General features: G+C 38.6%; 1 protein-coding gene and 1 long non-coding RNA gene across 2 annotated transcripts; both read left to right on the top strand.

The window, feature by feature from the left end:
* The first annotated feature begins 30,789 nt into the window (after nucleotides 1-30,789).
* On the top strand, nucleotides 30,790-31,313 carry LOC131679072 (uncharacterized). Its single transcript, XR_009303796.1, has 4 exons — nucleotides 30,790-30,945; nucleotides 31,003-31,086; nucleotides 31,140-31,209; nucleotides 31,263-31,313. It is a non-coding gene; the product is annotated as an uncharacterized LOC131679072 (long non-coding RNA).
* Nucleotides 31,314-32,228: 915 nt separating this feature from the next.
* On the top strand, nucleotides 32,229-35,113 carry LOC131679685 (uncharacterized). Its single transcript, XM_058960421.1, has 2 exons — nucleotides 32,229-34,947; nucleotides 34,992-35,113. Exons 1-2 carry the CDS (start codon nucleotides 32,229-32,231, stop codon nucleotides 35,111-35,113), a joined length of 2,841 nt encoding a protein of 946 aa, XP_058816404.1.
* Nucleotides 35,114-72,089: the final 36,976 nt, after the last annotated feature.

Raw genomic sequence — 72,089 nt, forward strand, 5'->3', positions numbered from 1 at the left:
CCTAATAGTTTTTTTTTATATCTAATGCTCGTGTCTATTACTATGGTCGCTAGCAGCTGGACATTTCATAAAACAGTGCATGAAGTAAAAATGATTCCACGAATAATTTTCCAAATTTTGGGAACGAGTTCATGGGAAATTTCATTATCATGTTGCATGAAATTTTAAATGATTAGCGATATCTTTTAAATATCACCAGCACGCAAAATAGATTGTAAATCATGTACTAGGCATATACAAGAATACATGAATAATCTTTAATTATTTCTTGAACTATTTCACAAAAAGGAACGTGAGTTGTGACTTATACTAGATATCATGGACCAGTTCACGAATAGATGAATTAAATTTCATGATTTCGTGAACTATTTCACGAGCACGGGTATTGGATCGCACCTAATATATTAGAGATCATGAATTAGTTCACGAGGATTAAATGAATTCATGAATACAATTTTGAATTTCGCGAATTAGTTCATATACAGAAATATTATGATTTTGTGAGCTAAGGCTACTATATCTATTAAAATCATCATGAGTCAACCTTTGGTTTTATGAATGATGTTCATAAAGTTGTGAACTAGTTCGCGTATTGAAAATCGCAATAGAAATGACTTGGCGGAAACCGTGACTGAAGTTCACAAAGTTCCACTAAAATAAGCGTTATGTGGACGTTACTGAATGGAAATTGAACATAATTATAAAACACATGATTTTTGTTCATGGTCCTGTTTTCATAACGTAAAAACACGATTGTTCTAGGATTCATGGCACATAATTCACGATTCTGGGAACAATTTTTTTCCGTGTAGCTTGGATTAATGAGAAAGGCACAAATGCACCGCTAGGTGGATTAAAACAGATTTCTTTTTTCTTTTTGCTTTAACCTTAAGGTCTCTCGGCTCTTTTTTCAGGTTAGATTTTTTTTAACCTTATTTGCGGGGATTGGGAATCGAATCTGGGTAAAATACGTACAAGGCAATCGACTTACCAACTACGCATTATCCGCCCCATTCAACGAAGTCGTTCAAAATAGCATTTTCGAAAAAAATTACTAAAGACATTAACTCTCGAACTAAATTTGTTTGAAGAATATATACTTCATAATTACTTATAGGAGGGTTAACCTGCAAAATTATTTTATTAGAAGATAAACGTGTGCTACTTTACGTTGTAATATACTTCAAAGATACTAAATATTCAAAGTTCAAAGTTCCGAAATATTGTGATCGTGACCGCAAACATTTTTTTTCGAGCAGTATTTTTACTTTTATTTACAATTAAAGCTCGCAAATCCAAAACGAGTCTTCTTATACAACATTTTATTACACCATTCAATTAAACACTCAAATATGCCACTAACTTGAAATATTTTGAAATTTTAATTATTTTTAATCCTGCTTCAAGGCTATTTTTATAATTGATTATACAACAAAAATCAAATGTTCATAAAAACCGATCCTGACCAAACGGAAAAATTATTTATTCCTTCCATTTTCCAAAATATTATTATCGTTATCAATCACATTGAGTTTTTATGTCAACTCTACGCATTCTCAAAAAACATACATTTCAGCAAAAAATTAAAATTATCCAATTTTTCAGTAAAGAAGTTTGTGTTTATAGACAATCAACCTTCGCTTCCCATTCGAAGCACTGTCCCTTATTCATATTTCGAAACATCCCTTCAAAAGAACTCATGATAATTTGACAACTATAGGACCTCGGCTAAGAGTTCAGTTACAAGATCCAATACCCACGATTTTCCAAAAGTCCTCATGATACCTAAAATAATAGAAATAATAGTGATCATACAATATACTTCGAAAATTATTATTGTACCACATTTAATTAAATTAGTCAGCATTAAGTTTTTTTTCGATCCAAGTATTTTGGTACAGGGGTGGGGCTTAACAACCAACCCCCCCCCCCCCCCCCCCGCTGGCTTCGCCACTGACCAATTGCCCTGATAGCAGCTGTCTGATCGGCATCTCTCTAGGCCAAACTCCATGCTGATGCTTTAGACTACACCTAGTCGTTCCGTCGAGTCAGCATAGGTCTTGAGATCATCCATGTACATTTTTGATGAACATGTACATCGTTAGATTTAGGAAGCTAATCAGCTATATCGATGTATTCATTAAAAGAAAAAAATGAAAGTCTTGGATTAGCAATGTTGTCATCGTACCTAGCCAACAATTAAAAATCTTGTTAAAATGTGAATATTTTCTATATGTTAATTTGAACGGAATCGGAGTAGTCCACCTTAGACACAATTCCCCTTGGAAAGAATTGAGATCACTTCCATCGTCCTTGGCCATCGCCGTTTCGAGACCTACCTATAAATAGAGAGCAGCACTAGGCAAGGGCAAAGCAAGGAACAACGGTGCTGCATAACAATAATCATAATGCAAAAGATGCAAATCCTTTGTTTAACTTTGCGCTATTATCCGCTTTTAATGGTTGTCTGTCTCCGGCTGGCAGTCTTTTTTCGGCTTGCAGTGATAAGATGTGAAGGTTGGTATGGAAGCGTGGCGAGGGGGTCGCCAGGATTTAGTGGACGAGATATGTACATACATACGTATACAGAGAAAAGAAGAAAGCAGTGAACGGATGGCAGCACAGTAAGAAAAGAAAGAGTGTACGAGCTGAGATTTTACTGTGACATTACTTAGTGTAATCCGGTAAAAAGTATAACGAATTCAACTGACTGATATATAACAAATATAGAACCTTATTCTTCGCAAGTAAATCAAATAATTACTTCGCATTTATCATTTCAGCTTCATTAAATTCAGAAACAGTTTCCAATAATCACATCGACGTATTTCTACTTCGAAGCTAACATCGAATGAGTTGCTTCATTTGAAATCTCGATTTCCTAATCAAACTCGTAATGCCAAATGAATAATTCATTATGATTGCAGGCATGTGTTTAGCGCTCGCACATAAGGCATTAAACACAATTAAGCTTTAAATCGCTCGACCATTCTAGAGACGCTGTATTCAATCGACTTTTGCAAGGCGAACAACAGTTTGATTGCGATAAATTGATTGGGGTGCCTCTTCATACAAAATTGTGACAAAATTATAAAAATTGGTTTATGTGGCTAAAAATTGGGTTTTTAACTAATTTTTTGTAGCTGAATCCATTTCTGCTACCAGTTTTGAAATTCCATAATTATTTTTTCAACTATTTTTATGTAAACCGCTTTGGTTGTTGAAGGGTTAATATACACGTTAATAATAGTAGCCAATCACATCGGACAGCAGACATGGTTGACGAATCTGGCAAAAATCATTAATTTTTCTTTAATATGATATTGTTTAGGCAATCATTTTGTAAGAAGATTTATGAGGAACAGCGCGTCTCCAAATGGGTATTTTCAAAAACATAAATATTAAAACTTCGGCGCGAAAATGCGCAAGATGAGCCCAGTATATCTTGAAACTACATTAAATTTTGAGTCAGATTCATGATAAGTGATCCATGGGAGACTATCTCAAAAATTGTAAGGCGTATAGAGATAAATTACTGATGTGACATTAAATTTCTCAATTGCTTTTACTTTATGCAGAACAAACGTAAATGAATTTCGCACAAAAAACTCAAACCTATAGTTTAGCACATTCATTCTTCTTTCTAAGGAGTTTAATTCTACACCAATCGGCCGTTTAGTTCTTGAGATATCGTCATCTGAAGTACGAGGGTACTAACAATTCTTATGTATTGAATTGAACAGAAATCCTCGACTTCACTTGCTTCAGCGACATGTTAAAAATTTTCATCCGATTATCGTAAAATTTTGAGATAATTTTATGCCAAGTGAGAGGAAAATAAAATAAATATTTACAAAAAAAATACAAGACATTGGATGTTGAAGTTTTGTCACTCGTCGTACCCGGAGCCCAAATAGTAACACCATATTCTAGAATACTGCGTACCAGTGTAATGTATAGTGTTTTTAGACAATACACATCTTTGAAATCACTAGTGTTGCGTTTGATGAGTCCAACTACAGTGTAGGATTTAGCAATAACGGAATAATAATATGCGGTAAAGCGTAGCTTTCAGTCGAGAATGACAACAAGGTCCTTGACGGATACGACTCGTTGTACGAGAGCAGAACACATTGAGTATTCGAACTTAACTGGAGTATGTGCTCGTGTAAAATTGTGCTGCATTTTTGAATATTCACTCATTCCGTTTCTGTCACTTCAGTCAATGATCCTATCAACGTCCATTTGCAATGAACTACAGTCTACCATAGTTGTTATGACACGGTGAATTTTCCGATTATCAGCATACATGACTTTAGAAGACGATAATTTACTGCAGAGGTTTTTCACAAAGAGCACAAATAGAAGAGGTCCAAGATGGCTCCCTTGAGGAACGCCCGATGAAATGTGGAAAGGATCCGAGAGTGTAGTTCGTAGTCGCACCGAGGCGCTACGGTTCGCAAGGTACGAGGAGATCCAATTAGTCAGCCAGTCCGGCAGTCCAGTCCGCCTTAGCTTTTCCACAGCAAGCTGATAAGGAACACGGTCGAAAGCTTTCGAGAAGTCGATGTACACCGCATCGATCTGTTATCGTTTTTCCAATTTACCAATCAGCGACGACACGTAGCTCATTAGATTTGTAGTTGTCGAGCGCTTTTTTACAAAACCATGCTGGTCCAAAGTGATGATGTGTTTTAACGCGGGGTAGATAACATCTAACAACATACTCTCGAAGATTTTAGGGACGCAGCTTAAGATTGAAATTCCTCTATAATCGGTGACATCATGAACGTTGCCGGTTTTGTGGATTGGAGTTATCAAAGCTTCCTTCCACTTCGTGGGGAAACATTTTCAGCAAAAGAGATGCTGGTAGCGCCAAAGATGAAGAGCAATTCTTGATGAACGATAGTTGTAGCCCGTCGGACCAAGGATCCTTGGAACTGTCAATCCCCCGAAGATTAATATGTACCTGATGTTCGGTGAATGATGTTGCCGTCAAATTCAGAGTGAACAATAGCAAACTACTCAAGTACGATTCAGACAAAGGTGGTGAATTATTAGGGGAAGATGGGGTAAAACGCACCCCGGGGCAAAATGCACCCCTTGCTTATATCGAAAACAGCTGATAATTTCTGGAAAAGGGTAACGCCAGTCGGAAGTCGCCATAGTAAACATACACTGTCAAAGTTTGATATCCGTACATAAATAGCAGTTCGAGAAATAAACAAAAAACAATAACGTACTCTTTTCATGTATTTATTGTGGCTCGTGCAATAAGGATCTACTAAATAATTCAAATTTTTGCTAAATTTATATTTCTGCTCCATCGGGGGCAAAATGCTCTCTTATTTGACTTTGCTGGTTTTTTTTCAAGCGACGGGCTCACTTCGTGTTTACACGCTAATCAGTTTTCTTGTGCTTTATGCTATTGATTTATTTTGCTCTATGGGCTATACTATGATACACTGAATCAAAATGTAACAACTTCTAAGAAAAACTTCACAAACTAACCATTTCAAATACATAAAATGCAAGGTCCAAATAGAGACAAAATTATTAGATCATTTAAAAACAATAAATTTGTACTCTTAAATCCAATTTAAAAGTGCACCACTTCTTCTGATTTCTGTTGGAAATCGTGGAATTATGAATCGTTTTCGGTATCAATTTTTCAAATGTGAATTTTAACTAATTTAAAGGAATTAGAGATGAACTAATTATTCTGGGACTTAAACACAACCCAAAGAATATAATTATCTTCATCAAACCAAACGAATTTGCAACAATTGGTAGTAAAGGATACAAATGTATGAAAGCGTCCAAAATAAGAAGGGGTCCAAATTAGGATGATAATTCTATCATTCTTTCATCAACATCGTATTTCTATCTTCTTTGATTGCTGTGTAAATTCAATGTGAATTTTTCTGCAATCAATTTTATTGGACTCTTTCTCAAAAAGTATTACTGTGTTGCGTTTCGGCTTCGCCTCATCAGAAACCAACACTAACTTATTGTCGGAATAGATTAGCGCCGGCTTGACGCAAATCCCTTAAAACTAAAACACACTTTGTGTTTCAATCGAACGACTGATCAAACGTGATGTCCCGTTCGAGCAGAAGTTCTGTTTATGCCGAAGAGACACAGTGAAACCGAAACTTGTCTTGGCTTAGCAGGCCTATGCGAAAGCACTATGCTATATTTCACTCTAAGGAGGAAAATTTGGTAAAAACCAAAATTTCTCGCTAGGGTGAAAATTTGTTGGTAAAAACCAGTCTTTGTACAGGAGGGCACAAATCCTTATTTCATACTGTGTTGCGTTACGGCTTCGCCTCATCGAAACGCAACACAGTATGAAATAAGGATTTGTGCCCTCCTGTACAAATACTGGTTTTTACCAACAAATTTTCACCCTAGCGAGAAATTTTGGTTTTTACCAAATTTTCCTCCTTAGAGTGAAATATAGCATAGTACAATTTTCTACCAAATTAAGTCCTAATATTTTTCAGTTAAGACTATTTTGTAGCTTTTTTGAAGATTTTTTTGCCAAATACCACATAGTTTGACTCCCGTTCACTTCAATTGAAGTTATTGTCATTGACTCTTTAGGAAAATATTAGAGGAAAATACATTAAATGCTAGAACTTTCGAACTAGCCTTTAGAAAATTACACTTCATACAACTTTAAAGGGAACAAAACCCCCTATTTTTAAAAATCATTTCTGCTGTATGCTACAAATCATACATTTTTTGCAGTTTTTCTAATGTTCAATAATTCTGTACCGATTGAGACCGGACTCCTGATTAGATGTAATGTATTGAGCAATTTTTTTTTCGTCAAATATGACGTCGTTCTTATTGAAGAAATACAATATGTTTTTGTTTCACTGTATTGGAATATATGCGCTACTATATAGAAGTACTGGTATTTCGACTTTGATATTTTTTAATGAAATTCCTTTAAAAATTAAAGGTGGTTTTTACTACGTAAATGCGAAAATCATCTATTTCATTTTCATATGTCAAAAACATTGAAAATATGAAAATTTAAAGAAAAAAATATGCAACTTTATTTCTTATTACATTTTTATTCCACTTTTTCAATTAACTGAAGGGTTGCTAAAATAAAAGTTTTCCTATTACTGCAGTAGAACGTTTTTGAATGTGTAATGTTTGCCATGAAATGAACGAAATTTTATTAATAGAAAATGCAAAAGTTGACTTTTTTTCGTAAATGTTACATTCTGAGGAGTCTCTTAAAGTTAAATTTCGTGTGAATAAGAATAACATTTTATTATATATGGTTACCCAAATGAACAATTTTTCAACACTATTTTTAAAAATATAAAAATTATACCGCATTACTGCGCGGTGCGGTGCGGTAAATAAAGTGCGGTTGCGGTAATCGGAGCGGTTTAATTTTTTTTTTTTGCGGTTTCGGTGCGGACAATCCATTTACCGCCCACATCCGCACCGCGACGAACCCTACAGTCAATTTATGGAACGCATAATTTACACATATTCTGTGATATTGGGACGGGACGAATATGCAAACAACGCCGGTATGTATGCTCTTGAATATAAAGAAAATTTAGCATTACAAACAGTTTGTGAAAGCTCGTGTTGTAAAACTTTGAAAATACGAAAGACCAAGCGCTTCCTCCGATAAGGATTTCAATGGAGATGCTTGGTTGTTAGTGTCGCTTTGTTGTTTTTGCGAATAACTAACTAACTATTCACCACCAAACCAAAAAAAAATGTCATATTCGTGACCACCAAACTATTTCCTATCGATCTGAATAGATTTTATAGTGAAATAATGATGTTTCGTTTTATTCTGGCCAACTTCACGTTAATTTTTTAATACTTTTTTATTAATTACCCGCCCACCACCAAGCGTTAAAACCGACTACCAATCATCACCAAACGATTAAAATTTACATCATCTAATTTACGCGAGTTTTCCGGCCAACTTCACAAAGGTGAGTTTTGGGTGTAGTGACAAAATGAATAGGGTCGCTCCTTTTTAGTAGTTTTATAGTAGACAAACTAATTTTTAAACATTTTCAACAATTTTTTCGACTTCAAGGCGAAGTTCCCGAATGTTTTAAGAAATCTTTTTTAACGTGTGTAAGAAATGAACTCGTGGTAGTATGCGTAGGAAAAATTGCATACAGCTTTGCCACCGGTTTATGCGTTTCCTGCCGCTACACAGTGGCACCTGTTCATACAAAGTTGTGATAAAATTATAAAAATTGGTCTATGTGGGGTCTTGGGGCTTTAACTAATTTTGGGTCGCTGAATCCATTTCTGCTATCAGTTTTGATATTCCACATTTCATTTTTTCGACTAATTTTATATAAACCCATTTGAATGCGTTGGTTGTTAAAGGGTTAATATAAACATTAATCATAGTAGCCAATCTCATCGTATAGGAGAAATGGTTGACAAAACTAGTAAAAATCTCTAATTTTTCAGTAATATGATGTTGTTTAGGCAATTAATTTGTAAGGAGATTCATGAGCTACAGGGCGTCTCCATATGGGTATTTTCAAAAACATAGATATACCAACTTCGGCGCAAAAATGCGCAAGATGAGCCATATATATCTTGAAACTACAATAAATTTTGAGTCAGTTTCGTGATAAGTGACCCATGGGAGACCATCACAAAAATTGGAAGACGTATAAAGATAAATTACTGATATGATATAAAACTTTTTAATTGGTTTTTTTTGATGCAGAACAAACGTAAATTAGTTTTGTGCAAAAATCTGCCATCTATAGTTTAGCATATTCATTCTTCTTACCAATGAACTTAACATTCTCCAATCGGCTGTGTAGTTCTTGAGATATCGCCATTTGAAACTCTAAGGTACTAAAAATTCCAATGAATTGAATTGAATAGAAATCCTCAACATCACTTGCTTCAACGACATGTTAAAAATTCATTTTTCGTCCGATTATAGTAAAATTTTGAGATATCTTTATTCAAACTGAGAGAAACATAAAATAAATATCTACAAAAGAATTACAAGACATTGATTTTTGGGGTTTTGTCACTCGTCGTGCCACTGTGCGCTAGTATCATTCCGCTTGATTTTTGAATGTTTTGATTACATGGGATACGAATCAATGTGCGATTCCGAATTGCTCTGCTACAAATTCATTAATATTAGGCATTGGGATATTGATAAAAGCCAGTATACATTTTAAACTATAAACGACATTTAATTCAAATTTCTGCCATTTTCAGTACTACTTTTAGGAGTTACAAATATTAGAGTGGCGTTAGTATAGATTCATATCCATCCTGATTGCGGGGCCTCAAAAATCTCGCGGGCCCTGACCCAGTCCTAGTATGCGCATGCGTATAGCGACGGTACTGTTCTCTTTCACAGATCAAAAAAAGTAATAAATAAATACAAATAAAAATTATTTTCAATATTATATGATGAATACATTTTGTGTTACAGGAAACTAGCTAATATCGCGTTGCTGCGACTTTCAACGAAATAAAGGGAAAACACAATTTGTTCCAAACACGCTCCAGAATAAATGCCTACTATGTATAAATTTTGACGACAATCGGTTAAACCGTTTGAGAGTCCACAAATCATATACATACAAACATTGACTTTTATATATATAAAATAATAATATAATATAAATATATAGATAAATAGATAGATAGATAGATATTTTATCACAGAACTAAGCGGATTAAATTCGTTTCAATTCCATATGATCAAACATGAATTGAAAACTATTGACACAGAAAGAAAAAATAATGCTACTGCACATTAATTTAGATTAAGACACCTTCTTTAATCGGGTTCCCAGTATAAGGAACTTCTTACCGGATGACGTCTTTAGCTAAAAGGACTATCCTATATTTGAAGGAGCACTATTATAGATTGTTCTCTTTTGCATTGCCACACCATATATCACCGAAATCAATTTATAAAAATACAAATGAATTATTATCTAGAGTTGTGCTGGATATCCACTGTAGCCGGGCATGCATAGCTCCTTTGACCGTGACAGCCCGAGACACTTTCAGTTACATTTGGGAACGCACGCTCTCTAATGCATCTTGGAAAAAAAGAAAAAACAAAAGCATACAATTTAGCTCGAGCAGAACGAAATGGAAAGTGGGTTCGATAAATTTCAAGACATGATTCCAGTGGGGTCCAGCCAGAATGGTATGAGTGGCAGTGCGCCACGAATTAGAGTGCTCTTTCTGAACGTGCAGTCCGAGCAAGGAGTTGTGACGAGTGATGGTGTCTTCATGACACGTAGTCTAGTGCATAATTTGTTGTTGAAACTCAGTTAATTAAAAACTTAACAGCATTTCATTAAGTTGATTGTAAAACTCTTTTGTTACCGTCGTCGCTTGGAAAGCAATGCTATATATAATGTGGCCATTAAACATTTTATGAAAATAACATAAAGCACTAATGTTATTAATACTCAATAACATACTTAATAATGTTGCACCGGTATTTTGTGTAGTTTTAAAAACACACACTTAATTTCAAATGAAATCCACCACATAAAATACTCGAATCGTTTATTCGGTTGAGAAATTAATTGAAACTCCTTTGATGTCGAAAGCCGATTCATATCTGAGTGAAAAAGCCATTAACTAATGAGTACTACCATTGATTTGAAAATGCTCATCTTCTTAAAGGTCGAAAAAAAGGGTAAGAACTTCCTTAGGCCAGCTGAATAAATCACCTCCACACAGAACGATTTCTTTATTTAATACCATTCAGTCGGAACGAGCACCGTATGCGTAACTTATTCAAAGCAACATAAACTTACTGATGTTGGTTGCATGCTGTTGCAAAGTGGGCATTTAATGTATGGCATCCCGACAAATTTGGTATTCCGTAGATTGCATCAGGAACCACCTGGCAACATCCGGAATTGACACTATATAAAATGGCCCGATGAACAGGTGTACCGAATGTTCCGATTACCCCCGCAGTGATACTTCTTCATACCATGCCGGTGAGTTGCGAAAATTAATATCAGGTACGTGCCTAGTTCAGGCAGATTATGTGAGTCTTGAGATGGCTAAATTGTTTCGTGAGGTGTTTCTTATTTTGAATCAACGACAGAGCTACTACACGGAAAAATTATCTGTTCGTATTTTCATAGCTACTTCACCATGACACCATAAAGCGCAGTATAATTACGATAATTGCGTTCAAAAGCCAGTTCACGTAGCTACTGTTGACGGTGCACAATTTGAAGTCATTATTAAGGGGAGCTTCTCCTGTAAATATAATTTGCGTATAACGGTTGCCTAGGCCGGAAAGATTACATATTTAATTATTGAACATTTTAATGCATAGTGGAGCGATTTCATGTGAATACAAGGGACTGCTTGAACTGATCGAGAAAACCTGTTTGAATCCAAATTAGTTAAGGAAATTGCATTTCTATTTCGTCTCATCAGAATCCGTCACTAACTTAGTGACAGGACTAAGCTAGTGCCGGATTGATGATAGATAAAAAAAACGGAGACACAATTTGTGTTCCTTAGCAAACTCCTAATAAAGAAAAGGAGCTCATTTTAAACTGAGGAGAACTAATGAAATTGAAATATTTGGTTTGGCTTAGTAAGCCAATGCACAGTGGCTCAAAATAGCGTTTTGAGGTACTTAATTTATTGGAGTCAAAACTGTCTATATTAGCGATTTCACATATTCTACAATGTTTGTATGTGTAGAAAGCGCCGTCTTTTGGCAATATTTTTTTTTTAAATTGATCATAGAAGGCTACTGAAAATTTATCTTTTGAACCGCAAGAGATAGCGCTTGACCGTCTTCGACAAAGTTGTAGAGGATAGTATTTTTATCAATTTTGCAAAAGGCATATTGTCTCTGTCACTCACAGTAATAGAGTTATGAGATATTTTCTATGATGAACTCCTTCTATTCTTATTTTTACTTATAACTTTTTTGTTTCTGATTTTAGGTGTTAACAATGTTCGAAGGTATTTTTTATCATTAAAAAACACACAACTTTCTCGAAGAGACCAAATAGCTGTAAATGCTGTGTAAAGACTTATAGCTGATTTTGATTTTATTTTGGCCTATTTTCCAACCCGTGCAAATTCACTATCGACAAAAATTGTAATTTTGTTATCAATTATTCTGATAGTACTGGGTTTCACCTACAAAACTAAGATATAATTGTTTATCCATAAGCACTAGATCTCTCCACATTTTGAAAAAGTTTTGAAATATTCATGGGTCAGCTCAGATTTTTGTTAGCTGAATTTTTATGTAGAGAAGTAGAGAGGTATATCAAAACCAAGGAAAATTAGTAGTATTTTTTTCTTGGTTTTGATATTCTTTTCTATACAAAAATCCAGTCAACAAAGTTTTTATTGCTATTAGAACTATGTTCACCTGTTAAAACATGTTAAGATATGTCTAAGGAACAACCTTTGATGATATGTGGCCATGTAGAGCCTATTAAATCAGAGTGTAAGTGATCTTGCTATGAAACATAGCAAAAACACGATTTTTGATTGGAGACACCTCTAAATCATGTCCAAATTAAGTCATTTTTGGCGAAAGTTTTCAAATTCACACCTAGAACAAAAATCTTAGCTGACCCATGTATATTTCAAATCTTTTTCAAAATGTGGAGAGGTCTAATAGGCACCCATTCAGAAGTTATACACTGTTGAAAGTTTTATGTCTGGCCCTCCTGAAGTCGCGTGAATGGCGCACTGAACGAGTAGGCACTGGTGTTTTTTATACCAATTTTATAGAAAATTTTTTGGTTAGGTGAAAACACAGATTTTTTCAAGACGCTCACCACTTTTGTACGAAATGAGTGTACGGGACATTTCGGACCCCTATTCCATCAACCACCGTTCATCGGCTTGCGGCTATGCACACGATTTTCTACGCCACAGCAAAGAAAATACATGATGCGCCAATCGACAGCTGTGACTAACCAGATTAAGTTTTTGTAACGCAATTTATTTCTTTGCATCTTCATGAGTTTCTCCAATAAATATTTCATAGGTAAACATGATTCCATTGTCAAGAAAAATTAAAGAAATTGTCCCGTAGGGGGGTCCGAATTACACCTACATTATAAAAGGATGGAAAAACGTAGAGTTTTGCAAATCGTCGCCTAGTGCTGCCATGGAGTGGTGCAAATAAGCTTTTATGGTATCAAAATGTAGCTGAAGCTCAAATTAACCATTGACTGACAACTCTTTCACATCTATCTACCTAAAAGGGCCATTTGCTTAGGTAGGTCCAAAAAGCTACTCTTTATTTAAAATTTCAATTTCATCGTGTTCCTCTGACATTTTTACATAAAACACTACTAATCTCAATATAATTTGAGCCAATCCTGAGATACACCGTTTTGAAGGAAAAAACTCGCATTCTACAATATAAAATTTCATTTTTATTGACAAATAGGGATGCATGAAGCACAGCACGAGAGCCTAACACAGAACCGTAGCAATCCTGTTTTGCATGAGAGAGCAACTTTTTTGATTAAAATTAACGTATATTTAAAGCAAGGGACAGGAAGAAAAAGTATTTTTAATATTTAGAGCCCTAGTACTCAAGACGATTCTGACTCCTGCGGTAGAACACAAAGGGTTACGTCGTCAGCAAACTCTAAGCTTGCTCATATGACCATTTCCACGCTGTTCTAAACTTTTTTCCTTCATCGTCTCGCTCGTTACAAGATAAAAACAAGGAAGACCCACCCCTTGGTCGGCTGCTACTACGTGATTTGGTCTTTACTGTGGATAAGGCGGTTGTGCAATGTCGCGACACGGATCCAATGTCGAACTCCAGGATCCCGAAGCTGCAGTATTCTTTTAAGTCGACCTGTGAACTTCAGGTCATGAATGGTAACGTGCTCCCCAGATGTACCGATACCGACTTACACCTAAAGGTGACCCGCCTCAACATCACCGGGAAACGTAAATAACTCCAAGGTAGCGGAGATTGGAGAGTCGTATCTCGAACTACTCTGCCGCTATCATTGCACCTACTGAGCTTCGCATGCTGGGAGCTTGCCAGCTGACGAAAAAACACGACCAACTAATACAGTAACGGTGTGTCTTATTAAACTGGCTAAGGCGTTACACTTCTATGACCAAATCAGCCACAAGAAGCCCAATTTCAGCGAAGGTCTACTGGATATCAGCGATGTTATAGCTTTTGAACCAGTATTTGCGAGGTTCCCGTACAATATCGCGAAGGGCAACAGGCGCGAGGAGAAATGAGCAGGCGAAGAAATCGACGAGATGTCAGTTGTCTCCGTCGAAACCAGTGATGTACGCGAGTGTACGCAGTATCTTAGAAATTGGGCGTTACGCGAACCCCGTTTATGGTCGGATTTCATCGCCCATGGTACCACAATTCTCATCCCCAAGGACATACCAATTAGTCTGTACAAGATCATGAACACCTTCATCACTACATACGTAATGGCCCACTATGAGAGGAATAGGATCCTGACAGAGGAGCAGCAGGAATGTAAGAAAAACACACAAGACTGAAAAGATCAAGCCATCCTCGATGCAGTCATTGTTGAAGAAATAGTGTGTAACCAACGGAACCTTAGTTTGGCCTATATCGATTACAAGAAGACATACAACTCCATACCGCACTCGCTCCTCATCAAGGTATTAAAGATGTATTAAGTTGATCCTGTAGTCTAAGGTTCCTACGGCAGGTGATGGAGAGAGTAACGACAAAACTGCTCAGCTCAGAAATGGAAAAGACGTGTTACGGTCTGGCCTTCCAAGACGATTTCCGCTCAGTAGGACACCTCAATGACTATCAGATAAGGTATAGAGAAAGCTCACCAGAAGAGACGTCCCATACTTTCTACGTCCCCGTGTTAACCTACAGTTTCGGCGTCATCAAATAGAGCTGGTCAGTTCAGCTCTGGAAAATACCGAGAGAAAATTTAGGAAAGCGTTTAGAACCACCGGGAATGCGGCATCCTCAGTCGACGCTGGAAAGATTTACATTGCCATGGGATGAAGAAGAACAAGAAATAGTCGACATCCAGGCAATACGTGTAGCGCAGTAGAGTTGGTCGGTTTTTAATTTTTTCGAACCCGAACCCGAGAGCTTGAAAATCAAAAAACCCAAATCCGACCCGAGTCCGAAATTATAAAATTTAAAAAACCCGACCCGAGCCCGAACATTTTAAAATTGAAAGACCCGAGAATGAAAATATTGTAAAACCCGACCCGAACCAGAAAATTTATAATTTGAGAAACTCGATCCGAACCCGAATGTTAATACGGAGAGTCAACAGAAGATCCCGAATATTTTTTAATTTTAGGCACCCGAACTGGATCTTAGGCTCGTCTAAGAATTAAAAAAACATGAAGTAGCACCATACGCGTTCAGTTATATCTTGCTTTGGTAAAACGAATTACTGGCGAGGGGAATTCGCATTAATATCGTTGTGCACTTGCGATTTTTATGAGAAATTAGATTTTTTTCGCTTCAAAACGGTACAGTCGGACTCGATTATCTGGGGATTTGAAAAAATCTCACCCCGGATAATCGAATCAAACTTTTTTTGCGTTATTTCATGAATTTAAGCTGGAGAAATTGGAAATAAAATGACCAGGGCAAATTTACCTATTATGGTAAATGTAAATGTACCTATTTTGGCCCTAGTCGATTTTTCAGACTTTCAGGGTGTGATTTGTATTTTCAGTTGGTTTTCATTTATTATTCATATTGGTAACGAGTTAACGATATGTATCAGTTGTTTGTAGCTATTTGTACAAGAATTCTAAGATAAACTTTTTAATAAGGTGTGTCTTTTGCAATACAAGTCAAACTCGATTACCCAGGGCTTAGATTTTCCGAGGTAACTAATTCGATTACTCGAATACCAGAAAAAATAAAGTTAGTAAGTAAACTGGGGGTCGTCAGTTTCTTGGCTCCAGTTTAATTTAGGTGGAGTGTCACATATCACAGCTAACATGTCTAGTCAAGTCTTCGCAAACTGTCCCACTCATACTTGTCACTAGCGAAGGACTACCAGGTTCCCGGGCGCCTCAGCGAGAAGTACTGCGCCCTTTTTACATAGCCTATCATCCATCTTTGCTTGAGCTACCCAACAATTGAAATCACCTCCAGTGACGGCCGGGTCTCTTTTCAGAATCTCGATAACTATTTCTTGACCAACTTTTTGACGTAAGACTACGTCTTTGTTTTCGATGGGGGTGCACTTTGCAAATTCTACAAAGATGGTATGTAACGAAAAGTGGTCCAATTTTTTCAATTTTCGCATATCGCCCCGAAATACTTCTACATTACAATAGATAAACCCAATGATTTTTGATATCATGGCATTAAAAATTTAAATAATGTACACCCTAGTCAAAATATCGCACATTTACACACAATAGATAGCGCTTCCCAAGTCCAGTACGACAGATTTGTGTACCTAGCGCGCTACGCTTCTATGAATGACGTCCTCATCGACTATTTAAAGAACGGATATGGCCCTACAAGCTCAGTTGCCTGTTGAGCGCCAGGCGGAGCAGACCACTGCGCTGTGTGTTTTCACAGCCAGTGTAGCTGAGTTAGAAGTCCGTTTCACTGGCTGTGGAGGAACGCTACCCAGTGCTGTCCATACGCGACTGAGCTTGTTTCTTTTATGTTGTGCTCGTTTTCAGCACACTTTTATGTACAATCTTGAACACAATTATCCGTACACAAAATCGCTTGTACATTCGAGCTACATTTGCAAACACGGTTAGCATAGTGTCGCGATACTAGTTGTCTCTTTCGCTCTACCCATCAGCGTTGACTCATTTTGTTTTGTGTGCATTGGTTCAATGTTTGAGGCGAAAGTGTAGGTAGGTATATCTAATTTGTTAACCTGCTATGATTGCAATCTGTGCTTTCGTTGCGCAAAGACGAAAACTTTCTTAGCAATAAATTTAAGCGATTCGATGGAAATCAAAACGAAAGTTTATTATTTACGTTGATCAATTCATTGATTCATTTCCACTTCACGTGATTCACTCAGACTATCCTATTTTGATTCTACTAATAGGTACATACTACAAAGCCTCTTTGTGAATGAATACACTGCCACTCGAAAAGCCTTTGCAAAAACGCATCTAAGTCCATATATGATATTGTTTTCGATTCTTAAATATTTATAGTTTCGGTATATGATTAAGACCACTGCATTCGCTACATTTGTATGCATACTTTAGGAAAGTTACAATAATAGCAAAATATAACTGGAAACCTTGGTCTATAGGGGAACATGGGGAGACTTGACCAAGCGCAAAATTCTATTTTCGGCTATGGCGTCTCCTATTCGATACTTAATTTTTTTTCAAAAATATTTTATACTTGTTTCGATCCCTTAAGGTAATTTTGAAAGTTTGGAGTAAAAAATCCTTTCCTTGCAGAAAATATTACGTGATTAATAAATTTGCATTAAATGATGTAATTTTTAATCAAACTTTGTATGGACATATCTACTCGACTACTAATTACTATTAAAGGACTAATATACCATCTTAATCCTTGTGAAGCAGTGAAATGATTTTACATAAACTGGAACATTGGAATAGTTATTACTAGAATTCGCATGAAATTGAACGCAATAACTAATGTTGGGGAGACTTGACCAAGATTTTATGGGGAGACTTGAACATGCAATGCAAGCAGTACAGTTAAGCCTTAAAAAGAAATGCATTTAAAAAAATCAAAATTTATCAAATGCAACTCTTTTATATTTTTTACTGCTACCTAAGGACCTCGACAATAGGGAAAAAATAGTTACAGTATGTTTTATGTCATTATTTTTTATTATGATTTTTCAAAATTCTCTTGGTCAAGTCTCCCCACGCCTTGGTCAAGTCTCCCCGCAATGGGGAGACTTGACCAGAAAAAACGATCACAGAAAAACTTTTGTAACTTTTCAAAAATTAAATTAAAAATTCTGCAAAAAATCATGAAGACGCGCAATAACTTTGCGCATTATATCTGGATGATTTTTGGGGGATTGAAGGCTTTTTTAGAGATTTATGCAGTTTTAGCTGAAAACCTGGTCAAGTCTCCCCATGTTCCCCTACATGAAATGTTTTATCTATATTGTCTAAAATTTGATTTTTCTTCACCGGTCCGAGCTTTTTACCACATACAATCGAAAAGTTTTTACAATTTTTCAAAACTGATCTTGTGCTATAAAGATTTAGTTCCAGATATTAATTCGGACACGGTTTTCAGTCAGATCTTCTCAAATAAGTTTAATCGGATTCGATCACCTACACAAATAAAATGACCTGATGATGGTTTGGTTCATTATGTAACATTCGATGTTGATTGGTTGTGCTTAAATTATACGAAAGAAATATATTTGATTTATTATTACTCTAAATGCACTAAGAAAAAAATATTTTTTATTAAGTAGTATAGTCCTACGTCTACATCTCGCGCAACCCCATAGGGCTGCCCCTTGTAGTTTTCCTTAAAACTGTTGGCGTCAAGAAACACGAAAAACCTGGTTTCTTAGGTGCTTCTTTTGCTGCTGCTCAATACCTTCCGATCTAATCCAACTGCATGAAAAAGGTAATTGAGGGCAATCTAAATTAGAAAGTTTTAGCAGTTTTCAATAATATTCCCAGGCTAAGGAAATATTCCAAAAATTCATTTTCGCCATTAACAGAAACTATCCCTGGCAGCACTGCTTCAGCGGAACCCAATCAGATTTATTGTAATACCTTCTGTTCTAATTCTAATATTTATAGCTTGTAGTGCTCAAATGAAAGATCTTAGTCGCATTTATTAGCCTTACTTGACGTTGTGTAAAAGTTATAGTCATATAGAAACATGGTTGTTCATCAACCAGAAGGGCAAGAACGGGTTAAAGATGCTATTGGAATTCTGAGCAGGAATCACTTATTGAAGGGGATAATGGGGGAAGAGCAATATTGTTTATGTCAAAGTCCACTGGAACTCAAAGCAGGATATTCATAAGAACATTACACCAGATTCCAATGATAATATGACCATGATTCTATCAGTATCTGGAATAAAGCATAATCTTCAGCGGAATTCTATCTTGAGAAAGATTCCACTAGACATTTAAGAAGCTTTTCTCTAGAATCCAGCATCAAAATTCAGAGAACCGTAGAAATACGGATAAATATTGAATCGAAGTTCTGAAATAGATTCCATTGGGATGCTAAAAAAACTTCGATCAGAATCTTGAAAAGTATCCATGCAGAATCCTGAGAAGCATGTCATCATTATCCTAAGAGATAGCCAGAAACCGACTGAGCAATGTAGGTATAATGACGTTTTATGTGGCCTACAGTAACCGACGTATTACGAGAAAAATGTACTTTTAGTGTAAAATTAAAAAGTTGCATATTTGGAAATATTGGCATTGAAAACTTTTCATTTGTCTTTGGAATCCCTAAACAAATTTTTAAAAAAAATATCTTGCAGATTGATTCTAGTGCAAACAACGAGGGTACCAGGGTACCCACAAATTAAAATGCTCATAACTATGGCTTCCTTTAACCGATTTTGACACTTTTAAATGTTTTAATTTCAGGAACTCGTCCACTTTTGGATTCTGTAACATTGAACCGGATGAATGGATCTCGTTCTTGGTAATCCGGATTTTCCGGAGTAATGTTCCAGTACTAGGGTATGATTTGTAAATTTAAATAATGCCCTAGCAAAATGAGTATCAAAACTCTTCAAATTGTCTTGGAAGTCTGTTATTTATTGTTACGGGACCCCATGGTAGTTTGAAAAATGGAATTGGAATGGAATGGCCATTCACAGCCCTACGGGAACCTGCTCCGAAATGTCAGTTGCGGGGTGAAATCACCAAATGGTTCCAATACCACGAGATACAGCCTATTGATGCTATGCCAAGAATTTTGATACCCATATTGCTAGTATTCCATTGAAATTCACAAATAGTATCCAAGCACTGGAACATGCTTCCGGAAATCCGGATTCTCGGGAACCGGTTGAAATAACCCGATTCATTTTTACCAAGTCTAAAAGTGGATGAGTTCTTGAATCCAAAACACCCAAAAGCACCAAATCGGTTAGATATTACCTTAGTTATTGGCATTTCAGTTTTGGGGGTACCCGGGTATCCACGTCGGCCTGTGACGTAGTAAAAAATTCAGAAGCCCCTCCTCACTCCCTTCTTACTATATCAAAACATTATTATCCCAAAAGCTTGACTTAGTGAAGTTCTAAGATGTCACAAAGTTTCAATTTCCAGCTACGGAGAAAACATCGGAATTTCATTATTTGTAATCTAAAAAGGTATCCGGGTACCGCGTCGGACACATAACGGTTAAGAGTGTTCCCATGGACTAAGGGGCTGTTTAAACGACACAACAATTTAAGTTATTATATATTGGCTCTAAATGAACAATTTCTTCAAAACTGGTTCCAATCCATGAAGGTCGATTCAAAGTTATGTTTTTTTAGGTCACTTTGCGCGGAAAAAACCCATAAATAAGATATTTTTGAGGTAGGTTAAAATTAGGGAGGAGGTTAACCCTAGACCCCCCAATTGCCCGAAAAAATGTTCTATTGACTGCAATGATCGAATTAGCACTATAATAAGACATTATAGTTGAAATTTGATTTTTGTCAAAGCACCTGGATAATCGAATCATTTTCCCCGGATAATCGAATCACGGATAATCGAATCCCCGGATAATCGAGTCCCACCTGTATATCTCAGGATAAGTTTAAATTATATTGAAATTATAAGAGTTTTTTTATGTAAAAATGTCAGAGGAACATGATGAAATTAGAATTTTCAAAACTAAAATATGCACACTTAGAAAAAATGAAAACTACATTTGACGTAAACAACATTGCGATGTATTTTGCTGTGTAATATTGTGTGTTTTTTTTGATGTAGAACTCGGTTGACTGGACATGGAGAATTGCGAACAAAGCACATTTTTACATATTCTTGAATGTAAATTCAAGTGAATTGCGACGCTTCTTTTATGTGCATCTTTCGAGATGTAAATATTTTTAAGTGTGTATGTTTGCTACAAATGAACTTTAATTTTTTGACTGAAAAAATCGCAAAGTAGGCAGCACTGCCGCTAAAAACTAATATTTTCTTCTAGACTCCTTGAATAATTTCCTTCAAAAAGCAACTTGCGGTTTAATTTTAGCGTAATTAGAACCGAAGATATAATCGAAAGAAAATCAAAGCTTTTACCAATTTGTCAAAAGGGGGTTGTTCCCATGGCCCGACGGGTGGTTCAATTTGTTCAAAAATTTGGATTTTGATATATTGGCCCTAGACGAACAATTTCTCCAAAATTGGTTCGAATCCGTTAAGATTAATTTCGCGTGCCTTGATATCGATATTGAGGCGGAATGACCCTTATATAATTTAAAAACTATTCTAATAGGTAGGTAGGCATACTTGTATTTTACTCATGGTTCTAATATTCGAAGAATTTATTGGAGTGAAGGTCTAAAGATCTACCAGCGTATCCAGTTTTTTTGGCTGTATATGGATGCGGCTCATACTAATGGAGAGTTGTAATACAAAATTCAATTAGGTATTACGTCCAATTCATGTGTATGGTCATCCAAGAACTTTTTGACAGAACATAAGATCTATAAGCGTAATAAGTAATATGTTGATGATTTTTTTCTCTGTATGTTCTTTGAGGTTCACGACATGTATGAAGTTCAACGGATGTCACAGGTAAATTAAGGTCGTCTTTGAGCACAGGTCTAAAAATCTACACGCATACCCACGGTAAAGAAAAGCAGATAAAATGAATCGACCAAAATGCAAGTGAAGTTAATCAAGATATTCTCGCAACTGGCTTGACGAGTATGTATTAGATAAGACCTTCCCAGAATAAATATAAATAGAGCATACAAAAATATCAACATCTTTTCATTGAATACGGCACGCAAAAAAAACAGTCATCCCTATTATTTGTAAACGACACAAATGAACCGAATATATTGTGTGAATGACGGTTCGGAATCTTATGGGAAACGAGAGGGAGAAACTGAGAGAAAATAAAGGTTGATGGATGCAAGACTGATGGCGCGCCTTATATAGGACATTGCAAGGTGACGTCATATGAGTAAAAATGCTCGAAAAAATGACAGTTCAGCGAGCTTGTTTACATGGTGTTAGAATTCGAACCGAGTTTCTTGTACTGAGTTAAACCAAAAATGTAAACATGCTCTCTGAGCTGTCAGAAAAGTGAGGTTATACATTTTCATGCAATGCTCAATTAACAACTGATCGAAAGCTTTGTCGGCGCGTATGTTCTTAGTTGTGAGAATTAGAATGAGAGAAGGAAATAGTAAATCCTTCCATATCGTGAGCAAGTGTGAGTGTGTTGAATGAAGGTAAAAAAGTAGGCACGTGATTGTTAGTTTAGTTTTTCGAGTACAGTTGGCGGATGAAGACGCTTTGGCCAGTTGAAGCGAGGTGTTTGGCGAGGAATGTGACAGAGTACATAACGGATATTGCATATTTTTGATATCATTTCGAAATCTAAGATAGCGACTTCCGGTTGAGCAAAACCTTTTATAACCTTAACAATATGTGTATTTTTGGAACGAACGTTACAAGAAGATGACGGAAATCGATGATGGACGCCATTTTGAAATTCAAGACTTCCGGTTGAACCAAATTGTTCAAAACCATAACAATATGGGTATTTTAGGAAAGGGGGTGACAAGTAGATGACAGAAATCGATGATTGACGTGCATTTTTAATCCAAGATAGCGACTTCTTATTGAGCAAAATTTACTAAAACCCTTACAATGCGAGTATTTTTGGAACGTGCTCGATTTATCTAAACCAGAAGTCGCCTTGGATTTCTTAATTCCGTCATCTAAATTGGTCAATCCCATTCTAATAATACCCGTATTGGTGTGGTCTTAGATAGTTTTGTAAACCGAAAGTCACAATCTTTAATTTCAAAATGGTTTTCGACATCGATTTCCATCATCCACTTGTCAATCCCACTTCAAAAATACCCATGTTGCGCTTATAGAGTGTTCTAAACCGAAAGTGCGAAAGTGCTAGCAACACAAACTTATAAGATATGGGCGAGTAGCTCAAGTCGGTTATATACCCTGCGAGTGTGGCTGTGTTCCAGCAAGGATTTGATAGTAAACTGGCTCAACGTATGCAGAAAGTTAGGAGCTACTGACAGCCACACGACTTTAGACTCAAGAATTATATATAATTTCTCCTTGTTTGGGGCACCGGAACTTTAAAAAACATATTCAACTATCCCTACTTCGATAGGGACACACACAAACACTAGCGCGACTAATTCCCGACCGAAATAAAACACGAAATCGCGCGGAATCGTTTCAAAAATCGCGAATGAAAACAATTTGTTACCGCCGATTTCGCGTATTGTTTTGTTTTGATGATGATACCATCATCAATTTTGACAGTTTCCCCGATGTTCGCATCAATGCTCTGCATCATGCAGGTGTAGCCCGACTTGGATCAGAGTGGTGTAAGTGGAAGAGCGAATGGGGTAAAACGATACCGCGTCTTCGATTTCGAATCAAATAATAAAATTTTATTTCGCATAATTTTGGGTTTGTGGTTAAACCTGGGATGGTTCGTTTGATTCCAGCGGGAATCATTTCGAGATTTTTAAATTATGCGAAAGACATTCTTTGGTCCCTCTCAAACGTTTCTTTTCCAATGTACGAAGCGTTTTGAGGCGAAAAGGGACGAATATACAAACTTTTGTCCGGAATGTCTGTGAGTGGGAGAAATGATGACGTGTTAAGCGGTATTGTATGAGTGAATGTATGAGTGTGGAATCGAACAGAGTGAATGAGTGCATGTGTGAATGATAAGATAACATTGTTTTGGGGTTAATTCGAAGTGCTTATCGGAATGTGAATGATCGAGTAGGCCAGTGATTGAGGATGAATGAATGGGATAATTGTATGAATGTATTTGGATTGAAACCCCAACACAAGCGTGTAGTACTGGTACCGTAAGAACACGAGGCATTTCTGGACAGTCGAGGAAAAAAAAACGAACAAAATAATGCCGACAACCGTTCCCCTGCAAGTTGGAAGATTGTAAATTGTCAATGTTACTTGCTGAATTTTAGGAATATCGAGTTGTTACCGATCTTGTTTTCGGAGTGGATTTAGGGTTCAACCCATAACCGAATAGTGACAATGGCTGACAACCTCTCGCTTCGCGTATGCTATCAGTATTATCAGACCCAACACAGTCAAACAGTTCACCGATGAGGACATCCGGTCGATTAGATTTTTGTGATAAATATTATTGATAAATTGCGGAAGAAATGGTTAGGGTTAGTTAGTTTTTCTTTGTTTATTTATTGATTCATTTCGTTATTATTATTGTATCGGTGTTAGGTGTTAGGTTAGAAAAAAATTGTTTCCAATTTTTTTCCACCCGGTGTGGGCGAGATTGTAACCCGCCAGGGTAACAATTTTACACTGGGTGGAAATATACCCTTTTTTGCGTATACACTCCGTAGAGTGTATTGTTTACGTAAAATTATGCTCACCACTGTTCGGTACCGTTCACCGTTGTAAATTTTTGTTCATTTTCGCGTTTGTGAACGGTTTTATTCGTACAGATAGGTTAGATAATTTTTGTTTTACGTTTGTGAATTAGTAACATAGGGTTTAGGTAGGTCTCCGCTCTCCTCTCGCTGTAAAAGTCATTGCTAACTATGCTGTACCATGGCAATGACAGCTATGCGGCGGTGTGTTTTTTTGGTGGTTGTTTGGTGGAGTGAAAAGGCGGCCATCGAGATAGTTAGATAGTGACGGACCACGGCATCGATCAGACGCCCGATCAGTTTTTGGTTTGTTTTCGGGACAGTTTCCCGCCACTAGGAGATTATCTCAGTGCGCGCGTGCGACGGCAAGTTAAAACCGTCAAAAGTGCCGGCCCGTGGTTCGGGCATTAGTGAAGTGTACGGTGTCGGTTCGCCAATAGGGGTAAGCTAAGTGTAAAGGAGTGCTTTCGCTTCCCCGGCTAAACAATAAGGAACCACGACATCGGCCGTTCTCGCTATAGAGGATAAGTCAAACGAGCCAAGCTCTCCTCTATAGCTAATTGTCAAGGAGAACGAAGCAGGGCGGACAAAGGTTCCCCCTGGGAAGTTTACTGCGGTAACTTTCGGGATCGTTTACGGCGAGTAGACGATCCGGCGATTCGTCGCCAACGTCGCTAGGGAGGTTCCAACAAAGGAGCCAAGCTCACCTCCCTAGCTAAACGCCAAGGACCGCTGCCGGAGCAGCCAACGCCATTCCGGGAGAACTCGGCCGTTGTAGTCCCGGCCGGTCGGAAGAAACCGCCCGTCTTCCCGCCAACGGTAGCAGCAGATCGACGAGACCCAGCAGCGCACAGTGTAGTGGAGGAATAAAAGTCGGTAAACTTATTAATTTATTTTGTTTGTTTACTTTTTTTTCTTGTGAAACGAAAATCCGAAATTCTGTAGAAGCACCTAGGCCGCCCTGAAAGGAAGGGTCCGCCGGGCAATTAAGAACCCGAGTAGTGGGCAAACCCCTACTTACATTACTCATCGAAAACGGAGAAACGATCAGCAAGTTAGCAAACGCGAACTGGTAGTTTCAAGATTGTGAAACATCCTACGAGGGTTGCTGCCATGTTTTTCGGCATCTCCGGATCGGTTCAGGTCTCGACGGGCTCCGAAGTTAGAGACCGACGGTTCCGGAGTCGACCTGGTACTCAGATTGGATAGCAACCAGACTCAACGTACGCAACCTACGCAGACGGGCTAAAGGAAAGGTGGGGGCTAATGGCAGTAAACCTCATTCAGTAGGAGCTCCAGCGCAGCGGAGAAACGAGCACTAAGTTAGCAACACCAACAAGTAGTTTCACATCGGTTAAAAGTCCTGCGAGGGTGGCTGTCAAGGGATATGAGCTAGCTTTTCGATATCTCTGGATCAGCTCACGTCTCGACGGTTACCGACGTTATCGACGACAGTCGCTGGTGTACCGGTACCGCAGCAAGCTATACGTGAGTAGCAAAAAAGAAATAAACGAAAAGGAAAAAAACAAATTAAAATTTTTTGAGGCTAGCGTCAATGCGACGTTAGCCTAGTCCTGTCGCTAAGACAGTGTCAGATTGTGATAAGTCGAAGTCGAAACGCAAATTCCATAACTACTTTGAAGAGACGTAGTTTTATGGTATTCACCATATTAAGTATGGTTAAGTATGCCTAGAAAAATAATGAATTTTTGAAAACATAATCGGCCCACCCCTGATTCGATTCTTAGTCCCACCAGGAGTTCTTCACTAAATTTGAAGCAAATCGGACAAGTCTAGCTACCGGACCAACGTCCCTGAATTTTGTATGAGATTTTTCGACAATTTACATGGAGAAAACCCACTAACTCGCATTTTTGCCGCTAGGTGGCACTGCATGCATCGTATTAACACTGTAAGTAAAAATAAGAAAGATAATTTAATTGTCTACAACTTTGTCGAAGACTGCTAGTCAATCCGGCTTTTGTAAAAGAAGTTATTAAAATTTTAACGAAGTGATGTCTGAGTCAGTTTTCCATGGGGGCGAGCAGTGCATGGTTGTGTATCAGTACTCGATTCCCATGAACTATACATTTTTGTGAAATAATCGTTAGGTTTGGCTAAAGGGTATGTTCAGAAGAATTATACCACATAATATGAGTTATGTCTTGGTTGGAAAATTTTAGTTCCAACTGTGACTGCATAGAGTTCGCCAACACTAACTTTTCATAGAAGAGAGATAGAATATCGAAATGTTCGGAAGAATTATTTCAAAATGCCTGTTCTACAACTTTGTAGAAGACACCTAATTTCTATCTCTCTCCGTTGAAAAGTTAGTGTTGGCGCCCTCTATGCGGTACAGTGTGGAACTAAAATTCTCTAACCAAAACATGATTCCTATTATTTACTACAATTCTTCTGAACATACTATTGAGCTAAAACTAACGTTTATTTCACAAAAATTTTTAGTTCGTTCGAATCGAGTATTGATACACAACCATGCACTGCTAAGCCCCATGCAAAACTGACTCAGACATCACGTCGCTAAAAGTTTAATAAATTCTTTTAACAAAGTCGGATTCACTAGCAGTCTTAGACAAAGTTGTAGACAATTAAATTATCTTTCTTATTTTCACTTACAGTGATAATACGATGCGAACAGTTCCACCTAGCGGCGAAAATGTGCAAGTGGCTTTTCTCCATGTAAACTGTCGAAAAATCTCATACAAACTTCAGGTATATTGATCCGGTAGCTAGACTTGTCCGATTTGGAACAAGTACTCCTGGTAGGACTAGAAATCGACTCAGGGGTGGGCCGATAGCGGTCATTTTTTTCCTGTCACTCTAATGGTTAATCTGTAAAAGCAAAAAATCAGACCATTAACATTGATTAATCACTCTCCATATACTGTAGGCCAAACAATGAATTATCTGTTATAATGTGACCAGTGATCAATATATTCGTATGAAACTTTACGATCTAGAAAAGTTAGGCCAAGGTTTCCTCCGACTGTTGGAGTGAAACAAGCAGCCTCCACTGCGGATACCATTACAGTGTTCACTATTAATATAATGACAACTGCAAAGCAAAATAAACGAACCATGTTTTCCACTTCGAATAAAAATTGTACCGGAAAATACACGGCAGCTAAGAGATATGTTCGAGACGTGCTCGTCATCGCATTTCTCGACGGCAGTGGAGAGGCGATTCGATTCGAGCTATTGCCATACATTTGCACAATTGGCATTTCGGCACCGTACATACCTATATGTACGTCATTGCGGTGCGACAATTTGGGACTGTTTTCCACAGTCAAGCTTCATTATCCATGTCGGTTTCGAGACCCAGTACTTTTCAGATGCCCTATTTGTAATTTGAAAAACGAAATCCTAATGAAACCGAAAACTGCTGCCTTCTGCATTAGGCTTTCGAAGATAGAACGCTTGGGCAGAATTAGTAACACTTCATTACATACTGTCCAAACTGATCCAGGGATGCGGTACGATGCTGTCTTGCATTGCTATTACCGAATCCACCAGTTCATGAAACTTTTTCATCTATCTCAGCCAGCCGGGAAATTACAGTCCCATCAGGAGGATGAGGAGCATTATTTCTGCTTCCACAATTCTTCATTTGCACTGACGTTTGAACCTAAACACGCTTTCAGGATGGAATAAAGCGAACCAACCAGCAGCAAGAAAGTGGTAAATGCGTACAAGGCAAGGGAAGGATATCATTTGTTTCGCTAAGGAAATCCAGATTTATGGCCTCTTCTTCTTCTTCCTCCCATTGTTTGCGACCCAGTGAAAGCTCAAAAATAGTCTGGTCTGCCATGACTTCCCGAAGTGAGATAGCTGCGATTTTCATGGTTCAGGTCGTTCGGAAAAGGTATTAGTTCCAGACTTCTTAGTCGGTGCGTTGTCCTCTAAATAAGAAGGAAAAATATCGATTTTTAGCTTTTATTGCTATATAGAACACCAGATCAAAATAGTCTGCTAATGTTTTTTTTAAAGTACTATACATTTTGATTCCATAATTATATCAATTCACAGAGATTTAAATCATGCTTTTGAGAAATGTAATTGAATGGAGCTAAAAGCATACATATTTGCGAATTGAAATGTTCTATAATGGTATCAGAATCGAAAAATGTTTTTTTCGTTTACCAAAATCAGGCGAAAATGACGAGAGAGCGATGCTACTCTCCAAAGCACCAGAAATTTGCGAAACTGAAAATGAGACAACAACGGTCTAGGACAAAGAATACGTGCAAATTCAACTTCATTATTTCCTCCGCACACTCGTTTTCGATTCGAGATCGAGAGTGACATTAGTCCCTTCGATATTGAACCTAGTGCTGGGCGAACGAAAATACACTATTGACGATATTTGGCTGTCATTGTTCGATTTCGTAGAATTAGGAGCTAACGATGATATTGGACGACTGAAGCACTATTGGTGTGTAAGTTAACAGTTGTTGCCGCGTTCTAGTTGCAGTTCTATGATGCACATTGCCATAATTTCATTTATTAAAAATTAAAATGAGTATCAAAATTGCTGATTTAAAATTCAAACGAGATTGAATTTTCGTATTGTCAAAGGAAAACGAAAGTCGCTACTTCTGCCACTCGCTTTCATAGAATCGAAAGAAGAAGCCGGCTTTGTCTTTTTTATTTGGCTTTATTTGTATATACTATATAGTAATGAAAGAGGCAGAAAAAAGACGAAGGTGAATCCAGTGGGTTTCATCGTTCATTAAAAGTATATCATAATTTTAAGTCCTGATGTGTATTAAAAATGCAAGCCCGTAGCCAGGATGTTGTTTCGGGACGAACTAAAACAATCATAGCTTAAATGTATTAATTCTGATAAACTGATCGCTAGAAACTGAATGAAATTTTGAAAAGTTCTTAATGAAAACAATCCAAGACAATAGAAAGTAGAAATCCTACAAATATTCCAAGTAACCATAAGCACTAAATTAAAGCTCTATATTGATAACAAGTTAGCATTTCTAATGTCAATTAGCCACATACACGCATTTTCAATGTTTCAATGCACTTAAACTGTAAAGCATTTGTTTTAGCACTATATTCGCTTATAGAATTTACACATAGTGCTTGAAAGCTTCTGAGACTAGATGCTGTGAAGCTCTAAATCATAGCATCAAGTGTTTATATAGAACCTTCATATCATGCTGTGAAGCACCGAACAATAACAAACAGCTGCATCCACACCAACAGCTATAATGAATGTTTCGAATAAGTGGCGTAAAGTTTTGAAAAGTGGCAGTTTCCGTCGTAAATTCAATAAGTATAAAACCTTCGTCTCAGCTACCAAGATGCAGCTATTCAGGTTCACTGTCATTATTCGGCGAGGAAAAACACGAAAAAGAATCATGTTCCCAGCACTCAGTTGTAGCCAGTTTGGAAGTCAGTGTGAACAGTGATTTCGAGAACGTATTTTCCAGGTATCTGCTACGCTGCCATGATTTCAAAGCCAAGATCTAAAACGTCGCGTTAAGGTCGATCCACAATAAACATAATCGATTTCATTCGACACAACTTTGTGATGGTCTAGTTCGTTTAATTTGTTGGTATCAAGTTTTTGTTATTCACCGACATGTTTAAAACAACACTTTTTTTCACTTTTCGGTCCATTTTTTTCACTTTTCGACAAACATCTAAAGATCGAATTATACCGTACGGTGTATGATTAGTGAGGAACGAGCTTCAAGCAAAATGAGCAGAACAATCTGAACTGTCAATCGGGCTCATAATTTGTGTGCCCGCTGAGATGTTGACTTATGTCAGTTCAATGCAAACGGGATATGGGTGCCATAAACGTGGTATTTTCCGATGAAGATTTAGAAGAATACAGTCCAGATGAGGAGGATTCGGAACGTGAGAAAGACGATTTGGAATTTGAAGAACTATACCTAGGAAATGAAAAATGTGCTGGAGAGCATTCATCTCCAGCAAATTTAGCACGATTTTTACGTGAGCGTAGAATTCAATATTTCCCAGCAAGCTTTGAAACCCCTTTTGCAAAAATTGGCTAGTTTAGACAAAACCTTACCACGATGTTGATGGCGCTACCTCGAGCAACACGCATCTTGAGGCTGACGTGCTTCGAGGCAACCCTAATGCTGACCTGCTTCGCGACAACCCGTAACTGTTATTGTGTGATTAGTGTCATCGGCAGAAAACGTGTTGGATAGCGAGTGTGAACGGAGCAGCAAAATTTAACAAACGTGATTTACCTATATCTCTAACATATATTTGTCTTTGCAAAGTATAAACCTTAGTGCAAAATCATTGCAAATACCGTGCTTAAATAACCGTTGGTAACAGATCGAAAATGTTTATCGGTAACCCCTTTTTTAATGTTAAACTATTTAAAGGTTAGATCACTCGTTGGCACCGCTGGTACCGATTATTCTTAACCACGCTAAAGCATTCGCAGTAAAACATATAAAATCTAGTTTGTAAGTATGATGAATTCAAAACGATGGCTCTATGTAAAAATTATGAATTTAAGCCGTAGGCGCCAGGCAGGCATTTAATCAAAGAAGTTGATTGACAATTGTTTGCGAAGGAAAAAACTAAACGTATGTATCTACTAACCTTATTCATAACCTCATCTAACTCTAATGAATTGCAGGAGATTTTTAATCCTGCTGGGATACAAATATACTGGTGATTACGGACTCGGAAATTGCATTTTGTTTCACGTCAATCAACATTTTAAAAATCTCGTTTACGACGTTTGTCACGATGCCTGGCAAGAACCCTAGGTCGAAGAAGTCTTCCGAAGAGATGGATGGTGCTAGCAAGCTAAACCCTCAACGCAAACATACCGGTGGTTCTAAAAAGGACAAAGCAACTCCCGCATCTGTCAGTGACGTGAAAAGTTCGAAAGACAGTAACGATGCGGTTGAGGACTCTGTAGCCATCTTAGAAAGCAATTGCGTTTCTTGCAATGAGCCGGACAGCAAAGACATGGTCCAATGCGACCAATGTGATTCCTGGTATCACTTTGTCTGTGTGAATGTTACTGGAGGAATAGCGGAAAAAGACTGGATCTGCATTAAGTGCGAGGAAGCACGGGATCCAAAGCTCTCATGTCCCAAACCCCCTCCAGCTGAAAGCAACGTGTCGCACACATGCCCAAGCAAAACGGATTCCAAATCGACCCGAAGTGCCGCTAGAAAGCAGTTGGAAATACAACTTCAAAAATTGGAAGCAGATAAGAAGCTGAAAGCGAGGTTTGCCCTACGGAAGCTGGCAATTGAGGAAGAGTTAGAGCAACAATTCCAGAACAAGAAGTTTGAGTTGTTACTGGAAGCAGCTGATGATTCGTCTGATGGTAGCGTAAGGGAGATTGCAATATCCCAGGCGAGGATCGAAGAGTGGATTAAGAATGTAGATGGACATCAAGAAAAATATCGGTAGCACCTCGATAATCAAGGATCGTTTAACGGAGGTCAAGGCACGAGTGCAGAGCCAATCTTGTCCTATACTTCCGATTACTTCCAATTCCGAACACCAAGGCATTGGCACAATAGCAGGTATGCATCAGTTCCACCCTGGACAGCGATCCACGCCGAACGGAAAAGGGCGACCAAACATGAATCAGCTGGTTAGCGCTATGGAGCCCAATTCCTTCTTGCTTAATCGTAGTCAGTTAGCCGCGAGACAGGCTGTACCAAAGGAACTTCCTGATTTCAACGGTGATCCCGAGGACTGGCCATTGTTTTGGTCGATGTTTAACTCATCGACACAGATGTGCGGATTCTCGAATGAAGAGAATATGCTACGTTTAAGGAAATGCTTAAAAGGGCAGGCATTGGAATCAGTACGTTGTCGATTGCTGCATCCTTCTAACGTGACTGGTGTCATGTCAACACTGAAGATGTTGTTCGGAAAACCTGAAGCCTTGATTCACGCGATAACTCTTAAAATCAGGTCGCTACCACCACCAGATATGGATAGGTTAGAAACGCTAATAAACTTCGCCTTGTCAGTAGAAAACCTTTGCGCCACGATTGAAGCATGTGAAGTAGAGGACTTCATGTACAATGCAGCCTTGCGGTACGAACTGATAGCGAAATTACCATCACAACTCAAGTTAGATTGGGCTAAACATTCAAGGCAACTGCAGTCGCCGAAATTATCAGACCTCAGTGCCTGGCTATATTTAATGGCTGAGGATGCTAGTTCAGTTTTAGCTACCGCCCCTGCGCAACGACGTCCTCGTTTTGGTAGAAAAGAAGACCGATATCTAAATCTTCACGCCGATAACCAGTCGTCTCCTGATGCTTCTCCCTCCCGCTCGCAGCAACAACAAACACACGTACAGCGCCGACCTCACGAGGTCAACAAAGAGTGTGACCTTTGCGACGGCAGCTGCTCGTCACTTGTGAAATGCGAAACATTCCAAGGTCTCAATTACGACGCTAGATGGTCCGCAGTTAAGGAGCGACGTCTTTGCAAAAAATGCCTTCGACGACACAATGGCACTTGCCGCCTGCAAAAAGAATGTGGTACGAACGGATGCAGGTACATGCATCATCCACTATTGCATAAACCCAGTCTGACGGTGCGCAGTGCGACACAGCAGTCGCAAATTGAACGGAAATGTTACTTACATCAAACACAGTCCAATGATATTCTTTTTCGAATAGTACCGGTTACACTACATGGTCCAAACACTGAGGTTCAGACATATGCGTTTTTGGATGACGGGTCAGAACTAACCCTTATAGAAGAAGGATTAGCATGTCAGTTACAACTCAAGGGGCAGATTAAACCGCTCTGCCTCAAATGGACAGGAGGGACTCGACGCGTCGAGGAAAAATCCCAGATGGTTGATTTGAGCATTTCAGCAACAAATAATCATCACAAATATCAGCTTTCCGGTGTACGGACGGTGGAAGAGCTCAAGCTGCCACACCAAACTTTGATTATGAAAGAGCTTGAACAGAAGTATGCGCATCTTAAAGGGTTACCAATAGACACGTATTACCATGCCATTCCACGCATAATAATAGGGCTTGATAACACTACCCTCGGACATACGCTAAAAGGACGAGAGGGAGGCGCAAACGAGCCAGTAGCAATTAAAACAAGGCTCGGTTGGACAGTTTATGGAAGCTGCAACCCTAACTACTCGACAAGTCAATTCATTAATCATCACTCGCTTCAAGCCCGTCATTGTGACTGTAAGTCAGATGAGGAACTTCATAAATTCATGAAGGAATACTTTTTGTTAGATAGCATGGGTGTAGTGAAACTAACCACTAGTCTGCTATCAACAGAAGATCAGAGAGCACAAAATATGCTGAAGGAAATGACGCGCCCCACGAACGGCCGATACGAAACTGGGCTGCTATGGCGGTACGATAACGTGAGGCTCCCGGACAGTAAGGCGATGGCGACGAGAAGATGGCATTGCTTGCAGCGACGACTTACAAAAGATCAGTCGCTGGCTATGGTGCTGAATGAAAAGATTCAAGATTACTTGCAAAAACAGTACATTCGGAAGTTGTCGCCTGAGGAGATTACTGTGAGTAGACCAAGAACCTGGTATTTACCAATTTTTCCCGTGACAAATCCCAATAAACCGAGCAAGGTCCGTATCGTTTGGGATGCAGCTGCAAAGGCACATGGAGTATCACTCAATTCTGTATTGCTCACAGGCCCGGATCAGCTCACACCGCTTTTGACGGTGCTAAATAAATTTCGCGAATTTCGCGTGGGCATTTGTGGAGACATACGCGAAATGTACCACCAGGTTCTAATTCGGGAGGAGGACCAACATTGCCAGCGTTTCCTTTGGCAGGACGACAAGACGACTACCGAACCGAGCGTATTCGTCATGCAAGTCATGACATTTGGTGCTTGCTGCTCACCTAGCAGTGCGCAATACATAAAGAACCTTAATGCGGTGAAGTATGAGCAACAGTACCCTATAGCGGTTGACGCCATTGTCAGACGACACTATGTCGATGACATGCTAACGAGTCTTGAGACAGAGGACCAGGCTATACAGCTCGCACGAGACGTCAAATGGGTGCATAGCAAAGGTGGTTTTGAGATTAGGAATTGGGTGTCAAACTCACCACGTGTGCTTGAAGCACTTCGGGAAAACGTTACTGAACAGAAAAGTCTTCAATTGGGTTCTGTAACAGGCACTGAAAAGGTACTAGGAATGTACTGGTGCACTACATCCGACACCTTTACCTTCCGACTGTCGGCTCGACATGATCCTGAGTTGCTAACTGGCATGCGGCCGCCAACGAAACGGGAAGCTCTCCGGACGCTGATGATGGTGTATGACCCACTTGGTTTGATTGGGCACGTGCTCATGTACCTTAAAACGTTGCTGCAGGAAGTGTGGAGATCCGGTATCGGCTGGGACGAACGAATCGAAGGAGACTCGTACCAAAAATGGCTTACTTGGCTCAAAGTTCTACCATCTGTAGAGAACGTCCAGATCCCTCGATGCTTTAGATCGCGATTATCACTTTCACCTACAACTGATGTCCAATTACACACATTTGTTGATGCAAGCGAGTCCGGGTTTGCGGCCACTGTATTTTTGAGATTTGAAGAAGCTGGTATTGTGGAATGTTCTTTAGTTGGTGCAAAGACACGTGTAGCACCTTTGAAGTTTTTGTCAATACCCAAATCCGAATTGCAAGCAGCGGTACTTGGAGTCAGATTGGCATCTAGCATAAGTAAATCGCTTACAATCAAAATTTCAAAGCGGGTTTTTTGGACAGACTCGCGAGATTTGATGTGTTGGTTGCATTCAGATCACCGGCGTTATAGCCAGTTCGTCGCATTTCGTATCAGTGAGATACTTGATACCACAGATGTGGGCGAATGGCGATGGGTACCCACAAAACAAAACGTCGCAGATGATGGTACAAAGTGGCATCACCAACCTGATGTCTCGGCCAATAGTAGGTGGTTCAAAGGATCGGGTTTCTTATACCGTCCCGTGGAAGGATGGCCCGAAATACCTTTTACTCTGGGAACCACTAACGAAGAACTGCGTCCACACCTTTTGCTTCACTGTAGGATTTCAGAACCAGTCATCATGATGGAAAATTTCTCCAGCTGGGTCCGTCTGTATCGCACAACAGCGTACGTATTACGGGCAATAGATAAGTTCAAAGTATCGATAAGTGGGGATGCGAGGAACGTAGCCAAGAAACAGCAACACCCTTGCAATGTACAACCCTTGCTACAAGAGGAACTGAAACGAGCTCAAAACTTCTTATACCGGCAAGCTCAAATGAACAGCTATCCGGATGAATTTGCACTCCTGAGCACGAACGCTATTTCAAAGTCGCAGCCACGGCTTCCTAAACAAAGCAAGCTTTTCCGTGAATCTCCATACTTGGATGACAACAAAGTCATGCGAATACATGGTCGTATTTCTGGTTGTCAGTATACTGACGTCGAATCAAAAAATCCAATTGTATTACCCCCTGATCACATCATCACACGTATCATTGCACAATATTACCACTGTACCCATCTTCATCGTAACCACGAAACAGCTCTAAATAAGTTACGCCTTCTTTACTACGTTCCGCGACTACGCACAATCTATCGTAAACTACGTGGAAATTGTCAACGTTGCAAACTCGACAGCGCCGTTCCAAGACCCCCCGCAATGGGAGACCTCCCAGAAGCTAGATTAGCAGCATTTTCTCGAGCTTTTTCTTACGTCGGCATAGACTATTTTGGTCCAATGTTAGTATCTGTTGGGAGACGAACGGAAAAAAGATGGGGAGTGTTACTAACGTGCCTTACCGTTCGAGCAATTCACATTGAAATCGCACATTCATTAAGCACTGACTCATGTATCATGGCGTTGAGATGTTTCATGGCCAGGCGCGGTGTACCAATAATCATTTACAGTGATCAAGGCACAAACTTTCGAGGAGCCTCAAAGGAGTTAGCAAACGAGCTGCAGAAAATGGATCAAAATAAGCTTATTGAGGGAATTGTGTCTCCACGAACAGCCTGGAAGTTTATTCCCCCTGCCTCGCCTCATATGGGAGGTGCGTGGGAGAGAATGATTCAGACCGTGAAGAAGAATCTTCAACAGATGAAGCTCGTGAGATTGCCGAGCGACGAAGTTCTGCGGAACGCTTTAGTGGAGATCGAGAATATAGTGAATTCGAGACCCTTGACACATGTTCCAGTCGACGACGAGATGGCAACCGTTCTCACACCGAATCACTTCCTGGTAGGTTCTTCCGATGGGTTGAAACCTCTTGCACCATTCGACGATAGTTCCGTGACTGTGAGAAAAAACTGGCAAATGTCGCAGACACTGGCCAATGTTTTTTGGCGCCGCTGGCTCAGCGACTATTTGCCGTCTCTGACTCGACGAACAAAATGGTTCAGCCCAGTAAAGCCTATAATAGTCAATGATTTGGTAGTGATAGTCGACCCGCAGGCTCCACGAAACAGTTGGCCAAAAGGAAGAGTCGTCGCAGTAAATCAATCCAAGGACGGTCAGGTAAGGTCGGCCACAGTTCAAACAGCATGTGGTATATTGGAACGCCCAGCAGTTAAATTGGCGGTGCTCGACGTAGGCGTTAGGGATCGTATGGCACACGTGGGCCTATGCCCTACTCCGGGGGGGACTGTTGATGGCGCTACCTCGAGCAACACGCATCTTGAGGCTGACGTGCTTCGAGGCAACCCTAATGCTGACCTGCTTCGCGACAACCCGTAACTGTTATTGTGTGATTAGTGTCATCGGCAGAAAACGTGTTGGATAGCGAGTGTGAACGGAGCAGCAAAATTTAACAAACGTGATTTACCTATATCTCTAACATATATTTGTCTTTGCAAAGTATAAACCTTAGTGCAAAATCATTGCAAATACCGTGCTTAAATAACCGTTGGTAACAGATCGAAAATGTTTATCGGTAACCCCTTTTTTAATGTTAAACTATTTAAAGGTTAGATCACTCGTTGGCACCGCTGGTACCGATTATTCTTAACCACGCTAAAGCATTCGCAGTAAAACATATAAAATTTAGTTTGTAAGTATGATGAATTCAAAACGATGGCTCTATGTAAAAATTATGAATTTAAGCCGTAGGCGCCAGGCAGGCATTTAATCAAAGAAGTTGATTGACAATTGTTTGCGAAGGAAAAAACTAAACGTATGTATCTACTAACCTTATTCATAACCTCATCTAACTCTAATGAATTGCAGGAGATTTTTAATCCTGCTGGGATACAAATATACTGGTGATTACGGACTCGGAAATTGCATTTTGTTTCACGTCAATCAACACACGAAATTCTAGACGTCTATTAAGAACACCACGAAAACATGCAACGATAAGTGATATTGGCGGAGGCCAGGGGCGGCGAAACACTTTACGCCCGAGTGCACAGTGGTCCCAAAGAGCAAAAAAGGGGTTTTTTTAGATTGCGTCAAAACGGTTGACTTTAGTAATATGGTGTCTTTGAGAAAGTTTCTTGGAGTAGAACTCCCCTTCTTTCTGTCTTATCAGATTAATGATTAATCCCCCTAATAGTGAGTTACGCAATTTATTTTCTCCAATAATTCAGATAGACAAATACTTACTTCAGCAAAGTTGTAGAGAAACTCGTTGCAAACATTTTACCCGAAGACTTCAACTCTCTATCTTTTAAGGTTTTTGAGATATGGGACATTATTTGTAAAAGGTCCCTTAAAAACAGTTTTTTCATCATAAGTTTTCTTCTAGATTTTTTCCATTATATAAATGTTCTAGAACATTGTTTGAACTATTATACTGCATTACTTTGCCGAAGACGGAAACTTGCTATCGCTAGTATGTGTGGAGATATTCACGTTTTTTGATTGAAAATAGCTCTTTTTCCAATGCCGATAACTTTTAAACGGGCAAAAACGGGCAAACCAAATTAAAGTGCAAGAAAAGCACAACAAATGCAGGAAAAATCAAATCTCCCCAAGGCGGCCCTCTATGGAAATACTAGAGCCTAAGTTTGTCCATACTAGAACTGTTCCGGCATTAAATACATCACCATATATTACTGTTAGTTTTTTTATTTCGATTATAGAGGTTTTAACCTTAAGGTCATTCGCCTCTTCGGGTTAGAAAAATCTCTTATGAAAAATTTCTAACCCTATGTGCGGGGTCGGAACTCGAATCCAGGTGCGCTGCGTACAAGGCAATCCATTTACCAACTACGCTACACCCATCCCCTACTGTTAGTTCGGAAATAAAGGGTTAAAGTCGTAATAATTATCCTTTCTTACTTTTGTAAGCACGTCTTGAGTAAATACCCAAGCAACCAAAAGTTGATATAAAGGAACTACATAAGCTTCTCGTTTTAAGTAATTTTGCAATACGTTTTATGTTCTAATAGCGGGTTAAGCAGTTCTCTTAAAGCTTGAGCAGCTTGAAAGTTCCCTAAGAACTTTTTATGAATTTTAAAGTGTGCTTTTTAAGTATTATCCGAACTTCTGTTTGCTTGTGTCAAAAGTTACAGTTGTTCAAAAACTCAATGCATACGCCTGACACCGGAAACTGACAATTCCCTTGCGCCTACTTCATAACAATGGCGCAAGTGCAACCAAACGGCGAGTAATCAATTGCATTTGATGACGGAATGAGCCAAACTTCAGCTCAAGTATTTCCATAGAGGGCCGCCTTGGGGAGATCTGATTTTTCCAGCATTTGTTGTGCTTTTCTTGCACTTTAATTTGTTTACAAAGTGGTTTGCCCGTTTTTGCCCGTTTAAAAGTTATCGGCATTGGAAAAAGAGCTATTCTCAATCAAAAAACGTGAATATCTCCACACATACTAGCGATAGCAAGTTTCCGTCTTCGGCAAAGTAATGCAGTTTAATAGTCGAAACAATGTTCTAGAACATTTATATAATGGAAAAAATCTAGAAGAAAACTTATGATGAAAAAACTGTTTTTAAGGGGCTTTTTACAAATAATGTCCCATATCTCAAAAACCTTAAAAGATAGAGAGTTGAAGTCTTCGGATAAAATGTTTGCAACGAGTTTCTCTACAACTTTGCTGAAGTAAGTATTTGTCTATCTGAATTATTGCAGAAAATAAATTGCGTAACTCACTATTAGGGGGATTAATCATTAATCTGATAAGACAGAAAGAAGGGGAGTTCTACTCCAAGAAACTTTCTCAAAGACACCATATTGCTAAAGTCAACCGTTTTGACGCAATCTAAAAAACCCCCTTTTTTGCTCTTTGGGACCACTGTGGAGTGGGTAGAAAGCTTAGGGTGAGGGGTCCCTTAGTAATGTTTTTTTCCCTTTTCGCAATGCACACGCTTACATTACATTCACATTAAGTCACGTTCGTTTATGCAATTGGAGTTGTGGTATATCCATGTTTTCAAATGTGTGTAGTGCGAGATACATGCGTTGCACATCTAAATTTTTTGAAATGGTTCAAAATTTCGAGTGGGTAATTACCCACTCGGTTATTTTCGAGTGGGTAGTACTACTCATACTACCCACGCTTTCCGCCGGCCCTGGCGGAGGCCAATATTGGCACCAAGGTTTTGGTAATAATCCACTAGAGTCATTTTGAAACTATACCTATAAATTAATTTTAATTTTAGAAAACTCCATTAGCATTAGTTTTATCGACTTATCAAAATCAGCAATGATCAGCATAAATGTTAATATAGATGGTTTACCGTTATTTAAAAATGGTGCATACCAAGTATGGCCAATTTTATACAATATACATGAAAGGCCCGATATTAAACAAATGATTATCGGTATTTTCCACGAGAAAACCAAACCAGAAAGAGTGGAAGAATTGTTAGAACCATTTGTCTCAGAAATTCAACCTAGATTCACCTGCAAGAGCTTTTGTGAAAGATAGGTGGTCAATATATGTATAGCTGTTGCATATATAATATTGTAATACGGTATTATAGGTACAGTTAATTTCAACTCTCTACATGGTTGTTTAAAATGTTGCACGATTGGACTACATTCTTCACTTTTAAGAACCAACATATTTCCGCAAACCATTGCTCCAAAAAGAACAGATATAGATTTTAGGAACGGCTTGTATTACGGCCATTACCAAGTATATAAAATTCGAGAAAGTAGAAAATTGGGAAAAGTTCCTGTTGTCACACCCTTAATACGATTACCTATTGATATAATTGAAGACGTTGTTGTATCAGATTCTTTACACCTTCTACATCTTGGTATTACAAGAAGGTTGTTACTTTCATGCAAAGACGGGCATAACGGTTTGGAGGAAAAAAAAGTGAACTAAAACTGAAATCGATGCAATATCCAACGTCTTGACAACTATTAAACTACCCACTGAAATCCATCGAGCAGTACGTGGAATAGACTGCAGTTTTTTACGCTATATCGGTATTGTCCTCTTAAAGCATTTTATTAATGCTGATCATTTTCAAAATTTTACTAAATTGTTTTGTGCAGTTTCAATCTGTTCGACCAGTTACTATAAGCGGTTTTCGCCAGTTGCTCAGAATTTGTTCGAAGACTTCATAATGAACTATTACAGACAGTTTAACTCGATTACAAGTAATATTCACAATTTAGTACATATTGTTAATGAAGTAGCGAAATTTGACCTACTTCCTTCAATTTCATCATACCCATTTGAAAACCACCTTTTCCAAATCAAGAAAACGGTTAGGTCTGGAAAGCTTCCGTTGCAGCAAATTATAAACAGAGTGACTGAGAAAAACACTGTCAGCAATGATAGAACAGAATCAATAACCAAATATCCTATATTAAAATTTGCATCAAAAACTAATCCTTCTAAATTTTTAAGAATATCTTTAGCCAAAGAGTTTGTTTTGAACATAAAAGAAACTGATAAATGTGTTTTTACAAAACAGTCAGAAATTGTGGCAATGGAATCTTCTCATCTGGCTGGCATACAGGGCACAAAACTTGTAAATTATGATAATTTATTTACCACTCCGTTGACTTCATCTTTGATATACACGCAGAAAAAAGATTTGTAGGTTCAATAAAAATATGGATTAAATTCAATAAAGAAAATTGTTGGTCGGGAGACAATAAATTTATTTATTGATTTCAATAAAATTTATTTATTGTTTCAATAAAAAAAAGTTATTGTTCCATTTTTAATAAATATTTTATTGAAATTAAAATAAAATTACTGAAATTAAAAACAGTTTTTATTGAAAGCAAAAATTTATTGTTTTTGCAATAAAAAAATATTGTCAGACCAATACGTTTGTTGCTTGAAGTAATAAACAACAAATGATAGTATTCAATAACACATATTTTTGATTTAAATATGCATAATTTTTCTGCGTGTATGTTTTCAAAACATCAGAATGCACAAATCTAGACAAACTTACCACGTACAAATTAGAAAAAAAAATATTAGGCTAGTGGCAGTTACTATTTACGATGAGACTGCTTTTATCCCACTACTACATACTTTTTCCTCAGATGAATATTTGTAGAGTAGTGAAACAAAGTAATGTAGGAAAATTTTTATTGCGAAAATCATGAACATGTGTAAATCAGGTGTGAATAAAAGAAAATTGTGCTACAAAAACAACTATTCAATGGGTTCATATAGAACTTAGCGTCTGTAGCATTTTCGCCTGATTCAGAGATGTAATTTGTAATTGCAGCACTTTCTCACGAAAGTCTCATACGTAATGTCTTCATTGTTCGTACCTACTCCAATGACGTTACGCTTCCTTTTCTTCCTAGCTACAGCCGTTCGAGTACCTTTAACTTCGAATCTTTGTTTAGCATTTCGCAAGCAGCGATGCAAAAACTTATGACACTCATCAATTGAGAACGTCGGATCAGAATGAATAACAAGCTGAAAAAACAGATTTATGACACGATCATACTTCTTGAACGATATTTTTGGAATCATGTTTTCATCGTTCGATTTTGAACGGCTGATGCCAGTCCACGAACAGGACAGCATAAACTCTCTTGAGAAGAAATAATCGACGATTTGCAAGCAAACTGTTATCCCGTTACCGACATGACGATCTTTTCCAAGGATACTGCCGAGCGATTTAACAGCACACATGACGAATTCTTTGTTTCTCGCACTTTCTTCCAATGCCTCCAATTCATCCAAGCTACGTACTGGAGATAGCGAAAAGGATCTTAGTTGCACTTCATTATTTTCTGTCGAGAGCTGGGGTTTCTGTGCCAAAACATCCAATTTTGCATTCAATTGAGAAAGTAATGTGGCGCATCTATTCAGCTGAATTTGAGCGTTGAGTTGTTCCTTTATAACTTCTTCTACTTTGTTACTCAATGATTGGAGAGTAAATTTATTTTCAGCTGAGTCTTCTTGAGTTTTCAGATGTCGAGGTGTTGTGCAGGGCCGTCGAGAGCCGCGCCGGGCCCCGGGGTTCGAAGTACTGACGGGCCGTACCATATATGACTTCTTATTTCAACATCGATTAGAGGAACTATACAAATGCAACCGTTTCAATTAAACTATTTTTTATGAAAATTGTTTATTTGATACGATTCAATGCGTTAGCTTACCAGAGTCGTCAGTATTTTAAATAAGTAATAGATGAAAAAATAAAAATAATAAAGGAATATTTGTTTGTGGCTGGCCATTAGAATGACTTGCGTCCGATTTGCCATTGCAATTGGAAACCTTTTTTGCGACATTGCCATACAGTCCATATCGCCATCGTTCATGCTCCCTTGACGCACGTTAATGCTACCATCGTTAATGCTGCTCAGAATCCGAGCTTAGAAAAATTGACATCCCTTCGTGAGCTTGAAAGAAAAATAAAATTCTATTTATGCCCGCCGCGATGAATCGAAGGTTTGTTTGTTTTCCTCGTCCGTCCGCTCTGAGATCATTAAGCAAAAGTGCACCAGATATAGATTATGCAGTTCAGTTATGCTCGAAAATGTAAAAGAACTTCTGCCTTCAAACTGTCCACATAATAACAAATGAATGCTTTGGTTTGTGAATGAATTTATATTTCCTCTGCACTCAACCATTCGATTCTGCATAAAATTTCAGTCAGTTTGGAAGTGAATGAATGAGGGAAGCATTGAAACTGAATATTGAATTCAGCAAATTAATCAGAAATAGGCAACTGAATGTAAAATTTCGTACCACTGATGCTGCCTTGTTTCTTATTGTTGGTACATGTTGATGATTTTGAGGCACTGGATGCAGCTATTGCAGTTGTCACTATGACCTGAACGAATTTTCTTTATTGGTTTGGTAAAATCGGTTTTGGAATCAGTTGTTACATTTGCGCTAACATTCAGAGAGAAAACATTCCGAATGCGATGAATGGGATCCAACAGCGAAGTCTGCTGTTAGAAAGACTGAGACAGAGAGTTGTGAGAGAAAGAGTTTCAACTTTTGGTGAATACTAATAGGTAGAATAAGTATCTAGTTCAATTCCCACATTTTTCTGCATCAAATGTGTACACTGGAACCTCTATTTACGGACCAAGCCAAGGGTTCGTAAATTGAATTAGTTCGTTTTTTGGGATTTAGATCGTAAAAAATTCGCTTCACATTCTTATCAAAATTCGTTGGTTGAGCAACATTATCGATATCCCTAACAATATGGGTATTTCCGGAACGGGGTTGACAAGTACATGATGAAAATGGATATTTGGCACCTTTTTGAAATCCAGGATGGAGATTTCCGATTGAACAATAATCTCGATAACAATTTGGGAATTTTTGAAACAGGCTTAATGAGTAGATGATAGAAATGGTACCTTGGAGCTATTTCAAACAATATCTGTATAAACTATGAGGGTATTTTTAATCGGGTTTGCCGAGTAGATGAGCGATGCCCTTTTGAAGGCCAATATAGCGTCTTCTGGTTCAGAGAAGTTTTCTATAATCATATCATCCGCATCACAAATCAATATACCTATATCTATTCTATGATTATCTTTTTTCGAAAATGTCAATATTTTAGGTTATAGAGATGTCTTAACTGGAATTCGCCATCTTGGTTTTCAAAGTGGCTTCATTCATTGATTTTCGTCATCTACTCGTCAACCCCATTCCGAAAATATCCAACTTTTATTAGTAACATTTAGCTAAGAATATGATAAATTGTAAACAACTTCATACTGTACACTTTGACAAACACTTGCGATAAATGAAACCAGAACGGTTCTATTGCACTGTTGAATGAATCTAATTGGGTTACGTTCACGTACTTCAGAAAACCATTGGAACGATTGGAACGTAGTTATTATTATTGAGAGGGAAAAACCCGCGGGAGTGGATTTTCAAAAGCTCCTTCTCCCGTAGGCACAAAACCTCTATCTTTTAGGTATCAACATTTAACAAACAAACCAAATGATACAATGACTAACACTAAACACTGCTTAAAATAAACACTTCTTAAACTCTATCTTACATAGGTAAAGTATTAACATTAACATAAAAAATTGGCTAACACTATCAGGTTTGGGAAAGGGTGCGCGAAAACAATTTTTTTAAAGAAGTGCGAGACAAATTGAAGTCAAAGACATTGTAACATTGATTGAACACTCTACACATGCTACTGACGGGTTCATTTTTGCCATAATTAGTACGAGACACTGGAAGACGAACAAAAGAGTAGGAACGAAGGTTTCGGAGGCGAATATCAATGTTGAGAAGACGGAGTAAATCAGGGCAGTCAATGCGAGACAATAACAGATCAGAGACAAAAGACGCTTTGGTCACATTGCGGCGCAAAGACAATGTTTCAAGACAAATGAGGTTGCAACGATCTTCGTATCTGGGCAGATTGTAGGGATCGCTCCAAGGCAGGTGGCGCAGCGCAAAACGCACAAATTTACGCTCAATACTCTCGATGCGTTGAATGCTGTTCTTGTAGAAAGGAGCCCAAACAGGGTAGGGTAGTTGCTGGCGTATTCCAGTGTGGAACGAACGAGCGAGCAGTACAACGTTTTAAAGCACTGTACGTTAGTGAAATGCTTAGTAACCCTAAAAATAACTCCTAGATTACGCGAAGCCTTAGACGAGATAAAAGCAATGTGATCCTTAAATGTAAGCTTTGAATCCACAAGAACCACTAAATCTTTCACTGTAGTTTCTCTTTTTAATTTGTTTTGCAAGATAGTGTAGTCGAATGTTACGATGGAGCGTTTTCGTGCAAACGTAATCACAGAACACTTCGAGGCATTCAAAACCATCCTGTTAGTCATGCACCAATTAGCGAAAATGTCTAACTGAGATTGCAAAAACAAAGCATCAGAGTAACTTTTAACTATATGGAATAACTTATAATCATCGGCATAAGACACCTTGAAGCACTTAATCAATGAATCCAGATCGTTTATGTATAGAAGGAAAATATAAGGACCGATATGGCTGCCTTGAGGTACGCCGGACGTTACGTCGAAGGATGAGGATAAATGATTCCCGATTTTAACAGACATTTTACGGCCTGACAAGTAAGATCGAAGCCATTGGTTGATTTTATTGAAGGCGGCCGACAGATCGGTGTATATTGCATCAGCCTGCAATCGATCCTGTAGCGAGCGAGCGATAAATGAGGTGTAGGCTACTAAATTAGTGCAAGTAGAACGCCTGGGAATGAAACCGTGTTGAGTTTCTGAGATGTAGCTAGAACAACAATGTGTCAAAAACTCGAGAACGATGAGCTCCAATAATTTCGATAGTGCACATAAAGATGCGATTCCTCGGTAATTGGGAATTTCGCTTTTGGATCCTTTTTTATAAACCGGAAAAACGTAAGATGATTTCCAGATGGTAGGAAACACTCCAGAACTTAACGATATATTGAAAACGACGGACAGAGGTAGGCAAAGCGACGACGAGCATTTTTTAATGATAGATGATGGGATTCCGTCAGGTCCAGAAGTGTTAGAACACTTGAGTTTTGTGCAAGCTTTTTGTCCAATATCGGAAGATATCGTGAAATGAGGTCCAATACTAATCCTACGGGGAATGTTGTCGGCTGCTGCGGAGACTTGTTGATTATTAAGAGTATCATTGGTAAAAACACTGCTGAATTGTTGGCGAAATAACTCACAGATGTCCGGCAATGAAGTCGCTTCTAAATCACCCAGCGACATAGAAGTGGGTAAACCTGACTCACGCCTCTGTTCATTAACGTAATTCCAAAACTTTTTTGGATTGGTACGAAGGTGGCTTTGAATACGATGAAGGTAGGAATAGAAGAGAGACTTATTAAGTCTCTTGTAACAATGATTTAAGAAGATTCTGATTCTTTAGCATATCGGTTCGGTATTTCGAAAACTTTTTTAGAGCTGACCTTTTGGCCGATTTAAACTTTTTTAGTGTACGATTCGACCATGGAGGATATTCACAGCCATGATTGAGTTTTTTAGGAGTAAACTGATCGATAGCATAAATCAGTACGTTCGAAACAATTTCAGCCGCTGCGTTTGCATCAGATTGTGGCAAGATTTCATTCCAATTGATACGAGACAAGAAACGGTGCATTCCTCGAAAATCTGTCTTGCGATAGGCATATGTCAGTTTCTCAGTGGTATCTTCGAATGTACAAGGTACACATTTTCGGAGAAAACAATGAAGAGCAGGGTGGTGTTGGCATAGTTTAACGAGAGGAGCTGGAGCACGACAAACGGCAAAGTGATCGGAGAGCTCCTGGCTTCCAAAGCAAAGATCCAAAATACAGTTGTTGTCATTAGTGACGTCACATAGTTGAACTAGCCCCGCGGTGCTGTAACCGTCGAGTAGCTGAGTGATACACGTGTTAGTTGATGAGTGTGATGAGTCTGGGTACAGAAATGATGTATTATTACGAACCCAATTAATGCCGATAAAGTTGAAGTAGTTGATTGTAATATATTTGCAGTGTCGACAGAAACAATAAACTTCATCAATTAAATTAAAATAAATTTAATTCAGTTAAAAATGCGGGCCCCCAAAACAGACCCGGGCCCCAGGGTAGTTGCCCCCCCTGACCCCCCCTCTCGTCGGGCCTGGTGTTGTGCACAGTGGAATTTTTTGTTCAGCTGTGGTATTCTTGGAATCTTGGATAGATGCAAACAGTGCAGCAGCAGTGTTCTTGTTTCTCGGATTATTTCTATGCTCGTACTCATCGGACTCTTAATTAACTTAATACTCACCATTTTCGTCTTACCTCGAGGTACGTCGCAAAGTTGTTCGTCTTTATTTTGCACCTGTACGGTCGCAACATTTTGATGTCTATCGGAACATTCGGATTCCTTTTAGCATTTTCCGAGTGGCGATAACCTGAGAGATTCTTTGGCCAATAGCAAAGATCACTTCCTTCCGTCAAACTTCTATCACCATCCCAACTGTTTTTCACTAGCCATCCGCTAGGTAAAACTGAGAACAAAATTTCATCTTCTTCATTTGTTTGCACGATCGAATAATGGTCCGACACCATAACTGCTGAAATTAAAATCATATAAACAAATCATGATTTACATTTATATTTAAAATATCTGATCCATTTCAATTAAAATACACGAAGCTAGAAATGTGCTGCTCACCTTTTGCCTTTTTCCCCGACCCGGTCAACCAAGATAGCTGCTATTCGATTTAAGTCTATTACACGAGCATATGTTTCGACAGGTAAGTTGGCAAAGGCGAGTGTGAATTATGAATTTCTGGGATCGAATCCTGCTCTTCCAGATAAACAACTTGTTAATGTAAATAAAATAATCTGTTCGATAAACATCACTTTATACCATGTTCACACTACAAAATCAAAACATGTTATAATAATTAGCAACAAGAAAAATGTCATCAAGATAGCGTTAAAACACGTTGTAGCTCGTAGTGTGAACATAGTATTATACTACGTTCACACTACGAGTTAAAACGTGTTTTAACGCTACCTTGATGACATTTTTCTTGTTGCTAATTATTATAACATGTTTTAGCTCTGTGGTGTGAACACAGTATTAGAGTAATAGCCTGTAATCAAGCGGTCAAACCCAGTAAAGTTCAGCCCCAAAAATGAGTTGCAATTCTGGCTGGTTCTATTTAGTATTCAGGCTCCAGTGAAACAACCGATTCTAATTAAAAGCGGTTGTGTCAGTGAAACCAGAATACTAACTGGAACCAGTCAGAATTCCGGCTCATTTTCCGGCTGGACTTACTGGGAAGTATTAATAATATAGAACACCATCTGCAGGACACTAGCAAAAGATTTTTTCTGGCTCGCTTGAAAAAGATTCGTATAATATATAATATATTTCTAAATATGTGTTAAATCGAAAGAAGAAAAGTTATTTTTAAATATAAAGTGTCTAAAGGTGTTCTGTACTGGCACGCTATTTCGCCTTTTTCGGCTTTAAGTGTGCTCTAATGTATCATATAGAACTATGAAGCTTTGAAGCATATGTTCTGTATGCGAATATAGAACATGCTTCGAGTCACTAAATAGTGCTTTGTGGTTAATTGGGATGTTCTCTGATAAAATAAAGGCTATAGTATATCAACGAATCATGATTTTGTTTTTTTTTCTTTCTTGTTTATTTAACACGACTCAATGCGTTAGCATAACTGAGCCGCGGGTTTTTTTTAAATATTTTTACAATATGTAAAAATTAAAATTAATTTTCAACTGTCTATCAGGTCCTGTTGACGCAGCTTGCTGCTGCGTGTTGAGATCCTCTTCCATGGTGGTGCGTTATCTGCCGCACCTTGCGGTCATTCGGTCCGTCTTCTCTCGCGTTTTCGTTCACATCCATGTCCTCATCGGTACTGCATTCATTATGCTCACAGTCGGATGTTCTTATTTGTTGTTTGTGCTCACGGGTCGCTGTTGTAAATTCTTCTTTATCGGTATTTGATTCTTTGTTGGTGGTGTTGGTTGTTGATTTGGAGACATTTGGTGTAATCGTTGTTACTTTGATGTTGGTAATGGCAATTGGTTTAGTGGTACTGGGCCCGATCGTTGTTGAGCTGGTGTTTCTTACTGCGCGGGCCGGCAGTCGTTGGTTTACCAACCGGTTGTGGTTTAACATACGACGACTTTATACCGGCTTTGGTTGGATCAGGTCGAATGTCATTAGCAGTCTCTGCGAGGTGTAGCGGCTGATCACAATATTGGCATGTAGGAATCTGCTCTGGGTACGTGACTAGTGTTCATTGAGAATATTCAACACCTTTTAGATCACTGCATGTGAGAGTCAAGTAGGAGGGAATAGGTTTTGTCGGACGCATTCTCACTATACGAACGCCATTGCGAAGTCCTGGGAAGAAGTTTCTCCAAGTATCTTCCTCAGCATCATTCACCTCTCCGTATTTTGACATGAGTTGTTTGATAATAGCGGAACAAGTACGAGGTGCCAGGTCATGTAGGTTTATTTAAATGATGTCCGCATCTATATACGTTGGGATACTGTACAAAATGTTATTACTTTCGACGACGTGTTCCAAGTTGTACTGGGAAACAAATGATTCTGCTTGACTAATGTTATTAAACACAATCAGTACCGCACGACCTAAATGGTGGAATTGCACCGCATTAACTTCTACTACGTTGAGTTTCATGTTCACCTTCAACATTTGCTCCACTTCGCGAATCGATGGTCTTACCGGACATTTATTAAGAGTAGTCAACATGAACACAGTTTGCCCGCAACGAGATATAAACTTGCTTTGCATTGTCACTCATTGTTTGTTCGCGTTTCACACACTAGGTTGAAAGGATCAATTTTTGCTTTTCCAAGCGGCGCGCTGTTAAATTTGATTACTTGCCCTGCTGTAGCAGCGTAGTGATTTCTATCTTCTGAACTGAGCGAGATGAGAAATCGGGCTGAGTTGTATGTCTATCTGCGTTTGTGTTCGTCTGAATATTTGTGACAACTGGGTCAGGGAATAGATGTAGAATTGGTGAACGTGATAGAATAGTGGGTAAACCTTCAGGTGTTCAATTTGTGCAATCCTTTATATTCATATTCGATATCGGATTGGATAAATTAAGGTACAAATAATTTACCGACGCACCTCAATCATCTATTCCAGGTCAGCATGTCATGAAGAAATTCTAATGGAATACAATTTTCGTTAATAGTAAAATAAACACCATTTGCTGGCCGTGTTCAAGTAGTTTGTTTGCATAGTACATGTGCTCTTTTCTACTATTTCATTAGTCTGTTTTTGTTGAATTTCTATTCGTTTGGTTTTCCACTTCTCATGTATACCAAAAATTCTAGGTATCAGTCTATTTATACACTTCTAATTAATCTATTTGAAATTTTTTTTTATTCGGTACATTATGATTCCTTTCATTACCATATCCTAAATTAGGTTCTTACTAGCACTCACTTTCACAATTAATTACATATTCTCTCATATACGTACAAACGTACAAACGCTCGTGGCGTTCGCGATAGCACAAACCTGGTCACGAACGCGAACATGCAATTGCAATCAACTACATATACCTACGACGACGATCTCGCCAACATAAAAATACCCCAGTATTTAGGTGAACGTCGTAGCATCTATAAACTTACAAACGCGGTCTCCAGCATAAACTTATCACACGCGCGATGAAGAATTGGTCACGTCCGGAAGTCTCTACTTTCGGTTCTAGCAGCCCAAACTCATACCTTCAGTTGGGCCAATCAAAAAAAATTACGCTCATATTCACTAGACAATACGTTCCATGGCGACATGACCGAGAACTCCAGTGATATGGAAAAATTGATTCTCTTCTAGCATCTGTACCATACACTAAAACCTGTTTTAATCCACCTAGCGGTGCAATTGTGCCTTTCTCATTTCTCTAAACTATGGCACGGAGGCTTTTTATGTTCAACATAATTGTAGAAATGTCCATTACATTCTTAGTACACTTTGCACTTATACACAATGGCATGCCAGCCACGAACTTGATGAGCTACGTGCCGACGGTGAAACACTTGAAACAAAAAAATATCATACTCCATTAGCCTAATTAGCATTAGATCAATGTTATCTGCTTGCTAACTCATTTTGTCATGCGGGGCTGGGTATGTGAAGAGGGCGAAAGTCCCATGAACGAACGACTCCCCAGCTTAAATTGGTATGCTTTGTGATATAGTGGTGGTTTAAAGATGATGGGGTTGAAAGGGAGGGGTATGAGGGCTGGATGGGGTGGTGGTCTGAGGGGTGATTTAAGGAGATTTTTAAAGGAGGGGCGCGAACAGTAGAGGAGGGGGTGTAACCCCTCTCCGAAAAACCATCAACTACGCCCCTGTTAAAATCCAGAAACCCTAAACGAGTCGAAAAAAAAATTTGGCCGGGATTAGGTTGACGTTTTTCAGAGTGATTGCATAACCTTTCTATATGAGAAAGGCAAAAATGTGCCAAAATCCAAAAAAGTGAATCGCAGTTAAATTTTTTTTCGAGTTTGCATCAAATCTCGACGTTTCATGCACCTTGAACACATTTAGCATTAAAAATAAAAATTCTATTTTTAATTTTTCCTATAGTTTATATGAGAAATTTCTGTGTGACCGCACTCTGAAACCCGTAATTCCGGAACCAGAATTCCGATCGATCCAAAATTCAATAGCAGCCGATGGGAAGGTTGCACCTTCCATTTGAGACTAAGTTTGGGCAAATCGGTCCAGCCATCTCTGAGAAAAATGAGTAACATTATTTGACACATACGAACATACAGACACACACACATACACACACACACATACATACATACACACACACATACAGACTTTTTCCGATCTCGACGAACTGAGTCGAATGGGATATGACACTCGGCCCTCCGGGCCGGGATTAGGTTGACGTTTTTCAGAGTGATTGCATAACCTTTCTATATGACAAAGGCAAAAATTAAGCAACAAATTTACAATCCACGCGCGATCATTCAAGCATATATGAACACGAAGTTACATACACGCTAGCTCAAGCGACAAAAACGTTAACATACAAACCTTCGAGCCCTTCGCTATCATCCATGCACACCCACGCCCGCGATTTCGCAAACATGAAAATCCCCGATGACTAAGTAAACGATTTAGCACTTATAAATTTACAAACGCAGTCCCAAGAGTAAACCTACAAACGTCCGTGTTCGCGCGATAATGAATCGATTACGTCCGGAACTCCCTACACGGCCCTAACAGCCTAAGTTCATGCCTTAAATTCGACCTATAAAAATGACACCCATCCACTAGACAACACGTTCCATGGCTACATGGTTGGGAACTCTAGTGATATGGAAGAACTCAGTCTCTTCTAACATTTGAACCGTACACCGAAAACCAAATATCAGATTCACGGTCCGCGCGCAATCGTCCAAGAACACACGCGAATATGCGAATGGACACACGGAACGAGCACAATAGAATTTATACATACGACGATACATACGCGCTAGCACACACGACATACAAACGCCCACATGATCCAACACATTAACGCACAAACGCTCGAGCCCCTCGCGATGACACATGCGATCGTGAAGTCCCTGTGCCCGCACACATCTGTGCCGTACAATTTGTATTTGTCATACATAGACCAACAGGCAATTCAAAGCTCCAAAGATTATTGTCAAATCATTACAAACTTTGATAAAAATAATAACAATACAGTGAAAAAAACAGCAATGAAGGAATCAGCCGAAATTAACGGGTCCGCTGAAGGTTCTGTAAAATCGTAGACGTATTTGACGAGTTGAGCAAGACAAATTAAAGTCGAAAGCTGATGCGATTTGGTTGAAGATCATTTGTAGGCTTGTAATGGCCCCGTATATGCTTAAATTAGTGCGTCGAAATGGTAATCGGAGCATGAGGTTGTTACGCGTTTTTCTAGGTGCCACATTTATGTTAATTTTTTCCAAGATGGCTGGGCAATCCAGATGACTTCGCAAAGTATCAGCAATAAACAAAGCCCTAACTGTATTCCTTCGAACAAGCAGGGGTTCCAAATGAATAAGCTGGCGCCGGCTTTCGTAACTTAGCAGACGGACGGGATCTCTCCACGGCAACTTACGAAGCGCAAAACGTAAAAAGCGTCGTTGCATGGATTCAATTTTCTCAACACCGTTGTTATAGTTTGGACTCTAAACTTCGCAGCAGTACTCCAGGATTGACCGCGACAGAGAGCAGCACAGCGATTTGAGACAATAAATGGCTATCCTGAAGATGCATCCCAGCATTCGAGATGCTTTGCTAACATCTTTGTATAGGAGACGTGCCGCTTAAACGTAAGTTGTGAATCTAGTATAACTCCTTCACCTGACTAACGCGTTCAATTCCAGTATCCAGTAGACGGTATTTAAAACAAACCGGGTTTTTTTTCGTGAGAACGATATCACCGAGCACTTTTTTGGATTTACACACATACGATTCGTGGTTGGGGTAATCTATAATCTTCAGTAGAGCGGATGAGAAGAAACATCTTGAGATCGTCTGCGACGGACAGGCGTGGAGTCTTCAGAACTAGATGAACGTCGTTGAAGTAAATCAGAAACATCAGCGGTCCCAAGTGACTTCCCTGTGGTACTCCTGATGTAGAAGTAAATGTGGGTGCCTGACAATCTCCAATGACAACCACTATTTCTCGACCTGAAAGGTAAGATCGAAACAACTGCAGCAGACTACCGTTAATTCCAAATCTCTCCATTTTAGCGATTGTTATGTCATGCTTCACTTTGTCAAAAGCGGCAGATAGGTCTGTGTAGATAACATCGGTTTGAGAGTTGCGCTCAATACTCTCTATTATCTAGAATGTTAGGCAAAGCAGGTTAGTCATTGTCGAACACCCTGGCGTGAACATTTTATTACGTTTCTAGACCATTCTTTCAATTTTTAAAATAATTTGATTTTTTTTTTCAAATTGGTTGAAAATTCGCAAAGTTGTAGCAATTTTTGTGAAAAAAGTCAAAACCACGATTTTTTTCCTTTTTTTTTGTTCCAGCCAATTTATGTATCATTGATTTAATAAATTCCGTATTTTTTTACACAGCTGTTTTCACAGTTAAAAAATGAAGAATATGATATATTATACATTCCTTTTGTTTGTATTTTTACTGTGAAAATTTCGATCAACCACGTGGGGTACATTTTTACCCCAGTGCAACATTCTAGAGTGGAAAACGCAAGTGCAACGTTCTAGGGTTAAATACTATTTTACGTCTGTACTTTTCAGCTTTATTCTTTAACCACACTAGCACGTTATTTTACACTTAACTATTTATTAACTGTCGAAACCGAAGATGAACCGAGCACCTCCGAAGTTTGAAAGCTCGGTTATATCCGTTTACTAACCCCGGCTAAATGGAGCATGCAGCGCTGTATACAACTGTTATGGAATAACGCGAGCACCATTTGGGTCTGCAACCATAAACGTCGTTCTACCAATGAGCTGGTATAACTAACCCTCCAAGGAAGCTAATCTACTCTCAACCAGACGTAACTAATACGTTCTTTTACTGATACTTAAAAAAAACCTTATAAGTCTAAAGGAATTAAAAGCACAGACTAACAGACATAACACTCAAAAACAAAGCTTCGTCCGCTTTAACGGTCATTTTAAATATATTTGTAGTTGGGACTGTGGCCACATTTGAAATTATGGCGCCACTGACATATGAACAAGCATGTAGGGGATAGACCACTAGTGAAAAATTGTTCCCAAACCTGTGGGGTAACCCACCAGCAAATAAGTGTTTGGGACTGTGAATAAAAGGAGGAGCTAGTGTTCTGGTAAAATTGTCGGATCGATGTTTTTTGAGGGAATTCCCTCATAGTGTTATGTCTGTTAGTCTGTGTTAAAAGCTCCTGTGTTTTTCTTGATGCTGCAGTATAAACACCACTACAGCAATACGAACTGGCTGAATCAGTAGGTGCAACAGATTAAACACTGATTGGGAATGGGAGTGAATAAAATCCAAAACTTCCACCTCGGCAAGCAAACACCCCTCTACATATACCATTCGAACGAGCGCCATAAGCATTTCCAACCGCCAACAGTGTGTGCTTCATGATCCTTTCAGTTCGTTCCGATGCATCCGAATCCTTCGGTTGCTAGCACAAAATAGATGCTGAAGGGAAGCCACATTCCATGTTGGCTTCGCAGAATTTTCCATTTCAGCCATTTGGGAAGTACATACACGCCCATCAGTTGGTTGGGAAGTTTTCCCATACAGCGGGGTGTTGAATTGCCCTCGGTGGTGGTGAGAGGAAATTCTCGAAACAGATACCGTGTGGTGCGGTCCGGATGCAGACTGTATGTGGTGCTGATTTGACGACCGCCGCGATGCAATGAATTTGAACTAAATAAATAAAAAGTAAACGAAGCTCACTTGAATTTCGCTCGAGATAACTAGTTTTCACCCACTCGAAGTTTTAATTCATCCGTCCCAGAAAGCAGTGGAATTGTTTCAATTGTTTGTTTTCGTGCTCGGGAATAGTGTGGAGCTCACAATCGACGAGCATTAAAAAGGACGACAGGTGTTCTCAATTCCAATCAGTGGAATTGTTTGTTTTTATATTTGCGAAGAAACTTGTGTATCATTTATAGAACATAGATTGCACCTTGAATAAATCTATTGAAGTTGTAGCCACAGTTTTGTTTGTGGACTCATGAACTTGTTTGCGATAGGGTTTTTATTTTCAATTTGAGAACGTGAGGAATTATGTGTTGGATTACTGTAGTTATGTAGGGCAGACGCTCCCTGATTCGTATGAGCCCCTCTTTTCATCTCATTTCCCGGTCGCTCCACTTCAAACAAGGAATATAGCAATGCGCCTTCATTTCAAGTAGTGCAATTAATTCTTATGGGTTCTATTAAGACTATCAAAATTGGTGCAATAAACTTTAAATAAATTGAAAAACAAAACACTCAATCCTTTTTTCCGATTTCTTACCTTGAAATTAAGGATGCGATTCATTTTCTCATTGCTACTAGCTCAATCAGCTCGATACGTAGCAACACTTTTCACCTTATTACAGTACGATTCACCATTAAAGCGTAAATAATTTTGCAGCGAACAATTTTTCACTTATTTTAAAGAAAATTACTCGATTCAGAAAAATAAAACTCTTTTTTCAATTTAAATAAGTATGAGATTAAAATTTTCCAAATATTTCTTCGATTGTTCCTTTATTAATCTCAAAACACATCGCCTAAGGTTGCCAAATCGATACATGGTATTAAAGGTTTGCAAAAATGTTGCAAGCGGTGAACAACAGTAATAGTAAAAATGATCCAGTTTATGGTTGATTGTAATAATAAATTTCGTTGGAATGCTTGATAGATAACTTTTCTTGATTCGATCAATATTATCAATTAATAGAACGAAATAAAAATGTTTAATTAAATTGAACGAACTTTACTCCGATATGTTTGGCCGCACTGAATTCGTCTTGTTACACGTGTAAACTAGAGCACTCTAGTTAGAGTGCGGCCAAGATGCGTTTGACGTATCCAAACTAGCAGAAATCTTGAGCGTTTTTTCAAAACGTCATATCTGCAATGAGTTACTCTCTTTGTTTACTCTCTCTTCTGTTAATAATTCGGTCACTTTAACATTTATCCCTCAGCTCTTTGCATAATATGCTAGTTAAAACCACCGTCTTTCGATCTGTACTGTAAAATAAGTGAAAAGTGTTATAGTGACGCCGTAAAAATCGAAAGAGAAAGTATAAACAGAGAGTAACTCATTGCAGATATGACGTTTTGAAAAAACGCTCAAGAAATCTGACATATTTCTAGGGTTACCAAATGGGCTGAAAGCGAAATAAGGACATTTTGAATTTTGACCGAGACTAACAAATTTTACTAATCTTTGACTAAATGTGTTTGGTTTAGTGGTGTTAAGGAAAGATTTCCAATATTTTTTTAGAACAGCGCTTTTTTGTTCTTCTGGGGTCTTAAGAAACTATGCAGAATATTAGGTCGTGGCATACCGTGTTACATTTGAAATTTGTATGGATATTATTGCGAGAAATTCTATACTTTTCATCTTCATTTCCAAAAATCAAAGTTTTTTCTTAAGAGAACTTAATGATTAAAATCCATGAAGTTACTAAGAAATTTGCCGACTGTGCTAAAAAGTGATAGCTGTTTAAAATTCAATGGTTCGAATTAGAGGACAAATCTTTTTTTTCTGTTAGCGCTCAACAAGATGAGAAACATGAAAAGTATTAGTTTGTAACTTTTCTTTAGAAATAAATTTTTTGGCTGAACTAAACTTTTTGAATCATTAATATGAACATAACAAATCAAAAGACTTTAAGGAAGTGAACAACTAAAATGGCGAGTAAAATGTTTCATTCGCTTGAGTTAATTTAATCTAATTGATTTCAAATATAACATGGATTGATATTAAAACTAAGGACATTTGAAGTAAAATTAAGGACGCTTTCCCAAATCATCGAAATTAAGGACATGTCCTTTAAAATAAGGACGGTTGGTAACCCTACGTATTTCTATTGTGAATACGTCAAATTTCATGTTCGTTTGGATACGTCATGGCCTCTTGGCCACACTCTAACTGGAGTGCTCTAGTGTAAACACATTGCTATAAAGTTCTATCAGTGTGGCCAGACCTACCGATTTATCGGTAGTCCTACCGACAGGCTTGCTGGAGCATCACTCATGATGCCAAAATGAGGTGAGGTATCAATATTCTGAGGAGGACTTCACACACCTCTCCAATAGCAGAAAAAAAACTCTTCTTCCAGTCAACAAGCAAACTCATCATCAGAGGTGATGACTTGTTCAATGATTAGAGGATGTTATGCGCATCACACAGAAGAGGCGAGAGCGCAAAACTGATTGAAGATGGGTTGGAATCCCTCTTCCAAATGCTGAGAGTGTGGAGCGCGAGAGTGATTGTTTCCCTCTCTTGTTTTAATGGAATTTTGTCTGCTGCGTAGGATGGGGATATAAGTATAATTTTCGTGGTGTAGATCAGTGCTTCGTGGAATATGGATATCATCATGTGGTGGGAATGTAAGAGGCTGGAGGAATCAGTTTTGACTCTACTGTGGCAAACGGCCTTGAGCACTTCTTGTACACAGGTTTCAATTGAGCGAGGATTCAGTGGCCTTGGTAAAATACTAACGATCAGACAAAACTAAGCTCGGAAAATTCAAAATCAATCCTATTCGTCAAACTCAATAACACCATAATAGAAGATAAATATTTTGATTTTGCAATCTAATACAACATGAAATCGCTTCCAAGTAAAATGGGTGAAAAATATTCGATTCTATTCTCGCGTTCTTTCTCAATAAAATTTAAAAAATTTGTTTTTATCAAATAGTTTCGTTTTTATCTTTATTATAGATTGTTTTGGCCAGTTAGTTTCCAAGATATGGATAATGAAGTTTTAAAAAAATAGTTGTTTGTGTTTATTTATTACTAAATGTCAAAGTAGAAAGTTTGTGCGGATTAATTTCCGCACATTTTTAAAATGAGATAATTATCGACAGTAATATTTAAAATTATGCATAGTCGAAAATTTTATGCTATTCTGATTATCTCTCAACGCTAGGGTAATGAGCCTATTTTAGGCCTGTTTCTATTATCACCCTACTAATTTGTAGCCGCTGGTTAAAGCAGCTTTTCCCATCTTTGTTCAACGCATTGGTTTAAAAGGTAAGGCAATAATTGGAACACTCGATTCGAGTTGCGTTGCGCTTAAATACGAACATTTTACAGTTTTCATACCAATTCAATCAGATTCACAAATTTTGTTTTCGAACTCGAAACGTTTCTCCATAAATAGTTTAGTTATAGGTTTGTAAGAGGTTTACCTCTTTTCCCTATATTCGGAGCAGAAGACGAAGCTTCTTATTTTGATACTGATTTCACTAAATAATCCCCCTAGAAGAGAAATAATGTTTTAAACAGATTGATTGACATTTGTAAATTTTCATTGCAAAGTATTAAAAATTGGGTGAATGGCATTGAATTTTCAGGAGGAAACTCGAAAAAATGCGGTGTACACACTAACTTAAAACCTCCTATAATAATCGTTTAGAAATTTCGCAGAGTTCTTTCTCACATCATTGCCCAGGTACCTACGGGAGTGCTTTACAACATCATTATTATTTTTTAAATAACATTTTAACCGATTTTTTAACGAATGTATTGCCTTCAAAGTGCAATGAAAAATTTGAAAAAATAAAGGCTGCTCTCATTACTCCTTATCATCTTCACTTATAGCAAAAAACATTTTCTGAGACCTTTGGCACCAAAACATTAGTTACGTTGTCCAGTCTTAGCCGATTTCTAGAAAGTTCTAAAGAGAACAACTACACCTTTCCAAAGGTATGCTGTATTATTCTGTTATGAAAGAAATATTGTGCTAAATTGCGACAATAATAAGAAAATTGTCATGTTTTGCATTTTTTTCATGACAAATATGCAAATGGCTCAACATTCTTCCAAAGACACGTTATGGTTCTAATAAGAATTCGGAAGAACATTTAATTCTGTTATAAATCAATTTGGGGGCATGCAACATTTTTCAAAACATTTTGTGTTGCACTATAACCTATGCTAGTTCACTTGAAAGGTTAAAAAATCACTATAGCACCGTGAAATGAGTTATGATGAAGTTTTGGTAACAAATTCTCAATCCACCTGGACAGTGCGTAACGATTAAACGGTTTGCTTCAATAGAAACATGTGTGTCACGTTTTAGCTTAGCTATGGGTGCCATTAGGATTCGTCGCGGTGCGGATGTGGGCGGTAAATGGATAGTCCGCACCGCAACAGCAAAAAATAATAAAACCGCACCGCTTACCGCAACCGCATTGCATTTACCGCACCGCACCGCGCGGTAATGCGGTAAAAATCAAAATAAAATACAAAAATTGTGCTGAAAAATTATTCATTTGTTTTGAGTAGCCATATATAGTAAAATGTTATTCTTATTTACACGAAAATTATCTTTGACGGACTCCTCAGAATGTAACTTTTATGAAAATATTCAACTTTGCAAGTTTTATTAAGAGGAGTGAGGGTTTTGGCGTGAAAAAACACTTTTTCTCGATTTTTTTTAAACTTTGAGTGAAGTGAACTGATCAAAACTTTTGTACATTATAGTGTATCATTTCAATAACATGCTGTAATTTTTCCATGCAAAAATATCGACAAACGACTCGGTGACGAAGCTTTTTTCAGAGACGTTCTACAAGTCTCTGTAAAAACATGATTTGCGGTGTTACCTGCCATTCAAAAACTACTTAACCGATTTCTTTCAAACTTTGTATACATATTCTATGTAAAAACCCCTATGTTAAAGTTTCGAGATAAATTTTCAATTAAGACAAAAACTGTCCAAACTATGCAAAATTTGGCATCTGGGCTAACTTTGACTTGTCACAATATGAAGGAAGACCTTGAGGGAGACTTTGAGAAACACAAAAAACCGCAATGCCCTACACTAACTTCGAAAGCTTCACTTTCAAAAAGTTACAAAATACTCCTAACTGAAAAATATTATTTGTTAATTTGGTAGAAAATGTTCCCAGTTGTACAAACAATGGACGCACGCGAAAAAAATTCCTTCGAATTCGTTTGGTTTGATGATGATAATTACATTCTTTGGATTGTTTTTATCATTAGTCCATCTCTAAATTCTCCAAATTAACCAAAATTCACAGTTGAGACAATGTCATTGAAAACGATTCATAATTCCACAATTTCCAAGAGGAATCAGGAGAAATGATGCATTTTGTAATTGGATTTGACAGTAAAATTCAATTGTTTTTGCAATGATTGGATTTTGCGTTTCTATGTATTTGAAAAGGTTTATATGTAAATTTTTTTCTTTGAAGTATAAAATAAATAGTTTTCAAAACATGTCGTTAAAATAATGGTGCCAAATTATATTGGACACAGCTTATAGATTTTATTTCTTAGTAACAGTATATTTTATCATGTTTGAATGACCAAAATGTAAAAAATCAAGTAGCGATGGGTCGAATACAGATTATATTCAGATTTCTTTTCAAATCATTGTCAAGTCTATGGAAATTAGAGCAATTAAATGTTTATCATGTTTCTCTATTGTAGGGTAATAAATAAAACTCCAACGTTCTGAGAGAGAGAGAGAGAGATGTTCCTAATAATGACATTGCTAAGTATTCGTTCAGAAAATAAATCTAGTTGCGTCCTTCTTAAATGGTAAAAGTCATAGCTTTAATTCACTTTTTAATGCAGACTGCAGACTTATCAATTATTTTTTGAAGCGCGGTTGCGGTAATACCGCGCAGTAAAAGCTCATTTCCCGCACCGCATCCGCGAGAAAAAGTGTCTCACCGCACAGCTGTTTTTGAGGTGCGGGTGCGGTAAACACCGCGCGGTTGCGGTAATTACCGCAACCGCGACGAACCCTAGGTGTCATACGTCAAAAAACGTAGCAATTTTTGATACCTAACTACTTCTTCCTAAACGAGTATTATATTTTAATAATATATCGCTTGGCAAATTATGGCCCCTTAAGGAGGGTACTGTACTATTTTATCACTTACGGGCCCTACAATCGATGAAATTTCTATAAATTGGCACCAACACGTTGGCTTCGTTCCTAAGAACCACTAATAAAATAATAAATGGCCCGAGAATGGTGGAATACTTCTGTTTGAGTGCAACGAAAACTCTAATCTGGTGCCCAAAATATCGCACTACCATTTAAGTCAAAAGATAGTACAAATATATGGCAGACGCTACTCTAACCAATGGTTTCAAATGGGTTAAGAGCTAATTGTAATAGGGCTAAAAGAGGCTCATGACCCTATACATATTTGAAAACTATGTATATATTTAAACAGTTGAATTGCTTCATGCAACGCTTAACTATACATTCATTTCAAAAACAAAAATTTATATCAGAAATAAACTTTGCACACGCATCAAACCCATATAACAAAACCTCATAGCAACTAATCATTACCTCCTCACAAGGCGTGTGAGGACATCACAAACTCCTCTTGAATCATCATGAGGTGTAGCCCACTCTCCTCCACGGAGCAAATATCCCATGCGTAATAAAATATTTTTCCACATCATTTCGTTGAGCAAGAGAGGAACTCTCTCATTTTTCGGGTCCTCACACACAACGGTAGAGATGCTCCCGTTGCATCATTCTTTTCTACCTCATCCTGAGGGAGGGATATCAGCCCTCATTGTGTGTTGAAGTGTTTATAACAAGTCTGCCTACCGATTTTGGTCTTCCCTACCGATTCACAGACGACCAAGGCAAAACTACCGATATTTTGTTATTCCTACCGAAAACTACCGATTTTTAGTGATTTTGGACACATCCTACTCAACATTCATTTTTTGGGTTGGATTTGGTCTGAGATCTGTGTTGTCAGTATTTTACAATTCTATGTCAATACTACGTTTTTGGGACAACCACCCGGCCTACCGATAACTACCGATAATCTTTTAGTGACCCTACCGATATTAAGGAATTCTATCTAGCCACCCTGATTTCTATGCCAACGATTTCACTCGCACTACTTGGGGATTTGTTTTCCTCCAGATGTCATATGTTAAACTGTCAGTCAATTTAAACGTTTGAAATGGCTTGCCTAAAGCGTTCATGATGGTGTTTAAATACTCATTCCGGTGACGTACAATACCGTTTGGTCGGGATCCGTCATGCAACTAATCCGATCGAAAAGCTATTTTCGATTTGTTTTCCTCTAAATATCGGAACCTTATGACAGGTGGAGGAAAACGATTCGTTGAACACACTAGTACAGTAACAGATTGTCAAGTACTCTATTGACCATTGTATGAAACGCCTTAACCTCACAAATTTGACAAGTGCTGGTCCTTTTGTTTACAGTTTGGACTTAACAAATTTGATTTCCATTGAAATAAGCTTAGTGCTAATAATTAATTACCAAGAAATTTAACCGCAAAACTACTTACCGATTCAGACAACACTAGAAGTAATTGTTAAACAAATAATTAGTTCACTTATTAGATCTTTCATATACATTTTCGCACAGTAGGGAATAGCACAATTTAATTGTAAGGCGCTCTAGAGAACATTTATACTTCTAAAAACATGATTCCCTATATATTTTAAATGCTTCATTTTGAGAATACGAATAATAATAAGTTCAAAATGTAATCAACAGGACCACCACCTGTCACATTTAATGCATGACGTCACTGTGCAGTGACCAATACAGTGTGCGTATTTCAGTACACCCTGCATCTAGAATGCCGATTAGGTCATTTGAAATGCTTGCCAGCAAGTTGATATTGTACATTTGGCAACTTGCCTGATGTGTCAAACCACGCAAAATAACATAACCAGTCGATAAAAAATTAACTGAGTTGTGCGTTTTGATATGCAGAGATTTTCAAAAAAGGGCTTAGCTAAAATATTCTATTGAACCACAGACTAACAGACATAACACTATGAAGGAATTCCCTCAAAAAACATCGATTCGACAGTTTTCCCAGAATACTAGCTCCACCTTTTATTCACGGTCCCAAACACTCATTTACTGGTGCGTTACCCCTCAGTTTTGGGAGCAATTTTTCACTAGTGATCTATCCCCCATATGCTGCTTCATATGACAGTGGCGCCATAATTTCAAATGTGCCCACAGTCCCAACTACAAATATATTTAAAATAACCGTTAAAGCGTGCGAAGCTTGGTTTTAAAGTGTTATGTCTGTTAGTCTGTGATTGAACTATCAAGCCCATCTTACACGAGCCTAAAATAATGTCAATATAATAATGTCAAAGAAGCGACCCGTCAATCCCATTTCATTTGTACTGAATAAATATTTCAAGACGTCATCAATATATTGATTTGACACAGTTGTTAACAGTTATGTGTCCAACAAAAAACATCTCTAACGGGCCAACGAGGGGACCCGGATACCCACAAATTGAAATGCTCATAACTATGGCTTCCTTTAACCGATTTGGACACTTTTAGATATTTTGGATTCAGGAACTCGTCCACTTTTTGATTCTGTACAATAGAACCGGAATAATGGATCTGGTTTTTGGTAATCCGGATTTTTCGGAGTAATGTTCAAGTACTAGGATATGATTTGTAAATTTTAATAATGTACTAGCAATATGAGTATCAAAACTCTTCAAATTGTCTCGGAAGTCTGTTTTTTGTTGTTACGGGACCCTATAGCAATTTGAAAAATGGAATTGGAATGGAATGGCCACTCACGGCCCCACGGGAACCTGCTCCGGAATGTCCGTTCCGGAGTCAAATCACCAAATGGTTCCAAAACTACGGGATACAGCCTACTGATGCAATTCTAAGAATTTTGATACCCATATTGCTAGTATTCCATTGAAATTCGCAAATAGTACCCCAGCACTGGAAGCTGCTTCCGGAAACCCGGATTCCCGGGAACCGAATGAAGTAAACCGATTCATTTTTACCAAGTCCAAAAGTGGAACTCCTGAATCCAAAACGGCCAAAAGTATCGAAATCGGTTGGATGTTACCTTAGTTACGGGCATTTTAGTTTTGTGAGTACCCGGGTACCCACGTCGGCCTGTTACGTAGTAAAAAAAATCAGGGGCGCCTCCTCACTCCCACCCTTACTATATCAACAATATTATTAACCCAAAAGCTTGACTTAGTGAAGTTCTAAGATGTTAAAAAGTTTCAATTTCCAGCTATGGATAAAACATAGGAATTTAATTAATTGAAACTTAAAAAGGTACCCGGGTACCGCGTCGGACAAAAAACGGTTAATATTTTTCTTGTATAGTGGCCGACTGGCTGTGTTCCCTACTGTTCAGCGTTTTTTAATGTTTGAAGCTTCGTATCCTGCTTTCGGGACATAGGATCTTCCGGTCAGAGCGCCGTCAGATCCAGGTCAGGAATTTTGGAAAGCAATGGATACGTTGCAATGGATACGTTGCAATGGATACGTTGCAATGGATACGTTGCAATGGATAGAGCCTCTTCAAAAAGGTAGGATTTTTGCATTTATAAATCGAACAAACTAGTTCATCTTATGCCCACTATTTATCCTATTAATTTGTGTTGTAATTTGTCCAAATAAGAGGAAAAAAATGGGCGCTTGATTTGAATTATCGCTCTTTTCAAACAAGACGATTCGTAATGTTTTGTTATTCACCCAGGTTTGAAGCATCGTATCCCTTTCCTTGCTTTCTGGACATAGGATTGCGAGACTTGCGGCCGAATACAGACCGTATTGCAGTGCAACGGTACCGGATGCCCAGACTCATTCGGAATCTCTCTCGGCACGATCTTCCTGTTCCGGTCAGCGACGTAATATCCCGTTGGTAATCGGTTTAAGTGGAGGGAACGCACCGTCGAATAGGATCGAAAGATACCACGGCTTTTTGGAAGGCAGCGTTGCAGCTCAGGAACCTCTTCGAAAAGGTAGAAATTCTGTACTAAAAATCCGAACAAAGTGATGAAGGAATGGAATGGCAAAGTTACTGTTCACTACTTCATCTTAGACCCACTATTCATCCTACCAATTTAGATACATTATCCAAACCAGCATATACGGGTACCAATCTGATCAATGCATTGATCTAAATAATAGGATGAAAAATTGGGCGCTTGATTTTAATTTTCGCTTTACTCAGATAAGAGTATTTTATATTTTTTTACGACAGTTTTGTTGTTGTACTGTTTTTTTTAGGAATTTAGCAACTGTATTGACTCCATCTTAAGGTTGGACAGAGAATGGGCAAAAATCGAAAACGAAAAAAGCAGTTTTTTTCAACACCGTGTGTTATACTACGTTCACACTACGAGTTAAAACGTGTTTTAACGCTATCTTGATGACATTTTTCTTGTTGCCAATATTTATAACGTGTTTTAACTCTATAGTGTGAACACTTTTTTATTTTTGTTCGCCTTTATTGGTGGCGTCGTTAACGATTATCAGGTGTTTATAATGTATTGTTGGACCTTAATTAGTTATCGAGAAACTCACAGATCTCTGAAAAAAAAAATATTTTGCGTCAAATGGCCAAGGTTTAATACAAGCAGGGACTGGAAATATTTTCTTCTCATATTCTTGCGCAAAAAGTTTGTCTGGATTGATAGTAATGTACGACACTCATAAAGGGATTTTCAAACATAAAAATGAAAAACTTATGTTCAGAACTGTTCTACCGAAAAAAAAATTCCAGCTAACTGAAAATAGTAAACTGAATGTGAATGTGAATTACAGAGAGAATGCGATTCTCCGATGAGACAGGTAGATATTTCAAAGCATTCATTTGCATAGAAGTAAAAAGAAGGGTGCGTGAAGTGTTTAGACGATGTTAGCGATTATTTTGTCCATATTATCCAGCTTAGTCATATTTTTTTTGAGATATCCAAGCATTTCCTTAATTATAGTATATATAGTAAACACTCAGTATAGAGTTAAATTAAATTGAAGTTGATGTAGTTTTCGATTCTTGATTACATGCCTCCCCATAGTGCAATGTTTCGAAGGGATATTCGTTTAACTTCAGGTGATTGTAGGGTTTGAACATAAAGTAGTTTTAGCTTTCTAATCATACAAACGTTTTGCTCATTTTCTCCCGACTACAATTACGCTGCACATATCGAATTAGATTGGACATTAATAAATATTTCAGATTAGTAGAACATCTTATGACACAACTTGGAAATGAAAAAATATATGTGAGAAATAGCAAGATGGATGCAGGTGCTACAATAGCAGGTATTAAACATCCAGCCCCCGGAGGGATTTAGAACTTTTATTTAAGCAGTGAGCGTACATATCAATACCTTCGAGGAGATATTGATATAACAGAACGACCCCACCGAATGGATAATCTCATTCAAATACGGCTACAACTATAGCTCTTTTCCACACTAGGTTAGGAACAATAGCGTATGCTACAGTTTCAGCTCTCTGTACATAGGTTCATCTATGTATGGAGAGCCAATACGGATACGTAATTGCATTACTACAGGGCAGTTGCACATCAAATGATATGATGTTCCGTATAAGGATTCACAAAGATCACATGAACAATACTCAGCGCGCTGAATAGTAGTCGTGTGATAATTGAGTTTGCAATGTCCAGACAGTGCCCTGACTAGAATACTGCAGTTGTGCTTGGAAACATGCAACAAATTCTGTGACATTTTCGAACTCACATCCGGCAGAAAAATCTTTGATTGAACGCAAGTTTGCAAGCTACGCCAATGGTTGGCATGTTCGGATGCAGCCCAAGAGCGAATCTTGTGCTACATCCAACTTATCGACAGTGGTAGAACTGGTTCTGGACCAACGAAGTCAGTCGCAGCGCCAGCTCCAGCCAATTCGTCCGCCCAATCATTTCCAGTTATATCGGAATGACCCGGTACCCGTATAAGGTAGATAGCATTTGAAATGCTAAGTTATTCGATTTGAGTTCGAAAGACGATTACTAATTGCGATCTCGAATCTTCCAAACTAAGTGCTTTCAGGGCAGCCTGACTGTCAGAGCAAAAATAGATTCTTCTAGCGCAAATTCCCTGTTGAAGTGCCGATTGTACGCAACACAGCATCGTAAAGATTTCTGCTTAGAATACGGTACAGTATCTACCAAGTGAATGAGATTGGTTTAATCTCATTTCACGACAGTAGACACCAGCACCGGCTCGGCCCTCCAACAAAGAACATTCGGTATAACAAACTATGTATTCTTCAAGTTATCGCTCCATCCAACCAGACAGCCATTCCTCGCGAGGAGGAATTCTCAAATTGAAAGTCCTAAATGGAAAACTACATGTGAGTTTAAGGTCACTGGGAGCAAGTGTATACTAATCCCAAGTAACCATTCATGACCCATCATATTGGGTTACTGTTCCAGAGCCCAGTAACCTTAAGACTGTATGCAGAAGAAAGTGCTTCTTGTTACAGAAACACATGTAGCGGTTTTATGTTCAAGAGTACCTCCAGAGCAGCAGTAGGTGTTGTCGAGAACACACCAGTCATCGCCATCAAGACCATCCTCTGAAGAAGGTTTAATTTTGATTGGATCGTCATAACTTCTCTCTTCTGCCACCAAACAAGGCAGCCAGTATAGGTTTAACAATTGCTGTGTAGATCCACTGAATATACTTGGGTTTGAGTCCCCAAGATTTGCCGAAAGCCTGTCTACATTGGACGAAGGCCATACAAGCTTTTTTGATTCTGAAATCGATGTGAGCTGTCCAATTAAGCTTTGAGTCAAGAGTTACCCCCATCGTACTTAACTTGATCTGTGACAATAATTTCAGAGTCAAAGAACTGCAGTAGACGAGCTCCGTTTGTAATCTTTCGCTGTGTGAAAAGCACCATTGATGTTTTATTTGGATTAACTGATAGTCCAACATGACGACCCCATTGCTCAACAACACATAAGGCTTGTTGCATCAAATCAAAATGTATGTTAATGCAAATACCGGTGATCATTATATGCTAATCATCGACGAAACCATATGTCGGAAACCCAAGCTCATTAAGTTACCTTAATAAACCGATCGGTGACGACCATAGAAGTGGTGACAGCACGCCACCTTGAGGACATCCGCAGACACTCAGTTTCTTTATCGCTTAACGATGACCACAGATGCCGCTTGCTAAGCATAACGTGTATCCAGTTCGTGATATATGAGGGTACTCCATGACCTCGTGCTGCTTCCAAAATGGATTCGAAAGATACGTTGTCAAAAGCATTTTAGATATCGAGAAAAACTCCTAACCTTGATTGCTTTTGCGAAAAAGCTTTTTCACGTGGATTTATCACGTCATTTTGGTTGAAAGCTATGGAAACGGAGCTAAGTAACTTTCCTACATAGAAAATTCCTTTATGAACTATTATTTGGTTCTTGAACTAAAGTTATGGATGTTTTTCCTTCCTGTACAAGATGAGATAGATTCTCCTAGTGGGGATAGAAATCGACTCATAGGAGGAATAATGTATAAAGGCGAGATTTCAGTGGTCGTTTATGTTTATGTTTATGTTTATTACCTTCACCAACAGGCCCCTTGGCCCCAAATGGTGGTTGCTTAAACTAATTACATTTTAAAATTGACAACATTTTCGCTTTTATCGCATTCCGCGTCCGGTTGGCCGTCGCCACACTGTTAAAAATTCGCTGGAGTCCGGTAACAGCGCTCTGGCAACCATAGCCTTCCATCGAGGTAGGAACGAAACCAGCGCAGAAGTTGTCCATGAATGCCGAGTTTGTCCAGCTTCGCTATTGCGATATCATGGTTGATTTTGTCGAAGGCCGCAGATAGATCCATGTAAATAGCATCGATTTGCAATCCGTCAGCGAATCCATCCATTACATATGTTGTGAACGAGAGCAGGTTTGTCATTGTCGATCGTTTAGGCATGAAACCATGTTGGTCATCTGCAATGTAGTGTTTACAGTGAAAGAAAATAGGATCTAACACAACCAGCTCGAACAGTTTTGATACGGCACTTAAACACGAGATTCCCCGATAATTGTCAATGTTCGATTTGCTTACTTTTTTGAACTGGAAACATGTGCGCTGCTTTCCAGCAGGAAGGGAATGTACCAGTAGTGAGAGATAGCACAAAGACTCGCCGAAGTGGTTCAAAAAGCCCGCTGATGCACTTTTTGACAAAAATCGAGGGAACACCATCTAGACCCGAGGAACTAGAAGCTTTCAGATTGGAATTTGCTGCAAGAATGGCAGCATTATCGACACAAATTCGGTTGATGGTTCGTCCTAGAGAAGTAGTTAAATTAGCGGTGGCAGCGACTTGTTGTGGTAGCAGGCGCTCGTTGGAAAAAAAAACGCTTGAAAATTTGTCGGAGAACAGTTGGCAAATTTCCTTAGTGTCGGTGCCTAAAACTCCATTAAACGACATACAAGATGGTAAACCGGATTCTTTTCGCTGCTCGTTAACATACTTCCAGAACGACTTGGGCTTGGATTTTGATGTCTAGAAAAGGCGCGTCTGCTTTGTTGTTTATATTCGTGGTTGAGATGAAGGTAGTGATTTCGTAATGCAAGTGTCTTATGATTCGAGAATTTTTTAAATGCAGCTAGTTTGGCAGATTTTAAACGTCTAAGGACGGTTGATTGCCAGGGAGGGTGTCCATCGGTACTAATTGTTCGTGTTGGCACATGGTGGTCGATAAGGTAGTTAAGAATACTAGAAAACGTCATCGGTGCTTCGTTCGCGTCGTCATTGTTAAGATTTTCGTCCCAGTTTATATCCAACAGCGTGCTAACGATGCTGTCGTAGTCAGCGTTTTTGAAATCGTAGACGATTGAGCTTGAGACGTCTTCAAAATTCACTCCTAGGTTACCAGCGAATACAAGATGTAGTGGGGGATGATGACGCACCTGCTTGACTAAAGGAGTCGGTGCAGTGAAGCAGTACGGAGCGTAGTCCCGGGCACTTACAAAGCAGAGGTCCAATGTACGTCCATTCTCGTTGGTGACATTATTAATTTGCCGAAGAGTTGCACTGCTGTAGTTATCCAAAATACAACTGACATTGTTTATAAGCGCAGATTTTTCGACATCTAATAGTAGAAAACCATTCCTTGTCTGACACCACGTCAAGCCGGGTAAGTTGAAGTCGCCCAGTATAACAATATCATCAGAGGGGGCGGCGATCGAGGCGATAAATGAAACGGAGGAAAGATGTACATCGATCAGGCTGGAATCACGAATTCTATCAGGTGGAAAATACACAACACACAGGAACAGATTGCGATCGGCAAGTTTCACTGATCATTGTTGATCCCTCGGGCTTTTATACCACGGCGAACGGCGATAAGCACATCACCGCCTGATGTCTTGTGGCTGTTGAAGACATTGCGGTCACAGTGGTAGACATTGCAATGTTGAACCAAAGACCTGGCGAGACAGAGTACGGTTGTCGAGCCACGTCTCGGTTAAGGCGATAACGTCGTAACAGCAACCCGTGGTCGCGAGCAAATAGCTGTCCGTTGATAAATTTAAGCCACCAACATTCTGGTAGTAAACCTTGATGTTGTTGGAGGACGGATCAGGTACAGCAGAAAGCGAAGCCACGTTTCCGTGTAGGAAGGTCCTTTCGTCAATCCCACGAACAGTATCGGACCGGTTCACGGTCGCTTGGTCGACTGTGGTGAGGGACTCGAGGCATCCCGAATCAACTGCGTCGCGCCCCAAAATACGACTATCGTCGTCGTCGAGAGAAATGGTTGGCATCTGTTAACAAGATGTCGGAGCAAAAGGCAAAAAACTGGCAACGAAGAATACATCAGCGCTTCAAGTGTTCGGGACAGATGTATACTCGCCACTTGCGGCAGGCTGGAAGACCCTTTCACCCATCCCACACACAGGACCGGGACGACTGATGATCGCTGGTTGCAAGTGCTCGATTGTGGCGGGGCATCGAGGGCTACCATAGTGCCAACTGCGGTGCGTCCCAGTATGCGTTGGAACCCGATGGCGGAATGCGGAAAGCAGGAACGGGGTAGTAGCAG

The sequence above is a fragment of the Topomyia yanbarensis genome, chromosome 2 (genome assembly GCF_030247195.1).
Source record: "Topomyia yanbarensis strain Yona2022 chromosome 2, ASM3024719v1, whole genome shotgun sequence".
NCBI classification, from domain to species: Eukaryota; Metazoa; Arthropoda; class Insecta; order Diptera; family Culicidae; genus Topomyia; species Topomyia yanbarensis.

Excerpts from the sequence above, each read along its gene's own strand:
- LOC131679685 (XM_058960421.1), top strand. The coding sequence starts at position 32,229 with ATGAATCAGCTGGTTAGCGCTATGGAGCCCAATTCCTTCTTGCTTAAT. Across the intron at positions 34,948-34,991 it reads GATGGTGTATGACCCACTTG|GAAGTGTGGAGATCCGGTAT; the intron begins GTTTGATTGGGC and ends ACGTTGCTGCAG.